The 72089-nt window shown below is 43.3% G+C and overlaps 4 protein-coding genes across 4 annotated transcripts; all 4 read right to left on the bottom strand.

Moving 5' to 3' along the window:
* Positions 1-22304: 22304 nt before the first annotated feature.
* Positions 22305-23024, bottom strand: LOC125549072 (major pollen allergen Art v 1-like). The gene is made up of 2 exons (XM_048712564.1): positions 22923-23024; positions 22305-22810 (listed from the first exon to the last, which is right to left on the bottom strand). The coding sequence occupies exons 1-2, from the start codon at positions 22984-22986 to the stop codon at positions 22428-22430; spliced, it is 447 nt and encodes a 148-aa protein (XP_048568521.1). The 5' UTR covers positions 22987-23024; the 3' UTR covers positions 22305-22427.
* A 22705-nt stretch (positions 23025-45729) lies between these two features.
* LOC125549071 (defensin SD2-like) lies at positions 45730-46332 on the bottom strand. The gene is made up of 2 exons (XM_048712563.1): positions 46235-46332; positions 45730-46131 (listed from the first exon to the last, which is right to left on the bottom strand). The coding sequence occupies exons 1-2, from the start codon at positions 46296-46298 to the stop codon at positions 45872-45874; spliced, it is 324 nt and encodes a 107-aa protein (XP_048568520.1). The 5' UTR covers positions 46299-46332; the 3' UTR covers positions 45730-45871.
* A 7287-nt stretch (positions 46333-53619) lies between these two features.
* Positions 53620-54214, bottom strand: LOC125549070 (defensin-like protein). The gene is made up of 2 exons (XM_048712562.1): positions 54112-54214; positions 53620-54015 (listed from the first exon to the last, which is right to left on the bottom strand). The coding sequence occupies exons 1-2, from the start codon at positions 54173-54175 to the stop codon at positions 53726-53728; spliced, it is 354 nt and encodes a 117-aa protein (XP_048568519.1). The 5' UTR covers positions 54176-54214; the 3' UTR covers positions 53620-53725.
* A 12132-nt stretch (positions 54215-66346) lies between these two features.
* Positions 66347-67068, bottom strand: LOC125549069. Its single transcript, XM_048712561.1, has one exon. The coding sequence runs from the start codon at positions 66879-66881 to the stop codon at positions 66672-66674; it is 210 nt and encodes a 69-aa protein (XP_048568518.1). The 5' UTR covers positions 66882-67068; the 3' UTR covers positions 66347-66671.
* Positions 67069-72089: the final 5021 nt, after the last annotated feature.

Below are 72089 nucleotides of genomic sequence, written 5' to 3'. Positions count from 1 at the left end.
CCGAGGAGTGTTTGTCCTACTTTATAAAACCTTTATGAGGGCAAAGATTTACAACAAACAAGGCAATTTGGCCATACGGTTTTATAAACAAAGGTACGCAGAGAGTTATATTACTGTTTAACAGAAGAAATGTCTTCCAAAGAAAATAGTCCCGCTATCGGTTCCTTTCTTTGGGTTGTCATGCTAAGCATGATCATTAAACCTCAGCTCTAATGTAAGAGAAAAATATCGAGGATTTAGTTTGGGAGGCCAGTTAATAGCCCCCGGTAGTGTTTGGCGACAGTCGGGGTCAAGCCGTAAACACTTCGGCCAATGTTATGAACGGCCCGTCATTTAACACAGTCATCGGATCGCTGACCAGTTTATGCTTATTGTGACAGTCAGTTTTCGGCTTTCTCCACTGAGGTGCTTAACCATGTGAGCTGGAAGCACAATCGCAGTGGTTCTCCCTTTGCACGCCTAGCCGAACAAAACGGAACGTAGGAAGCAAGTGCAGGAGCCGGGCAACCCAACTATTGACCGAAGACACAATTCGAAACCGATGCATATATAGCAATATCTGAGAATGTTTTTGCCGAATCCCTAAAGGTGTCCGGCGTTGCGCTGCGAGACTAATGCTGGAAAAGCACAAATAGTTTAAAAGTGCCAAAAAGCTTGGAAAACCAAGAAACATCAGTAAAAACATGACGTCCGAACAAGATCAAGTGTTCGGTGCCAATCCGAAAATTGGTCTTAGAAAAAAGAAGTGCTTCTGTCATGCTTTAACATGATACATCCTATCTCAAGACTTCGAGCGGGTCAGCCTACGGCTTCAACCTCCTATCCCGAGGGCGGAGTACTTCTCATTAGGCCAGTTTAGCAAACTAAACTCTAGCGGCTTTGAGAGAGAAATTAGGCTCCCCGGCTAGTGACCGCACACTCGCGTCGAAAAAAGGAGTGATAAATAATAATAATAAAAGTTTGCAACAACTAAGAAGAAGAACACTTATTATAAAACGGCTCAAATAAACTTAAGAGCCCCCAAGTGACTTGAGTAAAAGAATGATTCCATGTACCGAAGTACTTATATCATATCTATGTTCAACCGAACTTTAAACGCGTCTTAACCGACCGTCAGCTTCTCCCTCTTCGGTCAAGGACCGAAAAGTGTTATGTACTCCATCTGTCGAGAATATCGATGGTGTTTCCAATAACCAGGCAATCAGGCCATAAGGCTGTAACAGACAAAATGCGCTCAGGGAACTTATGCTATATTACTGCAAAGTGTAAGAAGCATCTTCGAAGAAAATAGTACCCCCACTGATACCTTTCTTCGGCGCTCATTGTTATTATGAGACTTGTGCAATAGATTTTTTGTACTCATGAGTTCCGTTGTGTGCCGACCATCATTGAAAACAATAAGAGCGCTAGCTTTCGGCTTCACCCAGTCTGAGGTCTGGCTCGGGTGACCCGATCGTGACAATCGCAGAGGTGCTCCCTTTACTCCCTAGCCGAACAATCGGGAACGTAGGGGTAAACACAGGAGCGAGGCAACCCAGCTTGCAAATCGCTTAAGTCAATATGGTGCATATTGTGGCGTAATACACGAACAAGGAACGAAGCCGTACAAGTATAATCATATGCAAGAGGAAAAGCTTCATAAAGGAAGCCCCCAAGTAAATGGGGTATTTGAATTTATGCGTCACAAACAAAGTTTGGACAAGGAAATTTTTTACAAGCAACTTTTTTCCAAAAAAGTATAATTCTTGGTCGAACCGAACACAAGTTAGAAATTAAAGCTTTGAGCATGAAAGCGACTTAGCTGGTTAATGTGTTCGGTATTGATGACGTGGTCCGAGCTTGATGCGGGGCAAGGTTCCATCCCCCAAGCCGGTCCCGAGGTGGCGGAGAGGAGAGCTCGACACGCCGAAGTGGTGACATAGCACGGTCAATGCAGACCGGCAGAGTGACGCCGAAGTCCTCGGATCATTTTCCTGTGCACAAAAAATAGTGCAAACCGGAGATAATAGTAATAATGATAATTAAAAAAAATGTTGCATAACAAATAATTTATGCAAAGTGAGGAATAGAAGAAATATGGCCTGGCGCCGAAGTCAATGTCGATGCAGGGCGTCGGCGTGATGTAGTAAAGGCGTGGTAAAGCCTGAATTCACAGGTCGGTCCGAGCTCCGGATGCGGCGTTCGCCGGACTATGTACGGAAACTGATCGAACCACCACGCGACCGTCGTTAATGCGGCCACCATTTGATAGACCTGTGTATATATCATGGACAAACCAGAGTAATAATTCCTTGGGAAAAATGAACCCAAACAAGCAAAAAATACTGGGATTAATAGCACCTGGTTTATTTGTTGTAGCAATCCGAAGAAAGATGATTCCCAAAACTGGGACTCGCTCCGCACACCCATTCCCTGATGGGCGATAAAACGACGGCATGGCAATGCTGGTAAAGGTTGACTCGCCGAGGCAAAGCCCTCGGCCCAGCTAACGTGACGGAGCTTGTCGGCTAGTGACGCCGAAGCGTCCGGAGTAGGTTGATGAAGAGATGGCGAAGCCCCCGGTCCAGCCGAGATGTCGAAGCCTCGACGTCAGCCGATGAGTCGAAGTAGGTCGGCGTGATGGACACCAGCTTGAAGAAGCAATAGTGCGGCCCTGTCGATGCAGGTCGTGACGTGGTCGATGCCGGCTTGATGAAGCGACCGTGCGGCGATGCCAGTATGCCCGCTCCGTGTAATCCGTGGGGCGGCGATGTTGATGATGATTTATCCTTTGCGATGCCGGACTCTTGTTCGGCTTGCCGAGATGATTATCCGAAGAAGTTGAGCTCCGCTAAAGTGACGATGTGTCTAGCGCGGGTCGGCAGCCGTGGAGTAATATTGCCGGACTGGTTTGACACCAGCATGATGTTGAAGATAATGTTCAAAAGATCTTAAAGTTAGTGGGGTGTGTTCGGGAACAAAACACAATACCCCATACAAAACTTCCTTCAAAAGGGATGTCCGAAATCCCGTTCATAAAAAAGATGAACTCGGGTCGGATTCGTTTTCGCGCAGAAAATAGATCCGAAAAGTGATGCACTAATCGGAAGGTTCCCAGAGTTTGGACGGTCGGATCAAGCTGAAATTGTGAGAGGTGGTAGATATAGGAAGTCCGCAGCCGATCAACGGTTGGATCTTCCAAAGGACGTCCGAGCTAGAAGCTGGACATCACGCCCTAAACTCATCCAAATTCCCATCCAGATTTGACAGGGCTCCGGAATATCGTGGATTGCCAGAGATTCCTCCATCGGAACTCGACGAAATTTTCCAGGGTTGTTATAGACCCAATTCCGCACAATTCCACCAAAGCAATCGTCAAAGCGATACTCGAGGAGGTGGTGGCGGCAGATACAAATTCGCTGTCCAAAAAACAGCACGGTCGCTTGAGGACAATGTTGACGTTGAGCCCCCGAGCTCCATAGATAATTCCTCCATTATCTTGATAGAGATCAGAGTTGATGTTTGATGAAGGCCCTCGTCCGAACATGGTGATCTGAACACGGGGCGCAATTCTTGGTCGAACCAAGGTGACCAGTCGAACTGGTGACGAAGACGCCGAAGTCGCAGTTGATCTGCAGGCGAGCCATCAATCCTTTTGTCGATCACACAGCGGAACTCTCAATGAAAGCACCAATGTCAGTGTCCAAACCGGCGGATCTCGGGTAGGGGGTCCCGAACTGTGCGTCTAAGGCGGATAGTAACAGGAGGCAGGGGACACAATGTTTTACCCAGGTTCGGGCCCTCTTGATGGAGGTAAAACCCTACGTCCTGCTTGATTGATATTGATGATATGGGTAGTACAAGAGTAGATCTACCACGAGATCAGAGAGGCTAAACCCTAGAAGCTAGCCTATGGTATGATTGTTGTTCTGTATGTTGTATATTCTATCGACTAGCCTGGCCCTGGTTTATATAATGCACCAGAGGCCTAGGTTAACAAGAGTCCTAGCCGAATACGCCGGTGGGAGAAGTCCTTGTCTTGATCGCCAAGTCTTTGTGGAATCTTTCTTGTATGCGGCAGCTGTCCGAACTGGCCCATGAGTATACGGCCATGGGGGGCCTCGGCCCAATCTAATAGATCGGGAGACGACGTGGTGAGTACCCCCTAGTGCAGGACACCGTCAGTATGTACCAGTAGCTATGTGTTTGATCTCTCTCTCTCTCTCTCTCTCTCTCTCTCTCTCGTGTTCTTGATTTGGAACGATCTTGATGTATCGCGAGCTTTGCTATTATAGTTGGATCCTATGTTTCTCCTCCCCCTCTTCTCCCTTGTAATGAATTGAGTTTCCCCTTTGAAGTTATCTTATCAGATTGAGTCTTTAAAGATTTGAGAACACCTGATGTATGTCTTGCCGTGGATATCTGTGGTGACAATGGGATACCACGTGCCACTTGATGTATATTTTGGTGACCAACTTGCGGGTTCCGCCCATGAACCTATGCATAGGGGTTGGCACACGTTTTCGTCGTGATTCTGCGGTAGAAACTTTGGGGCACTCTTTGAGGTTCTATGTGTTGGTTGAATAGATGAATTGAGATTGTGTGATGCATATCGTATAATCATGCCCACGGATACTTGAGGTGACAATGGAGTATCTAGGTGACATTAGGGTTTTGGTTGATTTGTGTCTTAAGGTGTTATTCTAGTACGAACTCTAGGGCTGTTTGTGACACTCATAGGAATAGCCCAATGGATTGATTGGAAAGAATAACTTTGAGGTGGTTTCGTACCCTACCATAATCTCTTTGTTCGTTCTCCGCTATTAGTGATTTTGGAGTGACTCTTTGTTGCATGTTGAGGGATAGTTATGTGATCCAATTATGTTAGTATTGTTGAGGGAACTTACACTAGCGAAAGTATGAACCCTAGGCCTTGTTTCCACACATTGCAATACCGTTTACGCTCACTTTTATCATTCGTTACCTTGCTGTTTTTATATTTTCAGATTACAAAAACTATATCTACTATCCATATACCACTTGTATCACCATCTCTTCGCCTAACTAGTGCACCTATACAATTTACCATTGTATTGGGTGTGTTGGGGACACAAGAGACTCTTTGTTATTTGGTTGCAGGGTTGCTTGAGAGAGGCCATCTTCATCCTACGCCTCTTACGGATTGATAAACCTTAGGTCATCCACTTGAGGGAAATTTGCTACTGTCCTACAAAGCTCTGCACTTGGAGGCCCAACAACGTCTACAAGAAGAAGGTTGTGTAGTAGACATTAGAGGGCTTCTTGGGAGTCTGCGCAAAGCACCGTGAATACGCGCTGCTATCCTTCCTTCGATTTCAATCATTCATTTGCACGATGGAGGCTAATTAATTTGAGGTGTACTTATTTTGCGCAGCAGCGGGCGCGCCGTCCTCATCATCATCTACCCCCGATTCTCCCACGCTCTTTACTTGGACTCGTCGAAGAACATTCACAAAAAGGATTACACCCACATCAAGGATGTTCTCGACAGTGCTATGTTTTACTACCAAGCAAGGGGTGGAGAGGTCAGGGACAAGAAGAGAAGGGGCGGCAGGGTCGCCTTCGGCCATAATACCGACTTCTGCTGCATCCAGCAACCGAACGATTCTCTTAATGATGGATTCTGTGTCCTACACCACATGCTGGAGTACAGACGGGATCACCAGAACCTTCGCATGTCACCTAGATCCGGCGATGCCCATATTTTGCAATGGGCAAAGGACATAGGAGATATCGAGGATCATCGACTTCGAGCTGAGTTCTATAACATCCAGCGCGAACTTGCCCAAATCATCATGAAGGAGGTCGTCGAAAAAACAGGGATGTTCTACGGAGAAGGACAAATGTCGCGGGAAGACGTCCGAATATGGATAGCCTCTCAGCGTCTCAAGATGAAGCCTTTCACTAAGCTCGAGGACTATCTCCCTGACTTGGATGGATGGAACGACATGTTGGAGTGATTGTCGATATATGACAATGTGTCCGTTTAGTCCATACTTTTTGTATGACAAAACTTTGAGTTATGCACGGTGAAACTTTATTTGTGATGTAATTAAACCGTCCTCCTCCTCCTCGACTAGCGAAAATCATTCTAGTTAGGGCATTTTGGGGTACGATGAACTTTGTTATTTATGCTTATGATATGTTGTTTCTATTTTTGCCAAGTCTGTCTCTTTCTATTGCTCAACTATATATGTTGCATATCATCGACTCATGTGACGATGCCGGTGCATAGATCATAGATGACGAAGAAGTGCTACGCCAGGAGTATATATACGACAAGTGGCCGGAGTGTCAGGCCCAGGTGTACCGATTTCCGGTTTCCGAGCGACAGGCAGTAGTTAGTTTAGGTTCACGCTAATGCGAGAGAGGGATACGAACTCATGTACTCAAAGTGATAGCTCTTCTCACGTACATCATTGTTTAGATGGATGACGATGTATTTGCAAGTAATCGAGACTTGTATCGCTATTTTCGAGATGATGACGAGAGACCACTTTGTGTTGGATGATGATTATGATGATGACATGATTTGATGAGACTAATTGTATGTATATGCTATGATTACATTTGTATGTGTATGATATGCTAAAGATTATTGTATAAAGCCTATTCAAATACAAAACAAATATGCAGGGAAAAAAACTAATAAAACTAGTAGTAGCGAGGGGGGGAAATTTAGCAGAAGCGCCGCCTTACTAGTAGCGCTTCCTAGTAAACAGCGCTGCAGATAATATCAGCAGCGCCCTTTTCTAAAGAGCGCTACAGCTATTCATGTATAGCAATAGCGTGGGACAACAGGCGCTACCCGTTAGCTGTAGCGCCTTATTAGTAGCACCGGTCCCGCGCTACTGAGAGGCCCAAAACCCGCGCTGCTGCTAGGCTTTTCCCTAGTAGTGCTAGTCTCGTTGGTCCACGAATGACACCACTTGAGCCGGCGAGACCTCCATGACAACATGGCATTGAATAATCCACCTTTAAGCAACTTGTCTCATCTCTGGCATCATGGTCAGAAGAAATGAAATTGGTCCCCTTTTGACCACAAGATACGTGTCCCTTCGGAGGAAACCAGGCCATGACCAACAAGGGCACCACACACGATGGGCATAAAACCTGATACCCAATGCCCAAACGAGAACCCATTTAGCCCTAACCCGAAAAACTGGAAAACTAAACCAGGTAACATTTTGAGAAACCCAATTTTTTGGGAAATTTGGGTCCCAACTCATGGTACCGCCCAATCAAAATTCCACCTTCTGGCATCAACCCAGCCCAATATGGGAATAAGAATAAGGCCTCGATTTCCCTAGGTCGACCGAGCATAGTCGCGACCCCCATCCACTTCCCATGTTGTGCCACTAGTCGAGCAGTCCATCTCTCTCTCTCTCTCTCTCTCTCACACACACACACACATAGGCGCCTCGTTCCTTCCTCTCCATCTCTCTCGAACCAGCGGCTACTATGCAATGCAGTCGGCCACATCCTGTGTCCCGACCTAGCAACCACGAGCGTGCAATGCGGCCGGGCGGTTGGCCACCTCATTAACTCCATCCACCTCGCCGACATCGTCACCATCGTCTACACCTCGCTGCCACTATCGGTGATGCGCACGAGGCTCACCACCTTCGCCTGCAATCATTGTTGAGGAAATCGTTAACTGGTAGCTGCTCGGTTGGCTGGCGAGTAGGGGATTAATAGGCTAATCGGCAAGTTAATCGGCCATTTAATCAATTAATCGGATGATTTATCGGTTTATCAGCTACTCGGTGACCCTACGAGTAGGGATTAATCGGCAAGTTAACTGGTTCATCGGACGAATTCTTGAACAGGGCCTGCAATAAGGTCGATGACCTCCTAGTCCCAGTATCCTGCCGCCATGAGAAGCAAACAAGGTGAGGCTACATCCCACAACCTTTGAGTGAGGGAAGCAAAGGGGAGCGCTGCATCAGCCTTCAGTATGCCGCGAGTTGCTGCTGTCATTTTGTTTGTTGTGCTAATTCGGGTAATTCAGGAATACTCGAACCTAAACTAGAATTTTTGGATTTCTCTTTTTCAGGAATATTTTGGGTGTTTATTTTAGAAACCCAAATTTCTAAAAATCTGAATTACCAGACCCGGAATTTTCGGTAAACCCGAACGCCCACCCTGAGGCACCAAAATTCCTCCAAATCCACCACCATGAGCTCTTGAACCACATCCAAATGACCGCGTCCATGCCTCCACCACCACGATGAATGTAGCAACAGGAGGCATGCTGGAGGCCCTCTAACAGATCTTTACAAAATACCTCACTGTATTAGAAGCCCAAGTCATGTAGTGCTCTTCCACCTGTGGCGTCGCCATGATGGCCAAAAATAAGGAGGAGAGGACATGAGACAAACTTGATCCTGTGCGAGTGCGTGCTTATTAAGGGAGCTAGCGAAAGAACCGTTGCCTCCCTTTCACGTCACCATGGAACCAGAGCGGAAGATGATATCGACGACCACCGTGCACTATGCAAGCAACGGTGGGCAGCCTCTCATTTTCCTCCCCTAATCATAGGCCGTTAGGACAAAAAAATCCCTAGACTTCACCTCGAGCCCATGGATTCGCCTCCCTTTTGCCTGCCGCTCCGGTGGACAGTGGCGGGGAGGAGAATCTGGGTGTCTCCACACCGGTTGGTAGTTTAGGTTACGGTTTTTAGTCCTTGCGGGTGCAACACTTGGGCAGATGCCGGTGCTACTTCTTTGAGTTGGTATTTCGTGCTTCGATCCTTCTCAAGTTCGTCCATCTAGACGTAGTTGATGGATCCCCGGCGTAGATTCCTGCCATCTCCTTGGGACAGTGAGGTTAGGGTTTCTCATCATGTGGCAAGATTTGGTGTCAGGTGCTTCAGATCTATGCAAGGATTGAACGGCGATGACTGCGGCTCTAGGGCGCTGGTCATTAGTGGCACGTGCACGAAAACTTCTTGGATGTCATTGCACGTTCAAGCCGGCTCCGGTAGAGGAGCGGCAATAGCGGGGTCGGTGGCTCCTTCTAGCGGTAGTAATGGTTGTTCGGTAGCCTTCAAATCTCGATGTAATTTCTCTTATGTTTTAGATTTTTTACTTCCGATAAACTTTGATAATAAGTTTTAAATCATTTTTGTAAAAAAAGGCAGCGGTGGGCAGCACTGTAACGACATCTTGCCAGGCGCCATCACGGTAACCCCAGGCAAGCACCCTGAACCAAAACTACTAAATACAGGAGAGGCCCCGGCTCCCCATCCACCGCTACTCCGGCCTCCAGAGAAGGAGACGAGGGGAGCCGGGAGAACAACGACCTCCCTCCTTGATCCTTTCACTTCTGAAGGCACCATGTTGTTCCTGTGGATCGATCGTTGCTTGGTGTCTTTCGGGTTGTACAAGATCCTCTTGTTGGGTCGTTGTGAACGGCAGTACTACTCCTTGAGCGTCGCTGCTGCGCTGAGGCCAAGTAGTAGTGCCACACTTCCGCGGCGAGGCCAAGTTACTCGGCGGCAGTGGAGGCCAACGAGTGCGTGCTCCATCTCGTCAGAATTGTAGCCATGCCGCCACTTGGCCTCACTGGCTGCCGTCGTCCATAGTTCTTGATCCATAGTGGTGGGCGATGTCGTTCACGTGCTCCCCCACTGGCTCTGCACCAGCACGCACCGGGAGCTGGAGAAGGCCATGGATGGGAGCAGCCCGCCGGGCATGTGCGTTGGTGCGGTGGCGTCAGAGAAGCGAGCGTGGAAGGCGGTGGTCGATGCAGAGCAGTGCGACGTGAGGTGTCGTGCGAGCGCGGATTGGCAAGCGTGGGTGAAGTTGGGGTCGCCTTGGATCAAGGTTTTGGATCCCCAAGTGCACATTTTTTCTCGAGGGGCACCGGAATTCGCGGTTACCAAGGTAACCGCGAAATACCGAAAAAAATTCGAATAAAATTAGAAATTAAATTTTGAATTCAAATATTTTGAAGTCGATATAGATAGGGGCTTAACTTCAAAAATTATCACGCTCGACCCCTTGCCACTTCAACAAATTTTAAGTTTTTTTAACTTTTACATATCAAAAAGAAATTAAAAAGCATGGGTCAAGATTCAAACCCGCGACAAGCTGTTGAAGAAAGGCAGCCGTTGCCACTAGGCCACAACCGCTTATGTTAGTATAAAATAGATGGCCTATATTTAACTACACTCTGAGCGTTTGAATCCAAAATATTCAAAAAAAATTGAGATTTTTTGTCCGGTATGAGTGTTTCTCGAGGGGAGGGGGGCGATAAACGTGGTAACCAGGTGAGATCGCGAAATTTCGTTCGGTTACCAAAACAGTGCCTTGGATACGTCAGAGAAGGCCCCCGGGGGCAGCGGACGGAAAATATCTTGTGGAGAATAGGCTTAGGTGCATCTCCTTATCTAGCCATTCATCGCGATTCATACAAGAATTTTTTTTTTGGTTTCTTCCAAATAATACAACATATGAACTTCAAACTTTGCAGCACAATAAAACATTCTAACTAAAATGTGGGGAAAAACTTTCAGATAGCATAGCGTTGAGCACAATGGAGACAATGACGCAGACCAACCGAGCGTCTCCCATCACTACTAGGAAAAACGTTATACACAGAATCTTAGCAGCAGCGCGGTTTAAAAACAGGCGCTACTGCTAACTAGCAGTAGCGAGCTTAAAGGAACCGCACTACTAATAACTAGATAGCAGTAGCGTTCTCGGTGAAACAAGCGCTACTACTATAATTGCCACGGATTTGCCCCCAGGCTAGATATAGTAGTAGCGCCCTTCCCTGGACGCGCTGCTGCTAAAGTACTTAGTAGCAGCGTGTTTCTGCAAAACTCGCTGCTGCTAAGTGTTGCACCTAATTAAGTTTAGTCCCATACTGCTAAGCGAACAAGGTGTTTACCACCTTAAATATGTTGACTATTTAGATTCTACACAAAAAGATCAATGATGACCAACGTATATTTTTGATGTGTGCTTAGACTTAGCAGTAGCGTTTTTCCTGAAAACGCGCTATAGCTACTTTAGCTATAGCGCGTTTCCTGAAGTGTGCTACTGCTAGTTCGACTTAACCACCTGCCCGCTCAAAATTTCTCTAAGTCCTCCTCCCCCCCATTGTTCCCCTACTCCTCTGTCGCCGCCGCCCGAGCCCGAGCCTGCCCTCACCGCCGTCGCCCGAGGCCGCCGTCAACCTCACCGCCGCCGCCCGTCGCCGCTCTCGACCTCGCCGTCGCCGCCGCCTCCCCCACCCCCTCCGTTCTCGACCTCACCGCCGCTCTCGACCTCACCGGCGCCGCCGCCTCCCGATCCCGAGCCCGCCCTCGCCGCCCCTACCTCTCCGTCGCCGAGCACCTCCCCGCCACCGTCTCTCCCCTCTCTGTAAGCCCCCCACCCCTCCCCCACCCTCTTTCTCTGTGCTTAGTTAGTACTAGATGTTTTTTAGTAGTAGTAGATGTTAATTTAGGGTTCATGGATAATGATTTTTAGCAGTAGTAGATGTTAATTAGTAGTAGTGATTGTACTAGTTAACTATTGTATAATGTAGTTTATTTTTACTGTTTTTAGTAAGTGTTTAAAATAATTAGTAAGTAAATTAATAAACTAGTTGAACTACTTTAGTTGTAGTTGAACTAGTTTAGTAAGTAAATTAATAAACTAGTTGAACTAGTTGAATTAATAGAACTAATGTATTTTTAGTAAGATAATTAATGTAACTAGTTAAACTACTTTATTTTTAGAAAGAACTAGTTTTTTCTATTCATAGTAAGTTTATATTTAGTAAGAACTAGTTGAATTAATAAAACTAGTTGAACATGTCATATTTGTTGTTATTTTTTAGTTTAAGCAATTATTCGGGATGTATTAGTGATAACTTATACGGTTTTTGCTTTTGCACAAATCAAGGAGCCCCTCCATCATCCCCGCCGTCGTCCCCGTCACCGACCCCCTCCGACATCGAGGTGAGACCAGCCAAATATCCATGTATATCTTGTGTTGCTCAAATAGGATATGTGGTTGCCCAAGTGGCCGTTCATGTTCAGTTTACACCTCCAAGTGGCCTATGTTTTGCCGGAGTGTTGATTAATTTTCGTTCCGGCAAATTTCAGGCGCTCGATATGTCCTTTTTTAGCAAAGGTCATGCTGGATTTTTCCGTGAATTCTGGCATGACTTATGCTAGAATTTGTAGGAAATATCGAGTGGCCTGGATTTTCTCAAAAAATAATGATCTAATTTAGGTTTTTTAATACATATATTTAATTGTACAAGTTTAATCTTTGAATTATGAACGTAGGAAATGTCGTACTCAGACGACGATAGTCTCCCGGGGGAGTGCAGCTGGTGCCACGACGATCGAGGTATGTGCGACAGGTTCGTTGAGCTGGACGAAGATCGGCGCTTCAGCATTAAGCTCGAGGAGACCTTCGATGTTGAAATGGTACGCAACAACGACAAGTGTTTTTTTCGTAATTAAGCATGACTTCAACTATTTCAATGTCTAATTTTCATCGTTTAAAATTCGACTAGCTTATCCCATGCCATGCAAGACGCTATGTCTTGGAGAGGATGGGTTTTGAAGACCATGAAAATTTTCAAACAAAGAAAATACACCTAAGGACCCATCATGATATCGATTTTGAAGTAAATCTGTACAATTCTCAGAGCGTAACCCATTTTGGTTGCCAAAATTGGGAAGCACTTTGCAAAATGTATGGTTTTTATGAGGGTATGATTGTCACCATGGATCTTGGTGATCATGACATCGAGCAAGACAATATGGACATTTGGGTCCTTATTGATACGCTTCCGATTCTACCGCAATGTGAGTTTCTCAAACATAGTTATTAACTAATTTATATTGTTTATTTCAAAATAGTTGACAGCTTATTTCCATTGACAGCTTATTTTGAATCTTCAAAGAATATGCAGAAGATGGTAGACAAAACCCACTACACTGATGGCTCCGAATTAACTTATAAGGAGAAAAGTCATCTGATTGCTTATTGTACTTATCTTGAGAATTACAATACCTATTATCGAACTCCTCCAAATTATGGTGAATACGTGCCACTAGTGCACGTGTTGAACCACGGTAACTTCTATGGAGATATCCTAGTAAGATTTTTTACTATTACGACATCCGTGCATCTTTTGCATACTTTTAAAACTAGTACATCATTGCTAACTACGAAGTTATTACTATGTTTTTCAACAGAAAATCCAAATGGATTGTGTGCCTCATCTGATGTATCAGAATAGTCGCCTTGCAGTTCTGAACATACAGCCAGGTCAATCTAAGGAGCTCACCTGTGCATATCGGATTTCTAAAACCGGTGAACACATACTAATCAAAGAATGGAAAAAATGTTTGGTCATTCGCAAGGAGGTTCTTGGAAGTAACATTAAGCGAAAGACAAAAATTGGAGACAGGATAATCTCCATTCTCCATAATGGAGAGTCAGGGGCTATCTTGTTTTTTTTGCTATTTTACCTTAGAGAATATAGTAGGTCCTAAGAGAATGTAGTAGGTTCTATGAGGTACAATATGTTTATTATGTGATACAATGTGTTAGAGTTGATGATGAGGAGTACTTGTGATTACGACTAGTGACCAATTTGCTATGTGATGTCTCATTGATGAAAACGATGATCTTGAGGAGGTGTTATATGACAATGATGTATTATGATGATAAGTTGTTAATGATATGATGATGATGATGATGATGATGATATTTATTATATCATTGGGTGAAAGAACCATGGATTAGTTTCAAGTGGATGTCCATTCACTTGAAACTAGTCCACGGTTCTTTCACCCCATGATGTAATAACTCATTATGATGTAAAAAAAAATCTAAATTCTTGTTATATGAAAACTTGTGTAAAGGTGTACGAATACAATATGAAATAAAAAAGAAATAAAATACGAAATAATAGTAGCAGCGCGGGCAGGGAGAAGCGCTACTACTAATTACAAGTAGCGCTCCTCCGGGAAGTCGCTACTACTAAGTCGATTTAGCAGTAGCGTGGGCGGAGGCACGCTACTGTTATACGTTAGCTGTAGCGCCTTATCAGTAGCGCATCGCCCCGCGCTACTGATAGGCCTAAAACCCGCGCTGCTGCTAGGCTTTTCCCTAGTAGTGCATACAATGCAGCCGCCTACGAGGAGTACGTCGTGGCAGTAGCCCTGGTTTCCCCTTTCTCGTCTGCTTTCCTCCCATTCGTCGTCGGGTTCCACTGCGCGCGGCAGCGGGAAACGATTCCAGAGAAGAGGATGGGGACGCATCCCGTCGGGCCAAAGAAGGCCAATATTCTGGCGGGAGCGAGGCGTTTAATACGGAGTGTCCATGACTAGGTACTCGAGCCGTTTGGCTTCGGTGGGGTGGGGCTAGATTGGACGCCGCTCACGGCATTGGATGGATCCGGGAACACCTCACAGCCCCACTGTAGCTCCACCCTCAAGTGTACTATGTCGCGGTTCAACGTGTTAATGCGATAGATAGGGAACCAAGCGCTGAGAGAGATATAATCCGGTTAAAATATTTAAATGGTCACATTGTTGAGTACTACTTCCGTCCTGGTTTATTGGTCCCTTTGTAGTTTGCGTCAAATTTTGATCAAACTTTTAACTCAAAAAGAATGCATGTCAACAAAAATTATATCGAAGGATTCGTATTTGAACATAGTTTTCAATGATATAATTTTTTATGACATGCAAGAACATTTTGGTAGTTAAATCTATGGTAATTGACACAAAATACAATGCAGACCAATAAACCAAGATAGATGTAGCAGATTAGGATTTATGCCACGTGTCAACCCATGAAAACCACACCACATCATTAAAAACCGGTTTAACATTCGAAGAGGGACCAAACTTATCGGGCATTGAAAATTAAAGGTGGAGGACATCTTTTTAAAGTTGAGAGACCAAATTCAGATTTTAAGATGGCTGCTCACTATATCTAATCATTTACTTGCTTGCATAAACGTCTTATATTGTTGGACGGAGAGAGTAGGTGAAAATTGAGTTTGCACACGCGGCCATTATTTTTTGTCTTCAACGAGGTTGGTGATTTTATATTCATCTAAAATTTCTTGGGGTACAGTATACAAATCTGGCAAGATGGTTAATACGAAACTACTTCACGAGCGATACCTACTGGACAATTCAGGCACGATAGTTAATCCACTGGCTGTGTCGCACCTACTCCTACATATGGATGGTGCGATTTGCAGTATCGTCCAGCAATCGTGCAACAGGTATCGTGTGCATAGCAGCTCTCTAGTTCATAAGCAGCTAGAAGTCCTAGCCACTCGTCAGAGAAAGGGCATATTTTGCTGTAGAATCTGCCTCTATTAGAATTTCCACTCTCATTCTCATAGTGGAATGAAATATCGTTGAGTTGCTTACAACGGCCATTAATCTCCACAAGTATCATGTCATAGACTGCCATGCTTCCATTGTTGATGTCATTGACAATCGTCTGACAGTCTGATGTTATCCTCACTGTTTTGATCTATAAATCAAGTGTCGGTCCAAGGCCTCTCGAAGGGCCTTCATTTAAACTATTAATGGGCCCTGAATGCCTTCGCTACCACAGTCCATAGTCCTGGACCGGAGTCATCTTCAACACGACAAGCAATAACGACGGCTACCTTCGCTGAAAATTTTGCGAGTGCTCTATTTGCATTGGTCTTGCAACTTCCTTGTGGCCGCAGGATCCATTTGGGATGAGTTGGGCCCGGTCCCAAGCCTCTCTTCACCTTATTTTTCTTTGGCGACATCAATAGGTTATTTTCCGAAGCCGACATGCATATTTGCTCCGTCAAGTCTTCATCTATCAAAGCCCTAACATATCAAACCATTGTACAATCAACGAGCAGTGAAACCATGTATGATCCGCTATACTGCAAATTCCACATGAGGTAGTAGATGACATGCTGCGATCGTGTAATAACTTTGGCAGTACGCTCTGCCAGCCTCGAGACGAAGTTACATATTTTTGGAGGAATATCTGTAGTCGACAGTCTGGTACATTGCTTCCAATGGCATAGCGTGGAAGATGGTCTAGATCTTCTCTTTGCTCTTCCGTTCCATCAACATATAGTATGCGACACATGCATCCAGTAACGATATAGTGGAGTAAGATTCGGGCTATGGGTTGTGTAGTGTTGGTGTCGAATGTGGCCTAACCCGTGTGAGTTGGTGTGTGTTACTCATGCTGAAGACAATGGTGAACGACGACAAAGATGGAATGCGCATTGTAGTTCTTATCTCAAATTCTCTATGAATCCTCAACATTGTCTTCCCTAACTTCACCATTTGCTTCCCTACCTATCCAGTTATGTGACTGCGATCCCTTCCTATTGGGTCGTCACAAACTAGTACCATAGTTACCATAATGCCTAGAAATTTTACCCTCACTCCACTCTAAACCCTATTACCAAAACCTTAACATCCACCACAATGGGTTTATACTTACTCCGGAGAGACCACTTGAAATCCCTGGCAGGGTTGGATCTATTGTGAGCGAGCGCAACAACGCATTCAAAACCTTCCATGCAACCCGTTGTCAGCAATGGAGGAGAGGTCCGGTCAACCCAAAATGCTCTTGGAGTCGATCATCACAAACATCAATTAGCAGACTACAAACTGTAGGGAAGAGGAAGGTGGCAGAGAACGAGGCGGTGAACATCGAAAGATGGAGCATCTGGCAAGCTCCGACCGGCGGTGAAGAACAGTAGGACTGGATCCCAGCGACTAATGGATCTCGACGGTGGCCCAATGGTCGCGAGGGTACGACGATGGTCCTCCATGGTCGCCAGTGGTCGGTATTGGGGAAGCACTCCTGGTAACATCGCAGGTGGTGTGTTCTATGATCGCCATGGTCTCTAGGAGAAAAGAAACAACGGGTATCAGGAGACATTTTATGAGTGAGGCGCGATATGTGCAATCCTATTGTGTGGGTCCTGTCATGCGGGGAACGAGAAGTTTTACTTGAGATTATTTTACGGGCCGAATGCAACATGGACGAGCAGATGCGTTCCTTGAACCTAGCGATCATTTGTGGGCAAGGCTACATGCCTCCTACGAGCAACTCTAGCAGAGTCGTCATATTGGGAGTCCCAGTATTTATATGATGTGCGCTCCATATAAATTATGGAGTCCACCGAGGTTGTGCGTATAAACACATAGTCGCCATAATGTGGCCTTCATAATCAATGGACCCATATGCCAATGGAATACAATTTTCCTCCAATTAAAATATCGATCCCATGTGAGGTGACGGATCATGTGAGGTTTTCTTCCCGCCACACAGAACAGCCATATGGAGCGTCTTCCAAAAGGTAGCCCAAGACTCCAAATATGGGGCTGGGAGGCCGAATATGGAGGATGCTCTACAAAATTATGTCAATTTTGCTAGATATTGCAACTCTGCTAGAGAGCCTTTTTTCCTATAATTTGCCCAATAGATGACTAGTAGATTTGCTATAAGGTACTAGGGGATGGGGTGCACGTAAGGATGGCAATTTTACCCATGGACATGGATACCCATGGATATCCGACCTGAATGGATAGGGTTTGGATATGCTTTTGTGCCCATGGGTGACGCCCAAACCCGATCCAATTGCTCGTGGGTAGGATATGGATATAATATTTTACCCGTGGATATATCCAAACCCGACCCGATAGTATGCATTAATGGGCAAAACTCTGCTATCCCTACCCCACAGTCACATGTCCCACTGTAGTTTTACACTTTGTTATGTAAAACATGTAAAAAAATTGCACAATCCCCAAGGTAACTTCTATTAGTTGACATTCAATCCCCAGTAACATACTCTAGCATTCCTTCCCTTATTTTTATCTACTCGTTAGATGACTCATCATTCTCATATTTTAGAAAGATAGAAAATGATATTAGGTTGTTACTGGACTCTGATTTATCATAAGTTGATGTTTACAATAAGTGAAGCCTAGCTTGCCACGAGGTGAAAAATGGAAGATCCTATATTAACATTGTCTTATGTCTTATTTATATGTCTTGAGATGAGCCAATGGATATCCAGTGGGTATGAATATCCATCAGGTTTAGACATGGACACCATTTTTCACCCGTGGATTTTTTTTATGGGCGGGCAAAGACTGTCTTCATGGGTATGGATATGGGTTTGATATTGTTCAACCCGATCCAAACCCGACCCATTGCCATCTACAGGTGCACGATTGCGCCTACTGAGGTGGTCCTTTGTGGTGCTATGTTGGCTCTATACAATTGGGTTTACTTGTTTGTTACTTGTTTTGATTCATGTACATGCACATCGACTTGTGTTAGCAGGAGACATTGATGTCAGCAATTAACGCTACGTCTGATAAGTAAATATCAAGATATATCAGTCGCTGAGATTGTGGAGCAAAGGAACATAGGACAGATCATCTAGGTACCCATACAAGAATAGAAACTCAGATGAACTATAGGTAGTAGTACACCTGATGAGGGTCATCGTACTAGATCATAACCGAGTGAGGAGGTCCAGTAGCTGAGGGTAAGAAGAGCTCCTTTAAGATGGCCCTAATATGTACGTACGTGTCGTATATTGTACAATAAATCATCCGTATATAGTGCATAAAAAATCTCTATATATTTAGAAGCCTGGAAATTAAATCTGTCAAAATGTTTCTTTTCAATCACTTATACTTCATGTAAACTGTTTTATGAGAGGCCTTCAGATATAGAGAATGAGTTTCATCCATTCACCTAACACATGCACAGTTCTTGTGGCAAACTTGACCCGAATTATAACCGTTTGCCCGGATAGTCCTCCACCATCGTGAGCAGCACAACTTTCATAGCGAAATACGTACCTGTTTTAGCGTCATATGTACACACCCCCTCATCTGCCCATAAAATTTCTAACTCCTCCTTCAGTAGTTACAGATACATGTTCAAATCACTACCCAATTGGCTTGGTTGTTGAATTGGCATGACCATGTGTACTTTCTCTTCGTGCACACCCATAGAGGAAGGTTGTAGATGCAGACAATCATGGGCCAGGTGTTGTGTGCGTTGTTTTGGTTACTAAAGGGATTCAGACCATCCACACTATAGCCCAGCTTCCTATCATCTCCACTGAAATGAGGGAACTCGTCATCGATTGCTTTCCACGGCCGACCATATGCAACGTGTTTAATCACTCTGTCATACTTATTCCTCTTAGAATGCCAAAGCATAAGCTTTGCCTGCTTCTTGTTTGCATACAAACGCTTCAGGCGTTGAATGATTGGAAAGTACCATACAAACTTATAAGGAGTACCGCTAGCGGGTGCTCTACCATCATCATTGTCTTCCCAATTGTTGTTTCTCCGCTTGAATCGTGGAAAATTGCATGTTGGACACCTTATTAGGTTGGAGTACTCGTTCCGGTAAATTACGCAGTCATTTTTGCATGCATGGTACTTTACCGGCTCCATGTCAATAGGACACAATACCTTCCTTGCCTCATCAATACTTTTTGGCAACACGTTGCCTTTAGGAAGAACATCATGCAAATACTTCAAATTCATATCGACGGAAGTGTCTATGCTATTGTTTTTTGCCTTAATGTCCATAAGATTCATCGTGACACTTTGTCGTGTCTGTTTTGCCTTGCAACCACCGTACAAAGCGGCTGTTAAGTCCTTCACAAGAGTCGCCAGTTTGGTAGCCTCTCTACGAGAAGCTGCCTCGGTGCTAGTCTCTTTCATGTTCAACTCTTGCATGTGTTCATCGTGCACCATTCCCGCTAATTTGCCCTAGATGATTGCCTCCTCCATTTCGGCCTCCTCACTTTCGTCGGACTCTTCACCAGACTCGCCGTATTCATCACCGTCAGATTGTTCATCATGTCCATCCATCAACCATTCTTGTTCCTCGTCATGTTCCGCTCCTTCACATGACATCCCATCCTCACCATGACTTGTCCATATCGTATAACCGGGCATGAAACCACCAGCCAACAAGTGCTTATGCAACTCTCCCGATTCAATTGTGTATATAACATCATTCTCGCAAACAACGCACAGACAACATATTTTCTTCAAACCCCTTTCCTAAAGTGAGCTTCTAGCTATGGCGGACAGTGTTTGCTACCCGCCACTGCTTGTTTTCAAAAATAGTTGTTGCGGGTTACCCACTATGCCCGCCACTCATTAGGATTCACCTATAATCGTTTTCCCAGTACTGACCCCAGCCGCTAGTATAAGTAAACACAAAGTACTATTAGAGCTAAGAAGCACAACACGAAGTATTCATGTCAAACTGTAAGCATGGCATATCTACATTAAAAGGAATCTGCTGATGGAAAGGGCCTAGTAAATTAGCAAAAATGTCTACCAATTCTTTGTGATCGAAACCAAATCCATAGATGAAGTTTTGAACTATACATTGCAACATCCAAGGAAACTGAAACTCCAGCATGTGGAGACATGGGTTATTGCTTCGTAACAAAGCATGCTGTGGAATGGAAGAATTGATCCCAGCTAGTCAAGCTCCACAAAATTGGAATATTTTTTAGTGACAATATCCCCACTTATTTTCCCAAGTGATGCTGAATCAATTGCAGATTACGGTGATTATCATTACAAAAGGGGGTTCCAATCTCAGTTGTCATGTGTACGTACCAAAGGAGTAAGCTAGAATGATGTCCATATATAGATGAGTCCAATACTTCAGTTGCGATAATTTTTCAGAGGTGTTAGAAGCATACGTTGGTGCTCTAGTTAAGATCCAAATTAGACATACCTGCATTTATTATCAGACCAGAAATGGTCCCAATTAAGTGCATTAGCCATTAGCCAACTATAGTAACAAAGCCTGCAGCTAAAGAAAACTAATTACAGTTTGCAGCATAGGAAATCACAAGGTAGTTTGGTGATCAAAACGATCTTATATTTCTTTACAGGGGGTGTGCAAGCCAAATAAAACATCCAAGTTCAGATTGAATAAACATATAGATTCAGCTAAAAGACAATGTTCCACAGAGGTACGTACAATACATCCCCCTCTTCTCCCCAGTACTTAATAATGTATACTGACATACATATACCCCCCCCCCCCACCCCCCCGCGCGCCCCAAAAAAGGTATACATAATCAGATCAATGTAAGTCAAAACTAGAAACTCCATAGCATGCAAAGCTAGCTTCACGACCAACTTCATCGAGCAGCAAGAGAAGGAAAGACGACGACAGCTAGGAGGCAACAGAGCATCATCCAGCGGAAGCAACACACATGCCAGGAGAAATATCATAGCTCACATGTTCAGGTTGTGGGGAACATCTGATCTTGCGTCTTTCCCACATTTCAGAGCTTATGCTGGGTGTAGGGACTGCAGGCCACCGCGCCGGTGCGGATGCACCCACGGCAAGCCCCGACCTCGGTCAGGGGCGTCCATGGGGTGGCATGGGCATGGCTTGTATTCCATCAAGCCGGATCGGGGCCAAATCGATCCCCAATGCGACGCCCTTCCCCGGTGCTCTCCCCCCACGCTTCAAATCGACACCCACCATAATCTCGTCCAGCAGCGGCGGGCAACAAGCTAATGGGGGCGTTCACCCCATACACACCTCCCAGTCAGTTCTCTCTCCCTGCATGCGCTTGTATCCATGTCAAAGGACGTTGCAGCCTGGGACACTTGGTGGATGCATCACTGCAAGACACCCTACTCTGCGTCCAATCGTGCACCGCGCTCCCACCCCGCCCCCATCCCGGCGGCCGCGCTCCCACAGCCACGACGACGACGAGGCGATCAAGTGGTTGTGGGGAACATCTTCACTGCAAGACACCCTACTCTGCCTCAAGTCGTGCACCGCGCTCCCACCCCGTCCCCCATCCCGGCGGCCGCGCTCCCACGACCACGAGGCAAACGAGGAGTGGAGCGGCGTCGGCAAATTTTCTCGGGTGAGGGGAGAGATACGTGATCGTGGACATTATTTTTCCTTTTCCTTTTCTTTTATCCGAGCGTGGATGGGATGGACCACTGAAGGATAACGCTACATGTATGAAAATCTTTTGACGTACTTTACGTGAGAGCTAACGTGGAAGGTTTTGATTGGAAAGGAAAAGGGCGCATGCCCCACCAATGAAATTCAGGGGGAGGAGATTAATTAGGGATGGAAGGTTTCTTAGGCTTTAGTTGCCCGTTCGTTGGTCTAGCAGTTTTTAGGGGAAAACAGGTGTTGGCTCCTTGGATGCGTGGGGTTGTACGAGAAAACAAATCAGTGTTGGCTCTATGGACGGGCAGGCTAGACCATTTAACAGTACCAAGATTATTATTATTTTCACGCAATCAATTATGCATGTGTCCAAGTCAAGCATTGATTAATTCCTGTCTTATTGAAATCATTTTCCACGGACGGGCAGGCTAGACCATTTGCTCACTGGTCAGCAGCTGCCACTAGCTTCTTCTTGTTTTCTCCCGAGGGCGGCTCCGGCACATCACGTACATATGGCGGCGGCGGCTTCTTCTTAGGATCTGGCACCTCAGGTTCACCCGGTGGCTCTGGCACGTCAGGTTCTGACGGTGGTGGTGGGGCTTTACTGCATTGAAGTGTACATACGCACGTCTTTTTCTTAGGTCGTTTGTGAAAGAAGTTGTCGTCGTTGTCTTCGTTGAGCTCATCGCCAACAATTGTCTTCTTACTGGCACAGTACCCACCCTTGAAGTGCTCTTTGTGACAGGCCGCGGTGCAGCCCATGTTCTTGCAAGGGCTCCTTTTGTACAACTTGCTAGGGGACGTGCATACCCGACCATCCACACCTGCATGTGAGTTAGAATTAATGTGTGCACCAAAAAATTATAGTAGCAATTGTTTCATCCATTGATCAAAAATTGCATGGAATTGCGATAAAAATCTGCTACATGAACTTACAGAAGGCCATGAGAAGAAAGCCCAAGGTGAAGGCAGCGAGCATCTGGGCGCCGCTGAACGCCATGGCCAAGTGATCAAAATAAGTTGTTGGAATGATGGTGTGAGGAGAAGAACGTGGTTTGAGTGCTATTTATTGCACTCCTCTTTGCTTTGCATTCGATGCCTTAGAGGATATGGAAATCCAAATATTGGACACAAGCATTTGTGTAATGTCTTAGAGGATATGGAAATCCAAATATTGGAATATTGTGTAATGTCTTAGAGGATATGAAAATCCAAATATTGGATACAAGCATTTGTGCAAAGTCTTAAAGGATATGGAAATCCAAATGTTGGATACAAGCATTTGTGTAATGTCTTCGAGGATATGGAAATCCAAATATTGGATACAAGCATTTGTGTATAGTAGTATCTATCTCCAATAATTAATCACGTGTATCAAAATAAAAGCTTGTGCTTCCACACCAATAAAGAAACCTTCTGTTGGCTCTTGGTTCAATTACATTGAGGGCAGTGTAAGAGCAAAACACAAATAATACTTGCCTACTCATAGTTGGGTACATGACAGAAAAATTGTGAGAGAACACGTCGTGGAAAACAAATTATGTTAAGGCTATCTCTCATGCAAAATGCCTATATAGGTGCTAAGGTAAATAACAAGGGTGTGGCTAGATCTCAGCCGACTAAGACTTGACGACGTCTCAGTCAAGTGACAAAACATATAATAAAGAAGAAAGAAAAAACTTAAAAGGAAAATTTACATGGATCTCCATGTAAGATCTAACGAATATAGCATCAACTAAGACTTTATTAAGTCCTCGGTCGACTGAGAGGTCACCTGTTTTTATTACTTTACATGGAATATACGGACAGAAAAAATGCAGCCACGTGCACAGATCCACATTATAGCATACGACTCTGATTTCGGGTGTATCTTAGCCCGAGCTCAGAAATGAATATTCGCCACTATGCCAATTATCCAACATAAAAGACTAATAGGTTGTCAAATTTTACATTTTGCAAAATTGAACTATGGAACGACCATGCATTTTTGTAGTATTTATTCATAAAATTTTCTATCATTCACGTATTACATGCTGCATGTTGATTATTTTGAGTCATGTAGATCTTCACCTATTTTCAATTACTAAAATGTTGCTATTATTTGTGTCCGACCAGAATCGAGTAAACATCTGATATGTATCTGTATCTGAGTAACATCAGATCCGCATTCAAACCCAATAACATTCGTATTCGCATTCGTATTTATTATTTTGAAACTAAGGAAATGAAAGTGATAAGACCGCATTTGATCCATTTCTACCCCTACTAGTTGGGGTCGCCACCTGGGGGGGGCAAACACGGCAAATCTTTGAACTTGCTTCGATACCAAATGTTGGGTTTCTCCCATAGGTCGGTCACAACAATGTATCACGAACATACATGATAAAAAACTTTGTAAAAGGGTAAGCCTTCTTCTGAATTTCCTGGTACAACTTACAATGTGTATGCACTTGTATATAGCACGAAGACCAACATATAGACCTAGTCATACTAGGACTCGAGTAACTAGTACAAGTAAGGGGGCAATGCCCCCCCCCCCCTCCCAATGGAGTATGATACTTTCCTAATCTAATCAACCGGCCAGCATGGTCAACTTTTACTAATCCTAATTGGACTCGAACACTAGCGCTTCGTAACACCCAACTAATGGCACACAACATGGCGTGCAGACAAATCCCTAATACTACTTTAAGACGTTTGGATTACTCCAACATCCTCGCGGATGCTGATCGAAGAAACATCACCAATGACAGTTCACGGTGGTGGGTGGAGGGACTGAAGCATGTCGTGTACCAAGTGTAGGGGAACGTAGTAATTTCAAAAAAAAATCCTACGCACACGCAAGATCATGGTGATGCATAGCAACGAGAGGGGAGAGTGTTGTCTACGTACCCTCGTAGACCGACAGCGGAAGCGTTATGACAACGCGGTTGATGTAGTCGTACGTCTTCACGGCCCGACCGATCAAGCACCGAAACTACGGCACCTCCGAGTTTTAGCACACGTTCAGCTCGATGACGATCCCCAGACTCCGATCCAGCAAAGTGTCGGGGAAGAGTTCTGTCAGCACGACGGCGTGGTGACGATCTTGATGTTCTACCGTCGCAGGGCTTCGCCTAAGCACCGCTACAATATTATCGAGGAATATGGTGGAGGGGGGCACCGCACACGGCTAAGAAAACGATCACGAAGATCAACTTGTGTGTATAGAGGTGCCCCCCTGCCCCCGTATATAAAGGAGCAAGGGGGGGTGCGGCCGGCCCTAGGAGGAGGCGCGCCGGAGGAGTCCTACTCCTACCGGGAGTAGGACTCCCCCCCCCCCCTTTCCCTAGTTGGATTAGGACTTGGGGGGAAGGAGGAGAGGGGGGAAAGGAAAGGGGGGGCGCCGCCCCCTTCCTTGTCCAATTCGGACTTGGGGGGAGGGGCGCGCGGCAGCCCCTAGGCCTCCTCTCCTCTTCCTCCACTAGGCCCATTAAGGCCCATTAGGTTACGGGGGGTTCCGGTAACCTCCCGGTACTTCGGTAAAATGCCGATTTCACCCGGAACACTTCCGATGTCCAAACATAGGCTTCCAATATATTAATCTTCATGTATCGACCATTTCAAGACTCCTCGTCATGTCCGTGATCACATCCGGGACTCCGAATAAACTTCGGTACATCAAAATATATAAACTCATAATGAAATTGTCATCGTAACGTTAAGCGTGCGGACCCTACGGGTTCGAGAACAATGTAGACATGACCGAGACACGTCTCCGGTCAATAACCAATAGCGGAACCTGAATGCTCATATTGGCTCCTACATATTCTACGAAGATCTTTATCGGTCAGACCGCATAACAACATACTTTGTTCCCCTTGTCATCGGGATGTTACTTGCCCGAGATTCGATCGTCAGTATCTCAATACCTAGTTCAATCTCGTTACCGGCAAGTCTCTTTACTCGTTTTGTAATACATCATCTCGCAACTAACTCATTAGTTGCAATGCTTGCAAGGCTTATGTGATGTGCATTACCGAGAGGGCCCAGAGATACCTCTCCGACAATCGGAGTGACAAATCCTAATCTCGAAATACGCCAACCCAACATGTACCTTTGGAGACACCTATAGAGCTCCTTTATAATCACCCAGTTCCGTTGTGACGTTTGGTAGCACACAAAGTGTTCCTCCGACAAACGGGAGTTGCATAATCTCATAGTCATAGGAACATGTATAAGTCATTAAGAAAGCAATAGCAACATACTAAACGATCGGGTGCTAAGCTAATGGAATGGGTCATGTCAATCACATCATTCTCCTAATGATGTGATCCCGTTAATCAAATGACAACACATGTCTATGGTTAGGAAACATAACCATCTTTGATTAATGAGCTAGTCAAGTAGAGGCACACTAGTGACGTTTAGTTTGTCTATGTATTCACACAAGTATTATGTTTCCGGTTAATACAATTCTAGCATGAATAATAAACATTTATCATGAAATAAGAAAATAAATAATAACTTTATTATTGCCTCTAGGGCATATTTCCTTCAGTCTCCCACTTGCACTAGAGTCAATAATCTAGTTCACATCGCCATGTGATTCAACACTAATAGTTCACATCACCATGTGATTAACACCCATAGTTCACATCGTCATGTGACCTACACCCAAAAGGTTTACTAGAGTCAGTAATCTAGTTCACATCGCTTATGTGATTAACACCCGAAGAGTACTAAGGTGTGATTATGTTTTGCTTGTGAGATAATTTTAGTCAACGGGTGTGTCACATATAGATCCGTAAGTATTTTGCGAATTCTATGTCTACAATGCTCTGCACAGAGCTACTCTAGCTAATTGCTCCCACTTTCAATATGTATCTAGATCGAGACTTAGAGTCATCCAGATATGTGTCAAAACTTGCATCGACGTAATTTTTTACGACGAACCTTTTGTCACCTCCATAATCGAGAAATATTTCCTTATTCCACTAAGGATAATTTTGACCGCTGTCTAGTGATCTACTCTTAAATCACTATTGTACTCCCTTGCTTAACACAGTGTAGGGTATACAATAGATCTGGTACACATCATGGCATACTTTATAGAACCTATGGCTGAGGCATAGGGAATGACTTTCATTCTCTTTCTATCTTCGGCCGTGGTCGGGCTTTGAGTGGTACTCAATTTCACACCTTGTAACACAGCCAAGAACTCTTTTCTTTGACTATTCCATTTTGAACTACTTCAAAATATTGTCAAGGTATGTACTCATTGAAAAAACTTATCAAGCGTCTTGATCTATCTCTATAGATCTTGATGCTTAATATGTAAGCAGCTTCGCCGAAGTCTTTCTTTGAAAAACTTCTTTCAAACACTCCTTTATGCTTTGCAGAATAATTCTACATTATTTCCGATCAATAATATGTCATTCACATATACTTGTCAGAAATGCTGTAGTGCTCCCACTCACTTTCTTGTAAATACAGGCTTCACCACAAGTCTGTATAAAACTATATACTTTGATCATCTCATCAAAGCGCATATTCCAACTCCGAGATGCTTGCACCAGTCCACAGATGGATCGCTGGAGCTTGCATATTTTTGTTAACACTTTTAGGATTGACAAAACCTTCTGGTTGCATCATATACAACTCTTCTTTAAGAAATCCATTAAGGAATGCAGCTTTGTTTATCCATTTGTCAGATTTCATAAAATGCGGTAATTGCTAACATGATTCGGACAGACTTAAGCATAGATACGAGTGAGAAACTCTCATCGTAGTCAACATCTTGAACTTGTCGAAAATCTTTTTGCGACAATTCTAGCTTTGTAGATAGTAACACTACTATCAGCGTCCGTCTTCCTCTTGAAGATCCATTTATTTTCAATTGCTTGCCGATCATCGGGCAAGTTAACCAAAGTCCATACTTTGTTTTCATACATGGATCCCATCTCAGATTTCATGGCTTCAAGCCATTTTACGGAATCTGGGCTCACCATCGCTTCTTCATAGTTCGTAGGTTCATCATGATCTAGTAGCATGATTTCCAGAACAGGATAACTGAAGGAAATATGCCCTAGAGGCAATAATAAAGTTATTATTTATTTCCTTATCTCATGATAAATGTTTATTATTCATGCTAGAATTGTATTAACCGGAAACATAATACATGTGTGAATACATAGACAAACAGTGTCACTAGTATGCCTCTACTTGACTAGCTCGTTAATCAAAGATGGTTATGTTTCCTAACCATAGACAAAGATTTGTTATTTGATTAACGGGATCACATCATTAGTTGAATGATCTGATTGACATGACCCATTCCATTAGCTTAGCACCCGATCGTTTAGTATGTTGCTATTGCTTTCTTCATGACTTATACATGTTCCTATGACTATGAGATTATGTAACTCCCGTGTGCCGGAGGAACACTTTGTGTGCTACCAAACGTCACAACGTAACTGGGTGATTATAAAGGTGCTCTACAGGTGTCTCCAAAGGTACATGTTGGGTTGACGTATTTCGAGATTAGGATTTGTCACTCCGATCATCGGAGAGGTATCTCTGGGCCCTCTCGGTAATGCACATCACTTAAGCCTTGCAAGCATTGCAACTAATGAGTTAGTTGCGGGATGATGTATTACGGAACGAGTAAAGAGACTTGCCGGTAACAAGATTGAACTAGGTATTGGATACCGACGATCGAATCTCGGGCAAGTAACATACAGATGACAAAGGGAACAACGTATGTTGTTATGCGGTCTGACCGATAAAGATCTTCATAGAATATGTAGGAGCCAATATGGGCATCCAGGTCCCACTATTGGTTATTGACCGAAGACATGTCTCGGTCATGTCTACATTGTTCTTGAACACGTAGGGTCCGCACGCTTAAGGTTTCGATGACAGTTATATTATGAGTTTATACGTTTTGATGTACCGAAGGTTGTTCGGAGTCCCGGATGCGATCACGGACATGACGAGGAGTCTCGAAATGGTCGAGACATAAAGATTGATATATTGGAAGCCTATGTTTGGATATCGGAAGTGTTCCGAGTGAAATCGGGATTTTACTGGAGTACCGGGAGGTTACCGGAACTCCCCGGGAGATATATGGGCCTTAGTGGGCCTTAGTGGAAAAGAGAAGAGGCAGCCAGAGATGGGCCGCGCGCCCCTCCCCTCCCTTGGTCCGAATAGGACAAGGAGACGGGGCCGGCCCCCCTTCCTCTTTTCCCCCCCTCCGCGAATCCTATTCCAACTAGGATTGGGGGGGGGGGAATCCTACTCCCGGAGGGAGTAGGACTCCTCCTGGCGCGCCTCTCCTAGGCCGGCCGCACCCCCCCCTTGAGCCTTTATATACGGAGGCAGGGGCACCCCAGAGGAACACAAGTTAATCCACGTGATCATATTCTTAGCCGTGTGCGGCGCCCCTGCCACCATAGTCCTCGATAATATTGTAACGGTGCTTAGGCGAAGCCCTGCGACAGTAGTACATCAAGATCATCACCACGCCGTCGTGCTGACGGAACTCTTCCCCGACACTTTGCTGGATCGGAGTCCGGGGATCGTCATCGAGATGAACGTGTGCTAGAACTCGGAGGTGCCGTAGTTTCGGTGCTTGATCGGTCGGGCCATGGAGACGTACGACTACATCAACCAAACGCTTCCGTTGTCGATCTAAAAGGGTACGTAGATCACACTCTCCCCTCTCGTTGCTATGCATCACCATGATCTTGCGTGTGCGTAGGAAATTTTTTGAAATTACTACGTTCCCCAACAGTGGCATCAGAGCCTAGGTTTTATGTGTTGATGTTATATGCACGAGTAGAACACAAGTGAGTTGTGGGCGATATAAGTCATACTGCTTACCAGCATGTCATACTTTGGTTCAGCGGTATTGTTGGATGAAGCGGCCCGGACCGACATTACGCGTACGCTTACGCGAGACCGGTTCTCCCGACGTGCTTTGCACATAGGTGGCTTGCGGGTGACAGTTTCTCCAACTTTAGTTGAACCGAGTGTGGCTACGCCCGGTCCTTGCGAAGGTTAAAACAGCACCAACTTGACAAACTAACGTTGTGGTTTTGATGCGTAGGTAAGATTGGTTCTTGCTTAAGCCCGTAGCAGCCACGTAAAACTTGCAACAACAAAGTAGAGGACGTTTAACTTGTTTTTGCAGGGCATGTTGTGATGTGATATGGTCAAGACATGATGCTAAATTTTATTGTATGAGATGATCATGTTTTGTAACCGAGTTATCGGCAACTGGCAGGAGCCATATGGTTTTCGCTTTATTGTATGCAATGCAATCGCGCTGTAATGCTTTACTTTATCACTAAGTGGTAGCGATAGTCGTGGAAGCATAAGATTGGCGAGACGACACGATGCTACGATGGAGATCAAGGTGTCACGCCGGTGACGATGGTGATCATGACGGTGCTTCGGAGATGGAGATCACAAGCACAAGATGATGATGGCCATATCATATCACTTATATTGATTGCATGTGATGTTTATCTTTTATGCATCTTATCTTGCTTTGATTGACGGTAGCATTATAAGATGATCTCTCACTAAATTATCAAGATAAAAGTGTTCTCCCTAAGTATGCACCGTTGCCAAAGTTCCTCGTGCCCAGACACCACGTGATGATCGGGTGTGATAAGCTCTACGTCCATCTACAACTGGTGCAAGACAGTTTTGCACACGCAGAATACTCAGGTTAAACTTGACGAGCCTAGCATATGCAGATATGGCCTCGGAACACTGAGATCGAAAGATCGAGCGTGAGTCATATAGTAGATATGATCAACATAGTGATGTTCACCATTGAAAACTACTCCATTTCACGTGATGATCGGTTATGGTTTAGCTGATTTGGATCACGTGATCACTTAGAAGATTAGAGGGATGTCTATCTAAGTGGGAGTTCTTAAGTAATATGATTAATTGAACTTAAATTTATCATGAACTTAGTACCTGATAGTATCTTGCTTATGTATATTTGATTGTAGATAGATGGCCCGTGCTGTTGTTCCGTTGAATTTTAATGCGTTCCTTGAGAAAGCAAAGTTGAAAGATGATGGTAGCAATTACACGGACTGGGTCCGTAACTTGAGGATTATCCTCATTGCTGCACAGAAGAATTACGTCCTGGAAGCACCGCTGGGTGCCAGGCCTGCTGCTGGAGCAACACCAGATGTTATGAACGTCTGGCAGAGCAAAGCTGATGACTACTCGATAGTTCAGTGTGACATGCTTTACGGCTTAGAATCAGGACTTCAACGACGTTTTGAACGTCATGGAGCATATGAGATGTTCCAGGAGTTGAAGTTAATATTTCAAGCAAATGCCCGGATTGAGAGATATGAAGTCTCCAATAAGTTCTATAGCTGCAAGATGGAGGAGAATAGTTCTGTCAGTGAGCATATACTCAAAATGTCTGGGTATACTAATCACTTGATTCAGATGGGAGTTAATCTTCCAGATGATTGCGTCATTGACAGAATTCTCCAATCACTGTCACCAAGCTACAAGAGCTTCGTGATGAACTATAATATGCAAGGGATGAATAAGACTATTCCCGAGCTCTTCGCAATGCTGAAAGCTGCGGAGGTAGAAATCAAAAAGGAGCATCAAGTGTTGATGGTCAACAAGACCACTAGTTTCAAGAAAAAGGGCAAAGGGAAGAAGAAGGGGAACTTCAAGAAGAACAGCAAGCAAGTTGCTGCTCAAGAGAAGAAACCCAAGTCTGGACCTAAGCCTGAAACTGAGTGCTTCTACTGCAAGCAGACTGGTCACTAGAAGCGGAACTGCCCCAAGTATTTGGCGGATAAGAAGGATGGCAAGGTGAAAAAAGGTATATGTGATATACATGTTATTGATGTGTACCTTACTAGAGCTTGCAGTAGCACCTGGGTATTTGATACTGGTTCTGTTGCTAATATTTGCAACTCGAAACAGGGACTACGGATTAAGCGAACACTGGCAAAGGACGAGGTGACGATGCGCGTGGGAAATGGTTCCAAAGTCGATGTGATCGCGGTCGGCACGCTACCTCTACATCTACCTTCGGGATTAGTATTAGACCTAAATAATTGTTATTTGGTGCCAGCGTTGAGCATGAACATTATTTGGATCTTGTTTAATGCGAGACGGTTATTCATTTAAATCAGAGAATAATGGTTGTTCTATTTATATGAGTAATATCTTTTATGGTCATGCACCTTTGAAGAGTGGTCTATTTTTTATGAATCTCGATAGTAGTAACACACATATTCATAATGTTGAAGCCAAAAGATGCAAAGTTGATAATGATAGTGCAACTTATTTGTGGCACTGCCATTTAGGTCATATCGGTATAAAGCGCATGAAGAAACTCCATACTGATGGGCTTTTAGAACCACTTGATTATGAATCACTTGGTACTTGCGAACCGTGCCTCATGGGCAAGATGACTAAAACACCGTTCTCCGGCACTATGGAGAGAGCAACAGATTTGTTGGAAATCATACATACAGATGTATGTGGTCCGATGAATATTGAGGCTCGTGGCGGATATCGTTATTTTCTCACCTTCACAGATGGCTTAAGCAGATATGGGTATATCTACTTAATGAAACATAAGTCTGAAAGATTTGAAAAGTTCAAAGAATTTCAGAGTGAAGTTGAAAATCATCGTAACAAGAAAATAAAGTTTCTACGATCTGATCGTGGAGGAGAATATTTGAGTTACGAGTTTGGTGTACATTTGAAGCAATGCGGAATAGTTTCGCAACTCACGCCACCCGGAACACCTCAGCGTAATGGTGTGTCCGAACATCGTAATCGTACTTTACTAGATATGGTGCGATCTATGATGTCTCTTACTGATTTACCGCTATCATTTTGGGGTTATGCTTTAGAGACGGCCGCATTCACGTTAAATAGGGCACCATCAAAATCCATTGAGACGACGCCTTATGAACTATGGTTTGGCAAGAAACCAAAGTTGTCGTTTCTTAAAGTTTGGGGCTGCGATGCTTATGTGAAAAATCTTCAACCTGATAAGCTCGAACCCAAATCGGAGAAATGTGTCTTCATAGGATACCCAAAGGAGACTGTTGGGTACACCTTCTATCACAGATCCGAAGGCAAGACATTCGTTGCTAAGAATGGATCCTTTCTAGAGAAGGAGTTTCTCTTGAAAGAAGTGAGTGGGAGGAAAGTAGAACTTGACGAGGTAACTGTACCTGCTCCCTTATTGGAAAATAGTACATCACAGAAAACTGTTTCTGCGACACCTACACCAATTAGTGAGGAAGCTAATGATAATGATCATGAAACTTCAGAACAAGATACTACTGAACCTCGTAGATCAACCAGAGTAAGATCCGCGCCAGAGTGGTACGGTAATCCTATTCTGGAAATCATGCTACTAGATCATGATGAACCTACGAACTATGAAGAAGCGATGGTGAGCCCAGATTCCGCAAAATGGCTTGAAGCCATGAAATCCGAGATGGGATCCATGTATGAGAACAAAGTATGGACCTTGGTTGACTTGCCCGATGATCGGCAAGCAATTGAGAATAAATGAATCTTCAAGAAGAAGACTGACGCTGACGGTAATATTACTGTCTACAAAGCTCGACTTGTCGCAAAAGGTTTTCAACAAGTTCAAGGGGTTGACTACGATGAGACCTTCTCACCCGTAGCGATGCTTAAGTCTGTCCGAATCATGTTAGCAATTGTCGCATTTTATGATTATGAAATTTGGCATATGGATGTCAAAACTGCATTCCTGAATGGATTTCTAGAAGAAGAGTTGTATATGATGCAACCGGAAGGTTTTGTCGATCCAAAGGGAGCTAACAAAGTGTGCAAACTCCAGCGATCCATTTATGGACTGGTGCAAGCCTCTCGGAGTTGGAATAAACGCTTTGATAGTGTGATCAAAGCATTTGGTTTTATACAGACTTTCGGAGAAGCCTATATTTACAAGAAAGTGAGTGGGAGCTCTGTAGCATTTCTAATATTATATGTGGATGACATATTACTGATTGGAAATGATATAGAATTTCTGGATAGCATAAAGGGATACCTGAATAAGAGTTTTTCAATGAAAGACCTCGGTGAAGCTGCTTACATATTAGGCATAAAGATCTATAGAGATAGATCAAGACGCTTAATTGGACTTTCACAAAGCACATACCTTGACAAGATTTTGAAGAAGTTCAAAATGGATCAAGCAAAGAAAGGGTTCTTGCCTGTGTTACAAGGTGTGAAGTTGAGTCAGACTCAATGCCCGACCACTGCAGAAGATAGAGAGAAAATGAAAGATGTTCCCTATGCTTCAGCCATAGGCTCTATCATGTATGCAATGCTGTGTACCGGACCTGATGTGTGCCTTGCTATAAGTCTAGCAGGGAGGTACCAAAGTAATCCAGGAGTGGATCACTGGACAGCGGTCAAGAACATCCTGAAATACCTGAAAAGGACTAAGGATATGTTTCTCGTATATGGAGGTGACAAAGAGCTCATCGTAAACGGTTACGTTGATGCAAGCTTTGACACTGATCCGGACGATTCTAAATCGCAAACCGGATACGTGTTTACATTAAACGGTGGAGCTGTCAGTTGGTGCAGTTCTAAACAAAGCGTCGTGGCGGGATCTACATGTGAAGCGGAGTACATAGCTGCTTCGGAAGCAGCAAATGAAGGAGTCTGGATGAAGGAGTTCATATCCGATCTAGGTGTCATACCTAGTGCATCGGGTCCAATTAAGATCTTTTGTGACAATACTGGTGCAATTGCCTTGGCAAAGGAATCCAGATTTCACAAGAGAACCAAACACATCAAGAGACGCTTCAATTCCATCCGGGATCTAGTCCAGGTGGGAGACATAGAAATTTGCAAGATACATACGGAGCTGAATGTAGCAGACCCGTTGACTAAGCCTCTTCCACGAGCAAAACATGATCAACACCAAAACTCCATGGGTGTTAGAATCATTACTGTGTAATCTAGATTATTGACTCTAGTGCAAGTGGGAGACTGAAGGAAATATGCCCTAGAGGCAATAATAAAGTTATTATTTATTTCCTTATCTCATGATAAATGTTTATTATTCATGCTAGAATTGTATTAACCGGAAACATAATACATGTGTGAATACATAGACAAACAGAGTGTCACTAGTATGCCTCTACTTGACTAGCTCGTTAATCAAAGATGGTTATGTTTCCTAACCATAGACAAAGAGTTGTTATTTGATTAACGGGATCACATCATTAGTTGAATGATGTGATTGACATGACCCATTCCATTAGCTTAGCACCTGATCGTTTAGTATGTTGCTATTGCTTTCTTCATGACTTATACATGTTCCTATGACTATGAGATTATGTAACTCCCGTGTGTCGGAGGAACACTTTGTGTGCTACCAAACGTCACAACGTAACTGGGTGATTATAAAGGTGCTCTACAGGTGTCTCCAAAGGTACATGTTGGGTTGACGTATTTCGAGATTAGGATTTGTCACTCCGATCGTCGAAGAGGTATCTCTGGGCCCTCTCGGTAATGCACATCACTTAAGCCTTGCAAGCATTGCAACTAATGAGTTAGTTGCGGGATGATGTATTACGGAACGAGTAAAGAGACTTGCCGGTAACGAGATTGAACTAGGTATTGGATACCGATGATCGAATCTCGGGCAAGTAACAGTATGTTGTTATGCGGTCTGACCGATAAAGATCTTCGTAGAATATGTAGGAGCCAATATGGGCATCCAGGTCCCGCTATTGGTTATTGACCGGAGACATGTCTCGGTCATGTCTACATTGTTCTCGAACCCGTAGGGTCCGCACGCTTAAGGTTTCGATGACGGTTATATTATGAGTTTATACGTTTTGATGTACTAAAGGTTGTTCGGAGTCCCGGATGTGATCACGGACATGACGAGGAGTCTCGAAATGGTCGAGACATAAAGATTGATATATTGGAAGCCTATGTTTGGATATCGGAAGTGTTCCGAGTGAAATCGGGATTTTACCGGAGTACCGGGAGGTTACCGGAACCCCCCGGGAGATATATGGGCCTTAGTGGGCCTTAGTGGAAAAGAGAAGAGGCAGCCAGAGATGGGCCGCGCGCCCCTCCCCTCCCTTGGTCCGAATAGGACAAGGAGAGGGGGCCGGCCCCCCTTCCTCTTTCCCCTCCCCCTCCGCGAATCCTATTCCAACTAGGATTGGGGGGGGGGGAATCCTACTCCCGGAGGGAGTAGGACTCCTCCTGGCGCGCCTCTCCTAGGCCGGCCGCACCCCCCCCTTGAGCCTTTATATACGGAGGCAGGGGCACCCCATAGGAACACAAGTTGATCCATGTGATCATATTCTTAGCCGTGTGCGGCGCCCCCTGCCACCATAGTCCTCGATAATATTGTAGCGGTGCTTAGGCGAAGCCCTGCGATAGTAGTACATCAAGATCGTCACCACGCCGTCGTGCTGACGGAACTCTTCCCCGACACTTTGCTGGATCGGAGTTCGGGGATCGTCATCGAGCTGAACGTGTGCTAGAACTCGGAGGTGCCGTAGTTTCGGTGCTTGATCGGTCGGGCCGTGGAGACGTACGACTACATCAACCAAATGCTTCCGTTGTCGATCTACAAGGGTACGTAGATCACACTCTCCCCTCTCATTGCTATGCATCACCATGATCTTGCATGTGCGTAGGAAATTTTTTGAAATTACTACGTTCCCCAACAATTACCGTACCACTCTGGTGCGGATCTTACTCTGGTTGATCTACGAGGTTCAGTAATAACTTGATCTGAAGTTTCATGATCATCATCATGAACTTCCTCACTAATTGGTGTAGGTGTCACGGAAACCGTTTTCTGTGATGAACTACTTTCCAATAAGGGAGCAGGTACAGTTACCTCATCAAGTTCTACTTTCCTCCCACTCACTTCTTTCGAGAGAAACTCCTTCTCTAGAAAGGATCCATTCTAAGCAACGAATATCTTGCCTCGGATCTGTGATAGAAGGTGTACCCAACTGTCTCCTTTGGGTATCCTATGAAGACACATTTCTCCGATTTGGGTTTGAGCTTATCAGGATGAAACTTTTTCACATAAGCATCACAACCCCAAACTTTAAGAAACGACAACTTTGGTTTCTTGTTAAACCACAGTTCATATAGTGTTGTCTCAACGGATTTAGATGGTGCCCTATTTAACGTGAATGCAGCTGTCTCTAATGCATAACCCCAAAACGATAGTGGTAAATCGGTAAGAAACATCATAGATTGCACTATATCCAATAAAGTACGGTTATGACGTTCGGACACACCATTATGTTGTGGTGTTCCAGGTGGCATGAGTTTGTGAAACTATTCCACATTGTTTTAATTAAAGACCAAACTCGTAACTCAAATATTCGTCTCTGCGATTAGATCGTAGAAACTTTATTTTCTTGTCACGATGATTTTCCACTTCACTCTGAAATTCTTTGAACTTTTCAAATGTTTCAGACTTATGTTTCATCAAGTAGATATACCCATATCTGCTCAAATCATCTGCGAAGGTCAGAAAATAATGATACCAGCCGCGAGCCTTAATACTCATCGGATCGCATACATCAGTATGTATTATTTCCAATAAGTCAGTTGCTCGCTCCATTGTTCCGGAGAACGGAGTCTTAGTCATCTTGCCCATGAGGCATGGTTCGCAAGCATCAAGTGATTCATAATCAAGTGATTCCAAAATCCCATCAGCATGGAGTTTCTTCATGCGCTTTACACCAATATGACCTAAATGGCAGTGCCACAAATAAGTTACACTATCATTATTAACTTTGCATATTTTGGCTTTCAATATTATGAATATGTGTATCACTACGATCGAGATCCAACAAACCATTTTCGTTGGTGTGTATGACCATAGAAGGTTTTATTCATGTAAACAGAACAACAATTGTTCTCTAACTTAAATGAATAACCGTATTGCAATAAACATGATCAAATCATATTCATGCTCAATGCAAACACCAAATAACACTTATTTAGGTTCAACACTAATCCCGAAAGTATAGGGAGTCTGCGATGATGATCATATTAATCTTGGAACCACTTCCAACACACATCATCACTTTACCTTAACTAGTTCCTGTTCATTCTGCAACTCCCGTTTCGAGTTACTACTCTTAGCAACTGAACCAGTATCAAATACCGAGGGGTTGCTACGAACACTAGTAAAATACACATCAATAATCTGTATATCAAATATACCTTTGTTTACTTTGCCATCCTTCTTATCCGCCAAATACTTGGGGCAGTTTTGCTTCCAGTGACCAGTCCCTTTGCAGTAGAAGCACTTAGTCTCAGGCTTAGGACCAGACTTGGGCTTCTTCACTTGAGCAGCAACTTGCTTGCCGTTCTTCTTGAAGTTCCCCTTCTTCCCTTTGCCCTTTTCTTGAAACTAGTGGTTTCGTCAACCATCAACACTTGATGTTTTTCTTGATTTCTACCTTCGTCGATTTCAGCATCACGAAAAGCTTGGGAATTGTTTCTGTTATCCCTTGCATATTATAGTTCATCACGAAGTTCTACTAACTTGGTGATGGTGACTAGAGAATTATGTCAATCACTATCTTATCTGGAAGATTAACTCCCATTTGATTCAAGCGATTGTAGTACCCAGACAATCTGAGCATATCTCACTGCTTGAGCGATTCTCCTCCATCTTTTAGCTATAGAACTTGTTAGAGACTTCATATCTCTCAACTCGGGTATTTGCTTGAAATATTAACTTCAACTCCTGGAACATCTCATATGGTCCATGACGTTCAAAACATCTTTGAAGTCCCGATTCTAAGCCATTAAGCATGATGCACTAAACTATCAAGTAGTCATCATATTGAGCTAGCCAAACGTTCATAACGTCTGCATTTGCTCCTGCAATAGGTCTGTCACCTAGCGGTGCATCAAGGACATAATTCTTCTGTGCAGCAATGAGGATAAACCTCAGATCACGAATCCAATCCGCATCATTGCTACTAACATCTTTCAACTTAGTTTTCTCTAGGAACATATATAAAATATAGGGAAGCAACAACGCGAGCTATTGATCTACAACATAGATATGCTAATACTACCAGGACTAAGTTCATGATAAATTAAAGTTCAATTAATCATATTACTTAAGAACTCCCACTTAGATAGACATCCCTCTATTCTTCTAAGTGATCACGTGATCCATATCAACTAAATCATGTCCGATCATCACGTGAGATGGAGTAGTTTCAATGGTGAACATCACTATGTTGATCATATCTACTATATGATTCACGCTCGACCTTTCGGTCTCCGTGTTCCGAGGCCATATCTGTATATTCTTGGCTCGTCAAGTATAACCTGAGTATTCCGCGTGTGCAACCATTTTGCACCCGTTGTATTTGAACGTAGAGCCTATCACACCCGATCATCACGTGGTGTCTCAGCACGAAGAACTTTCGCAACGGTGCATACTCAGGGAGAACACTTCTTGATAATTAGTGAGAGATCATCTTAAAATGCTACCGTCAATCAAAGCAAGATAAGATGCATAAAAGATAAACATCACATGCAATCAATATAAGTGATATGATATGGCCATCATCATCTTGTGCTTGCGATCTCCATCTTCGAAGCACCGTCATGATCACCATCGTCACCGGTGCGACACCTTGATCTCCATCGTAGCATCGTTGTCGTCTCGCCAATCTTATGCTTCTATGACTATCGCTACCGCTTAGTGATAAAGTAAAGCATTACATGGCGATTGCATTGCATACAATAAAGCGACAACCATATGGCTCCTGCCAATTGCCGATAACTCGGTTACAAAACATGATCATCTCATACAATAAAATTTAGCATCATGTCTTGACCATATCACATCACAACATGCCCTACAAAAACAAGTTAGACGTCCTCTACTTTGTTGTTGCAAGTTTTACGTGGCTGCTACGGGCTTAGCAAGAACCGTTTTTACCTACGCATCAAAACCACAACGATAGTTTGTCAAGTTGGTGTTGTTTTAACCTTCGCAAGGACCGGGCGTAGCCACACTTGGTTCAACTAAAGTTGGAGAAACTGACACCCGTCAGCCACCTGTGTGCAAAGCACGTCGGTAGAACCAGTCTCGCGTAAGCGTACGCGTAATGTCGGTCCGGGACGCTTCATCCAACAATATCGCCGAACCAAAGTATGACATGCCGGTAAGCAGTATGACTTATATCGCCCACAACTCACTTGTGTTCTACTCGTGCACAACATCAACGCATAAAACCTAGGCTCGGATGCCACTGTAGGGAAACGTAGTAATTTCAAAAAAATTCCTACGCACACGCAAGATCATGGTGATGCATAGTAACGAGAGGGGAGAGTGTTGTCTACGTACCCTCGTAGACCGACAGCGGAAGACCGACAGCGGAAGCGTTATGATAACGCGGTTGATGTAGTCGTACGTCTTCACGGCCCGACCGATCAAGCACCGAAACTATGGCACCTCTGAGTTTTAGCACACGTTCAGCTCGATGACGATCCCCGGACTCCGATCCAGCAAAGTGTCGGGGAAGAGTTCCGTCAGCATGACGGCGTGGTGACGATCTTGATGTTCTACCGTCGCAGGGCTTCGCCTAAGCACCGCTACAATATTATCGAGGAGTATGGTGGAGGGGGGCACCGCACACGGCTAAGAAAACGATCACGAAGGTCAACGTGTGTGTCTAGAGGTGCCCCCCTGCCCCCGTATATAAAGGAGCAAGGGGGGTGCGGCCGGCCCTAGGAGGAGGTGCGCCGGAGGAGTCCTACTCCTACCGGGAGTAGGACTCCCCCCTTTCCCTAGTTGGATTAGGAGTTGGGGGGAAGGAGGAGAGGGGGGAAAGGAAAGGGGGGGCGCCGCCCCCTTCCTTGTCCAATTCGGACTTGGGGGGGAGGGGCGCGCGGCAGCCCCTAGGCCTCCTCTCCTCTTCCTCCACTAGGCCCATTAAGGCCCATTAGGTTACCAGGGGGTTTCGGTAACCTCCCGGTACTCCGGTAAAATGCCGATTTCACCCGGAACACTTCCGATGTCCAAACATATGCTTCCAATATATCAATCTTCATGTCTCGACCATTTCGAGACTCCTCGTCATGTCTGTGATCACATCCGGGACTCCGAACAAACTTCGTTACATCAAAATATATAAACTCATAATGAAACTGTCATCATAACGTTAAGCGTGCCGACCCTACGGGTTTGAGAACAATGTAGACATGACCGAGACACGTCTCCGATCAATAACCAATAGCGGAACCTGGATGCTCATATTGGCTCCTACATATTCTACGAAGATCTTTATCGATGAGACCGCATAACAACATACTTTGTTCCCTTTGTCATCGGTATGTTACTTGCCCGAGATTCGATCGTCGGTATCTCAATACCTAGTTCAATCTCGTTACTGGCAAGTCTATTTACTCGTTTCGTAATACATCATCTCGCAACTAACTCATTAGTTGCAATGCTTGCAAGGCTTATGTGATGTGCATTACCGAGAGGGCCCAGAGATACCTCTTCAACTATCAGAGTGATAAATCATAATCTCGAAATACGCCAACCCAATATGTACCTTTGGAGACACCTGTAGAGCTCCTTTATAATCACCCAGTTACGTTGTGACGTTTGGTAGCACACAAAGTGTTCCTCCGGCAAACGGGAGTTGCACAATCTCATAGTCATAGGAACATGTATAAGTCATTAAGAAAGCAATAGCAACATACTAAATGATTGGGTGCTAAGCTAATGCAATGGGTCATGTCAATCACATCATTCTCCTAATGATGTGATCCCGTTAATCAAATGACAACACATGTCTATGGTTAGGAAACATAACCATCTTCGATTAACGAGCTAGTCAAGTAGAGGCACACTAGTGACGTTTAGTTTGTCTATGTATTCACACAAGTATTATGTTTCCGGTTAATACAATTCTAGCATGAATAATAAACATTTATCATGAAATAAGGAAATAAATAATAACTTTATTATTGCCTCTAGGGCATATTTCCTTCACCAAGCAATTGATATCCTTGACCTTTGCCTTGAGGATATGGGGTGTCTTAACCCCCGCACTTCCTCATGCAATCCAATTTTGCGGGGGTGTCTTAACCCCTTGCTCTTCTGCATGTGGAATACCATCCACGCATATGACATCAGTATCCGCATCAAGGTGCTCAACCAGAAGTTGGATGACAACTGCAAGAGGGGCGGCCGTTTCAATTTCATCAAGCTAGAAGCTTACCCGGGCCGGAATACGGCTCGACCTCATGGTATGGACCTCAAGGCACATCCTTTGCTCGAGTGATCATAGGTGGTTGTGGAGAAGATTGAATATGACACAAGAGTGCTTGTCGAGATGCTCATAAAGGATGGAAGCTAACATGAGTGATAACAACATGGTGTTCACCGTCGTTGTTGGAGGTACTAGCAAGACCACCGTTAGTAAGAAGGTTTTCATTGATGAAGCAGTCCAAGGCAAGTTGACCAAGAACATATGGTTAGGTATCACACAGGAGTACAACGAGGTTTAGTTATTGAAGATGGCAATCACTCCAACTGAGCGAAACATGCCAAGACTTGATAGCGGGTATAAAGATGAAGCCTCACTTGTGCCTACTCTTGCTAGTTTCACCAAATACAGGAAGTTATTTCTTGTGTTAGATGGCATGTGGGGTAACGTCAAATGGAACAACCTGCTGAAAGCTCCCTTTAGCCACGGCACCACAAGTAGCCGAGTTCTTATCACTACAAGACATGATGTCGTTGCTTGAACCATGAAAGGCATGGAGTATTATAACAAGGGGCGGAGATATGTATAAGTAAGGGGGTGGTTGCCTGCGGCTTGAACCCTGAAAGCCATGGAGTCATACAACAAGTGGCGGAGATATGTACAAGTAATGGGGCGATCGCCCCCCCTCCCCCCTCCCCCTTATGTTACGTCTATGATAGAAAAATTAGAGCCCTTTGCCCCCTCAAACAATAACATTTTACATATGTCCCCCTGGAGATCATTTGGCTAGCTAGCACGGTGTGTGCCACCATGTTGACAAATTATATTTGTGAATAAAAAAGATGGAACTAGCCCATGCTAATGTGTTATTTTTCTTCATTAACTATATATTTCAACTCCTTGCAGGTACTCACAACAGGAAAACATGATCTTGGGATTGAGATTCCAAAGGATATTGGCTTGACAATTCTAGAAATATGTGATCGTTTGCCACTAGCTGTAAAAGTGATGGGACGACTCCAATGCTAGAGGGAGAAAGAACAACGTGATTGGCAAAAGGTTCATAATGATTGTATATGGTTAGCATCCCAAATGTCATACTCCATCCGTATCGGTGCATTAGGCACATTATAAAAATCAAATAATCCCAAAATGCTTAGGCGCGGTACATTAACTCGCATCCCGTTTCTTGTTTCTTGACATGAATAAAGGAATCAACTAATAAGAGATGTGGGACGTGTATGCTTTCAATGACTTGAGACTACCTTGCATGGCTTGCAGCGGTCGGTTCATTGCATGCAATTCTAATCATTACCAAATAAACATTAAGTCTCTTATTTTTCCTCCACCTTGGTCGCAGTGCACAACCTAAGATGACTATAATGCACCGCTAAGGAGGGAGTAAGAGCTAAATTATGCAGTATGTCTTAGGCCTTTCCCAGTGCTCCACCGTGGACAGGTGCTAAGCATGCCACATAAGCGGAAAAATGACATGGCACATCATTTAAAGAAGGGAGAGAGCACTTTGGTGACCCCAGAAAGAACCAATGCCAAGCGCGAGAACCTAGGCAAACCACTTAAATGCAACAATTTGACCAATGCATAAAAGACTTTAGGTGTTAACTTATTAAATAAAGTGTGCTTAGCAACAATAAGTTAAGCACCTATGCATTGGGGAGTTGAGTTGCTAAGGTATTTAATGCACTTAGCACCTCATCTAAGCACCATTGCATTGGGAGAGGTCTTAGCGAAGAGGGGTTGCCCTCTTGTTTGAGGCCATATTTTTTTGCACTTCTTTGTATTCCTAAAAGGCAAGTGTTAGTATATGTATATGGGGCCAAACCGACCTGAAGCTAGCTAACCTATCTATCCAAAACTGATTCAAACTAGGACTCCTAGTACTTGACGCTCACGTTGGCATGCAAGCCACGTCTCCAACTCTAATATATAGTTTGGATTAATCTCTAACAGTCTCATCGTGATCTGGGTCACGCGCCTTCAATTGCACCGTATTTAGTTGCAGCTCTACTTTTCTGCAACGTATCTGTACCGATGTACTCCTATTGTCAAAAAATATCTTATATTTTAATACGGATGGAGTATCTATAATGCAATCAATGGTAAATTTGGGTGTGTGGCGAGCAGATTTGGATGTCTTCCTTGGCCACGTTCGACGGTGGCCTAGAGCGTGTCCTTGACCTTGTAGGTTCGCTGAAGACTTTGATCTTGTCTTCAGAGGTACGCGGCTACTACAGAGTAAAACCATCAGGTGATGGTGTTTTTGTTCATGGGATGATGGTCAGCCGCCTCATTTTTCTCCAGTGTTTACTTCAGCGATGGTGGAGCATGACATCAGATGGCCACAATGGCAAACACAAAAGTCACCGTGGATGTTTAGTTGGAAAGGCCGTCCGGTTTTTACTCATCTTTATATGTTTTCCTACATCTTAATATAGGACGCTCGCCACACGGTGTATTTTTCTAAAGTATCAAGTTAAATTCCGAAATAAGGTAAACAAATGATTCTAGTTCCATTCCTGGTATTGCAACTAACATGCCAACTATGTTCATTTGAACTATGTGGAGAGTCAAAATTTAGCAAACTAGTCTTAGCTAATTTCGGCTCTTTTATGACCGAGCTATAAAAGGTTTTACAATTACCTTATTTCTTTTCAAGTGAGTGTCGAGTCGAGCTCAACTGGATCATCCGCCTCGAAGACAAATATCAAATCTCTACTATTAAAGGTGTATGTGTATGTAGTCGTTTGCACACATTCATTAATATGAAAATAATTTGTAAACCAAGCACCGAATCAATTTGGAAACCAAGCCATTACTACAATTATTTTATCTAGACAATTAATTACTTGTGCAATTAATTAGGTCTATTTAATAAGGATTTTTTAGTCAAATCAATTTAAAAATTGAGCCATTAATGAAATTAATTGATTAGGAAGGCAATTAATAAGGCAGGCAATTAATAAAGCATGCATATAATTTGAGCCATTAATGAAATTAATTGATTAGGAAGGCAGTTAATCGCGCCGAATAAATTCAAAATCACTCGCGGCCGAGGACGGTCAGCAAGCTCTCGGTGAAGTTGGTGACTGCCAGCAAGCTCTCGGTGAAGTTGGTGACTGCCAGCAAGCTCTCAGCAACATGGCGGACCAGCGTTTGCCAACATGGACAGCGGTCACCAAGCGCTTGCGGCATGGGCGACCAAGCATCCACAAATATGGATGACGACCATGCTATGCAGGACGTCTACATGCTGACGGTTGCCGAAACATTCGTAGGGGAGGGAGGTCGATGGTCACGTGCTCGAGGACGACCAAGCGCTGATAATTGAGGGCTTGATACGATATATGATAGCACATGAGTGTGGGTAATATGAAAAATGAAGTCATGGCAACCGAGACGGTTTGGTAAACCGACCACAAGTTCCTTAGGCAAGTCTCAAATGAAAGAGGTTTTCTTATTATTGTCTCGATACTGCAAATTATTTTCATTCGATCAATGATTCCTGTCTAGTTCCTTACAAAATGGACATTTCCATGGAGACGCAAATATTATCCTTTCAGTGGCTCCATAAACTTTTCTCGCCTACATGACTCTTGGTGGTGGTGGTGGCCGTTCAGAAGACGGCGGCTCCGGCACTTCTGACGGCGGTGGAGGACTATGATGGTCGCATTTTATGGTACATTCACAATGAAGTTTTTTAACAATCCCTTTACGTGAGCAGTAGCCGCCGGTGAAGTGCTCGTGGTGGCACACCTCCACGCATTTCCTGTTGTTGCATGAGCCACGATAAAGATGGCTTGGGGAGTGGCATATCCGGGGACGTGGATGAACCGCCTCCGCACCTGCACCACAGAATTACATTCTTGTTTTCAGCACAAGAATGGATGGATCTTTTTAACTAGCAACACGATGGGCGTGTGATGTGGCGTTGGTATTTAAACTTACTGTGGGACATGATGAGCAAGCCCAGGGTCAGCGCAGCAAACAACTGTGCTCTGTTGAACCCCATGGCCAACACGAACACGATTAGGCTTCGCTTTGCTTTGCTTGTGATGGGATAGGATCGATGTGAACTCATCCGCCTGCTATTTATAGAGGTTCCTTCGAGCTTGCACTGAATGCGTGAGATGGATATCGATGTGGGAATCCAAATGGTGGGTATACAGGCATTAGTACTATACTATATAGTGTATAAATGCAAGTGCATCAGTACACACATACTGTAAACGTGTGATATCCAAATGTTGGATACGGGTATTTCTATCTCGTTCCCTTTCTCATTTCCCCCCTGGTGAAGAGCGTCTAATAAATGAGCGCTCCTTTTTCGCAGAAAAGAACAATGAGCGCTCCTTCGGAGCCTCCGAAGGGTCACTTGAAGCCCTCGCATCTGCCGCCACGTGTCGTGCTCAGGGCGTTTTCTTCGGATTTTTTTATTTTTCTGCACGCGTTTTTGACTTTTAGATGATTTTTTTTCGGTTTTACGGCTTTTTGGTTTTCCCGCCTTTTTTAGGTTTTGGACTATAAAAAAATTGACACGAAAAACACGTATTCTTTTTTTTCCCGGGAGAGGCAAGAATTTACTTCTCGTGGAGGCTTGGATTCGTTTCCGTGAGAGGCACGGCCGTGCCTCTCACAATTTTTTTCTAATACAAAAGACACGGATTTGATTTCACGAGAGGCACGGCCGTGCCTCTTGAAAAGGAACAAAACGCATTTTTTTCGCGAGAGGCACAACAGTACCCCTTGCAAAAGGGGAAAACACATTTTTCTTTCTTTTTTTTGTACCATGACAGGTATGGATTTACTTTTTGTAGAGACACGAATTTGCTTGAGCAAGAGGCACGGCCGTGCCTCTAGGAAAGGGGGAAAGACATGTTTTCTTTTTTTTTCCTTTCGCGAGAGGCACATACTTACTTCTCGTTGAGGCACGGATTTTTTTTCCTATCACAAAATACACGGATTTACTTCTTGTGGAGTCATTGATTTGCTTCCGTGAGGGGCATGGTCGTGCCTCTCGGAAAAGGAAAAATGTATTCCCAATTCGGGATTTTTCTACCCGTTTTTCATGAACAAACGTTCGTCCAAACCAATCAACATGAGATCTAATTTTGAAGATCCCGACGCGAGAAATTCAACAGTAAAATGGTTCAAGATTTGGACGCACGGTTTAAGAGATAAACATTTTGAATAAGCAAATCTAAAAGAAAGCCTCCAAGGTTGCGGCAAGTGGCGCAGTGCGACATTTGTGACAACCTAGGGAGGTGAGGGTGACCTTTGCAAAGAGTGCTTTTTAACTAGTGATTTCGGCTTAATGCCATGGTATCTAATGCATACTCAATATTTCTTGCAGAAAACTTTTATTATATATGCTCCGATATGCGTTTATATGGTGTATGGCACTTTGACAGTCTATTTGCGTACAACCCAGCGGAAAACAAAGAAGAAACCGATTTGGTTGCTACCTGGGCTAACAATGCTAATTGGGCTGCTACCATGCTACAGTGTGCTACACTTCTACGGGGTTGTGTCTTAACCAGTGAAATCAATAATTGAGAAGTACTCTTTGTAAAGATTATTTTCACCTCCTCGGATTGCGACAAGTGATAATGTATGTGTGTCACTTGTCGCAATCTGGGAGTCTTCTTTTTTTTCGTAGGTCTGCTTATTTCAAACGTTTTATCTCTTAAACCGTGTATCCAAATCTCGAACCGTTTTCATCGTTGGATTCCTCGCGTCGAGATTTCAAAATTAGATCCTATGTTGATAGGTTTTGACGAAAAAAAATCACAAGAAAAAAACCAGACGAAAAAACAGACCGGGAGCACGGTTTTTTACCTTTTCGAAAGAGGCACGAATGTGCCTCTTGCGAAAGCACAACCATACCTCTGGCGCGAGAAAAACCGTGTCTCTCATGGAAGGAAAAAAAACAGAAACCGTCCTTTTTCCGTTTTCGAGAGACACGACCGTGTCTCTTGCGTGAGCAAAATCATGCCTTTCGCGGAAAGAAAAAAACATAAAATGCGTTTTTTTCGTTTCTGAGAGGCGCGGCCATGCCTCTCACGAAAGCACAACCATGGCTCTCGTGGAAGCAAAACCGTGTCTCTCGTAGAAGAAAAAAAACAGAAAACATGTTATTTTTTCCGTTTCCGAGAGGCACAGCCGTGCCTCTCACAAAAGCAAAATCGTGCCTTTCACGAAAGAAAAAAAAAACAAATTTTCTTTTCGTTTCCGAGAGGCAAAGAAAAACCGTGCCTCTCGCGGAAGCAAAAAAACGCATTTTTTCATGCAAATTTTTTTGTCCAAAAGCAAAGAAAGACCGGTGAAAACCCGTAAAGTTGAAAAATAAGAGGAAAAAACTGGATAAAAAGCCGAAAACACGTGCAGAAAATAAAAAAATTTCAAAGAGAACGCCCATAGCGCGACACGTGGCGGCGACCAAGAGCCCGACAAGTGATGCATTCTCAGCCCACCCGCAAGTGATCGTTGCGATGCTCCTGAAGGAGCGCTCGTCAACTAGTAGTTCCCCTTAACCGGTTTTGTAGTTTGCGTCAAATTAAACTGGCCCTAGAGTTTGGGGTTGAAATATGATTTTCTTTCATTGTAGTTTCTTTTCTCTTTTTGCAACTAACATGCTAACTATGTTCAATTGAACTATATTGAGGTGAATAATTTTAACATGGTCCCTCTTATCTTTTTTTTTTAGAATTCTTACCTCCTCTTTTGACTGAGCTATAAAACGTATTCATAATTACATTATTTCTTTTCAAGTCGGTGTCAAGTCGAGCTCAATGCTCAATCGCCTTGAAGACAAATATTGGGTCACTTTAATTTGCCGTGGTTATGTATATTTGATATTTCTCCCTAATAATAAAGCACGGATTAACTTTGTCAGGTTCATCGTCACAATACGCTTTTTCCCATGATTTTACGCTTTTAATTCGAATTTAAAATATATATACGAGGTGGTACTAATTCGGGGAATCAATTCGTGTGCATAATCATCGCGCCGCCGCCTGCTGTCGTTTCGCTCGGGAACGAGCCACTGGCTCGCCAGCCGCCCCGTGCTTTGTGCGCATGGGCCTGCCCCAGGCGCCCTGGCCCAGCTGTATCCGCATGAACACCCAGATCCACAGCCGTTTGGCCCATTGGACCAATGTGAGCACTGCCCGTTAATCCTCGCCTAGTGCACATTTTGCTATCCCTCGCATGCTCCCTGTGTAGGCCAGTTCTGCAGAATTCGGCCCGACTATGTTTCTTCTTTGTCCGCTGCAATTTCTGCCGGTGTTTGTGAAAAGGGAGAAGGTTCTGGTTAATAGATAGTCCCACATCGTCTTCCTGTACTCAATCTCACCAGTTTAAATATGTTTACGAGTTGACGGCAACAAGCAGCATTGAAAGAGTTGGTCAAAGAAGGAATCAATGGGCCTCACCCTTTCAGGAGGGAGCAACTAGTATAGAATCTGAGCTTCATGTGAAAGAACAGAAAAATAAAATCTGGGCCATTGGATGGGAGATGAATGGCACAGATTATGGTGGAGGGGACTGCTCCCACTTAAGTGTACATTTCACAAATCACCCCCTAGAAATGAATAGATATAAAACATCACTTTTATAGTAACAACCTCATGCCTCTCATTTATTTCCAAATCGGCAGAATGTTGATGATAACTCTTTCAAGCATGTCAATATTTGATTATATGTGAAAATTAAGTCATCCCCTTGACGCACAACTAAATGTATATGTCAAACTGGATTATCCAAAACAAAACTAATATTTTATATGAATTATGCAACATAAAATTGAAGTTAACATTAAGCTTATCTCGCAATACACACCCACATCTGAATAGGCTGGTGAAAATGTTTGTGAGCAAGGTATTCCATTTCTGGGTCGACTTTGATCCACATACATGCATGTGAAGTGATCCATAACATGACATGATTATTTTTATTACATGACCAGCAAAACTGAATATTAAGTACTAAAATGATCAACCGCTCAGCGAGCATTTGCTATCTTGATTGTACATGACATAATATTGTTCAGTTGACGTTTGCCTTCGGTTCGAATGCTTGTCGCTCGTCAAGCTTCATTTTCAGGGAGAGATAACACCAAAGGAATATGATTCAGTTCAGCACAAGTCTGTGTTGGTGTACATTCAACAAAGGAACTAAAATTATCTCACACGCAAATGAGTTTCGCCCTTGCAGTTGTACACTTCTTCTGTCCATATGTACTCGAGATGCTTCTGGTGTCAGAGCATCATCCATCTACAAATACATGGACAATTTTATAGTTTACATCACAAGGCGAGAAACTGGAAATAATTGTGTTCTTTCATGGACTAAAAGTCTGTAAGGTACACTCAGAGCTTACATATAAAAAAGACTGGTGGGCACACTCAGAGTGTACACAAGCATAAAAAATACAAATTTATAACACAACTTAGCCTGCAAATAGTCGTAGAAAAGAACTGAGATGAAAAATTATTTCCGGTGACAGAGAAACCTACCTTTGAGGCTTTGACCATGATTCAGCTTCAAAGTGTAGCATTGATGCTGCTCTTTGCTCCCTTAATTCACCATGCTTTTCATTCGACTTGGATTCCAGTATGCAAGGCGAAAGACTTCAACAAGCACCACTACTAGAGAGAAGAATGTAAAAGAACAATGCTGCACTCATTTAGTATTCATGTGTCCTGTGTATAGAATGGCATTTACAGCAGAATACTAGCAATGAGCAATTAAAACAGAATACTACAAAAATACAAACATTTCAGGACTGGATTGGGGCCAAAATTTGGCATGAGACCAAAACTTGGGACTTGATTGGTTGAACACCAAGCGTGAGCCCCTCTCTACAATTTTCCAAATATTGGCAACTTTTGATAGTGCCGAAATTGGCATAGATCTTAGTCTCAAACATTCATGCCATTTTAAGACTAGGGCCACAACTTGATTCAGCATGTAAAGAAAGCAGCTATGCAAAGCAGAAATGAAGCAAATATTTTCTAAATCAACTTTGGAAATATGTTGCGATGCATATTATTTGCTATTTTCAGGAATGCGCAAGAATCCCAGGACCAAGTGAAATAACTTCTCAGGCCATACCTGTCGTGCTCCCCCCTTATATGTATTCAACCAAATTTCTGAATATTTGGTTCAAAATTAGCTGAATCTCCTGTTTGTGGACAAGAAGCTTTATAGCCATCAACTGAAACAAAAAAAAATTAGGAGATCTCCCCTTATCACATTACACTAACTAATCATGCGTCTTGTATGCACTAAATAAGTGAAGGGTTCACTCTCCCCACTAAACCAGTGAAACACCTTGCGATGCACTACTTTATAACAGAAATAACACACCCTTAGCATGTCTGAGAATCGATGTAACCAAAGCATCAACAGATTAACGATCTACAAGCTAAAACATGGCATCAATTTGACTTCAAGTTCAGATTTAATTGGTTCTCGTATTAATCTAGGAACTCTGTACATAGCACGAGTCATCCAAAGCACTCACATGCCCATATATAACCATAATATTGCATGTAATGGCCGTCACTGCGTGATCCCATTGTTATTTCAGTGATTTCGGATGGTACACATTGGTGCCCTGTGTACAATTGCTCTGATTTAATGTCTTCATCAGTCGCCTCATTAAGGCCCAACCTTCCTGTAGATCCCTCATCTACCCTAGCAGATCTTTGACGAATGTACACACAAAAATCTAGGTGAGAGAGGAGGAAGTGGGAGCATCGGAGTATACCTTGATCATGGGCGTGAGAAGCGAAGGAGGAGCCCACCACCGGCTTGCCGCTGGCGGTCTAGGATCTTGAGAGGGGGCAGAGGCACGGATCACGCCGACAAGCCGCTCCAAGGGCCTCAGAGGGGAAGGGGGTGAGTAGCCCACCATCTGCTTGCCTTAGGCGAGCTACTGTAGTTGCCGGAGATGGGGAGGATGCGGATCTCGGCCGCCGCTACTGTCCACAAGCGGGAGGGAGATGGGCGAGGGGGACGGTGACTCGTGGTCGCGTTTGGAGGAGGATGTCGGGAGAAAATTAACAAGAATATAGGGTCCTTTTTGCTAACTGTGCGCAAAGATCCCACCACCAAAATCTGTATCATCCATCTCAATGCTGACGGCTCAGATCATTTTTTCTATTTTTTCACCTGAAGCTCATCTTCTATTCTAGTCATTCCCCGTCCCCACTGGGTCCCACATCACCGCCTAGGCCTACCCTCATCCCTTAGTTTTTTACCCACACGCAATCCTCCGATTCATGCGCCGCGTGGTTCCAAGCTTGCTGCACGTCTGGTTGGTGTGAATTAGCAGGCCCATACTACACTAGCCTTCTTTTCCTTCAAAATACAAAAGCTCAGGTTTTATGCACTGGTACTAAATGTTTTAACCACCGAATAAAATACCGAAGCACCGAATTAAAATGGGATTGGTTGCAAATCATCCACGAGATTAGACCTAGTCCATCGAACGCAATGCATTGGATATTATGGCCCTTGTGAAACTGTAGTACATACATGCTGAATGTCAAAACGTTTAGTACAAACTATACTTTGCTTGCTCTTGAGAAGATAAAACCGCATAAAACTGATTATTATTCTGCCATAATTAAAATCTAGACTCCCAAGTCCCTAGAAATTACCATGCCCGTGGCGGATAACGGCGAGCCGACTACGACAAGGGTTGCAGCAGTGGTCGTTGGTGTCGACGAGCTGGCTGCAGCGACAAGGCGCATGAGGATAAATGCGAAACGACAAGTGTGTGAAGTGGATAGTGATTAACAGCTACAGGGAGAGTGATCAGAATGCGGACATATTTTTTTGTTTTTCTCTTCCTACATCCGGATGGCGCCTAGCACTGGCCAAAGAGATATCATTGTGGTGTCAACTATAATTAAAATGGGTTTACAGCCTGTGCATAACAGTATATTTGTAGCGCCCTTGGGATTATTATGCACTAGCATATTAAATTACTCCCAACCTAATAATAAATAACGGATAGAGGAAGTAGTAATAACAGTAAGTGTGATGACGTGTGCGGTACCTACAACCAAAGTGTTGATGAAAATACAACTCCCACAAAATTATATACATGTCAGTATTTTCTACCATTGCAACCATGGACCTAGCTATTTGCTGCTATTACATTTTGATCAATTCTCTCAAATACTAGATTCGTCGAAGATTAAAAGGCCCTTGATCCAATTCTCTGGAACCAAGGCACTGTGCAGCTTCTGACAGAATTTTTATCACGTTGCATCGCACGGGTCATTTTCTGTCAGGCAGAGTCTCAAATTAAAGAGGTTTTTCTTATTATCGTTTCGACACTTCAAATTATTTTCATGCGATCAATCATGCATGTTTATTCCTTACAAATTGAACATTTCCATGGAGACAGGAAAATGATCCTTTAAGTCAGTAGTTCATGCCTCCAGAGATTTTTCTGGCCGGCATGACATTTGGTGGTGGTGGCACTTTGGACGGCGGCGGTGGCGGCACTTCCGACGGCTGTGGAGGACTATGCTTGCTGCATCTCATGGTACATTGACAGTGAAGTTCTTTAACAACCCCTCTACGTGTGCAGTAGCCGCCGGTGAAGTGCTCGTGGTGGCACGTCTCCGTGCATTTCCTGTTGTTGCATGAGCCACTATAAAGATGGCTAGGGGAATGGCATATCCGGGCACGGGGATTAACCGCCTCCACACCTGCACCACAGAATTAGATTTTTGTTTCTAGCACAAGACTGGATGGATCTTTTTAACAGGATGGGCATGTTGTGTGGTGCTGGTCTCTGAACTTACTGTGGATCATGATGAGCAAGCCCAGGGCGAAGGCACCAAACAACTGTGCTCTGTTGAACCCCATGGCCAACACGAACACGATTAGGCTTCGCTTTGCTTTGTTTTCGATATGATGGGATGGGATCGATGTGAACTCGTCAGCCTGCTATTTATGGATGTTCCTTCGAGCTTGCATTGAGTGTGTGAGATGGATATCGATGTGGGAATCCAAATGTTGGATATATGGGCATTAGTACTGCGAATATATCTTTATAAATGCAAGTGCAACCAGTAGTGCATTAGTACACACATCTATACCAATATAAAAAGACCCAAAGGGGCAGATCTAAACCATCTCAACCGTCAAATCATGTTATCTAACGGTTCAAATCCCTCCAATGGTGAGCACCAAACACGTTTAACGCTCTAATTACCCACCACTGCCATTGGTTATAAACACGTTTTGACTCAACGCTATCCCATGAAATATGCCATGTAATTAATATCCTACCATTCCCGTGAAAAAGTAATTGATATACTACTAAATACCAACGTGCAACAGATATATCTTACCTAATATAACGTGCAACTAATATCCTACCTAATATAAACGTGCATTGCACGTACATTATTATTAGTACTGTAAATGTGTGATATCTAGATGTTGGATACTGTAAATGTGCAGCTCATGTTCTTGCCAAATCAGCAGAGTACAACTACTTCCCTGGTGTATTGAAGTTTCCGTCATTTTTTTTCTATTTTTACTGCAACTAGCAGGTGTTATGCATTTTCATTGACTACTATACATGATCACACAAGGGGTAAGGTGGGCAGCCGATTCCGGACGTTGATCACAGGGGCAGCAAGACGATATGGGGCGAATTCCGAGAAAGCAGCCTATCAACTACTACCTTCATTCCAAAATATAAGACATTCTGGTAGACTAAACCTGAGATAGTAGTAATAGTCAGAGTCTGCTGTTATGTGCGACTATTGTACTGGACTAGTGGTTGGGGCGTGCCATTGGCACGCCTCCTGAGCGTTTATGTGCGCATTTATCTAGCTTACGCACGTTCGCGGGTCTAGGTTGATCATTGATGACAAAGAGAGTTCCAAAGCAGCGACAGATTGAGGTGAAATAGATAGATAAACGAATTAGATTATGGAATCAGTTCTGAATACTGTAACTTTGTAACCATGTTTGCAATTAAATTTTCAGACAAATGTGATGATGACCATATAATCAGACACCATACTTGTTTCTCTGCGTCACACTCATAAATCTCACTATGCAGTACTCTATCTGTCAATCCAAAATAGGTTTAGGGGTCGTCAGGTTTATATTCAGAGAAGAACACCCAATAAGAGATGTTATTTGCAAAATAAAGATTATTTACCACTAGATGCATGATGGGGTTTGCACCATCCATTCATATTATGTAATCAAGCCTTGATTTGATTTGTAACCAAGCTAGGACCCTAAATGACAGCACCTAAAATCGGCCTAGTGATCTGTTGAGACAGTTATTTTGGGACGGAGGCTACAACTCATGGGCTAGTGATCTGTTGTAGTCACTATAAATACAAGTCATCCTAGTTTGTAAGCTTCATAGAAAGTCCAACGAAATGCAGGTGATCCTATGAGATCCAGAACAACATCGTTTGGTGAGACTGATGCATCAATTGCACAGTACTACCACAGATAAATGGGTGTCTAACAACATGATATTTTCTTTTTTATCAGCAGTTTGCAGTCTTGTTCACCAAGACCTGCCATAGCGTGAGTAATTTCAGTTGATTCAGCTTGTTGTTCTAAGCAGTGAATATAAAAGTATGCTGACTGACGGTTGATTTACCTGCAGGAGCTTGTAGGCATGAAAGAGGGGCTCGCTTCTAAAATACAGCACCTAAAAATCGGTGTGTACTCTTTCTGTCAAACCCCATATCTACATTCTGGCTCTGTGTGTCCTAAAAAATTTCAAGCTGACATTGTGGTATTTGCTTCAAGGACACAAAGGAAATCAGGTCTGCTCTTTAGGAAGAGAGGGCAAGTTCAGTAACAGAGCAAGCTGGGCAGGCACAAGAGCATGTACTCAAGACTGACGATGCACAGATGGAGAAATAAACTATACTGCAAGCATGAAATATGTGATACCTGATTAGAACCAAATCTGTGCTCATGGATGTTCGACTTAGTACAATGGAACACACAGAAAAGTTTGTGAATACATACTATATATGACTTGCAAATCACACTTGCTGGACACATAGCGGTATATCAGTATCAGCAAACTGAAGTGAATTCACCAAGTTTATACATTGCCTTCACATCATTACTCAAATAACTCCTACAGTACATAGTCTCGCAATATACATCATTCTATTTTGCCGAATATTTCATTTCAATTGGAAGGAAAAATTGATTGAGAATTTGATCTGAAATAAATAGCAATCAACTATGGTGCTCAAGCAGTAGTCATCTTAAAATCCCAAAAATAAAAGAACTCATTAAGCAATCTGACCACGCCCTCAATGAGCGGGGGACTTGCACCTGCAGTCTGCAGAGGAGAAGAGATCAAACAATCCATATGGGCATACCATCGAGTAGATGGTGCGCGGAAAATGTTGTTGGATTCGAGGTTCTTTTAAGCTTAGAATTATTCGAATCACAATTGACTGTAGTATTTGGACTCTATCAGTATCAATTGCTTGTGATAGGTGTCTGATATACATGACCAGTTGCTAGCTGCCCTTTCAACTCTCAGTTTCAACACACAATAATTCTTCCTAAGTCCCTTGCAGTTTGGTGTCCCATATTCTAGACCGTGCTACCTCTGTTTTGGTAAGAACTTGTGCATCCGCATATTGTTCCATTGCAATCAGTCGCACATCTTAGGAACAACATGTCATGGATCTTATTTCCATTATCATCTCAATTCTTCATCACTCCAGAATGAGCGTGAGTAGATTCAGTGAGTATGGATCTTATAAGTGGTAAAGAAGACTCCATCTGTAAAATAATACAAGACTTTTTAGATCACTACTTTAATGATCTAAAAGATCTTCTATATTACCTCACACAGGGAGTATGAGTTTGCCAAGCACCTAGAAGAGATCATAGATAACCATAGGAAACTATTATGGGTTTCCAGTTTCTTCGAAAGTGGGAAACTTCAGGACACAGTTCCTGAGGAATTCCATAACTATTTAACCATACTTTATCTACAGGCGAAACAGGAATCTATGTGTTTTCTAAATCAATCAGTCAATGACAAGCTGCTTAGGGCACCTAGATGCCTAACATTGAAGACTATGACAACTCAGAATAGCTATGACCAGAACGAAGATGATCTGGAAGCATTATGTAATCCAATAAGAAACTTCCTTCAAGCGGAAAGTATTGTTATTGGAAATAAGGAATGTTCAGCCATCATCTCTGACCGTAAGTACAGGTCTGCAGTTTGTATTTGAATTGTCATGATATTTGAAGCAGCAGAGCACTTTTCAATCAATTACGAGAGGCATTCGCTTCTCTGATCTTCATCCCACCAATGCATTGTACGACTCTCCACCCCCTTTTCCTCCCTCATGAAATCCTAATTTCCCGCAATGAAATTCGATTTCGAGTTCTATTCGATACTGGTAGGAGAAGAACCCGACTAGGCATTCTTAAAAAAAGAGGGGAAGTTTCAGCTCCACTGTCTATTATGTGGTTAAGGAGGCTGATGGATGCACCCCAAGTGAAACTACTTTACATGACCACCCAGTTCCACTAAGATTGATTAAACAGTGGGGAAATGCTATGGGTATGCCTAGTTCCTTCTTGACACCTGTCCTCATGATGAGTAGGAATGTACTTCTGCACACATGTTATTCCTACCTTTTTGTTATCTATCTAATGCTTGACTGGTGAGTTGGTGAATCCTTGACTGTTTGTAAGATATTGTATACCCTGAATCAAACCGGTGCTGCTGTTTTACTAAAAGTTATTATCCCTATGCGAAGGGCACATGCTCTACTGGCTAAATCTAAAGGAAGGCTTTTCTGTACATTCTCTTGCCTGTTTTTAGCTCCAGTCGTCAATCTTTTTTGCAACACTCACCCTCTGCTGTTACCTCATTATTTTCATGATTCCTTATTCTGTGATACTGTTCTTCAAACTGAACTTATAGAAGCTCAAACCAGTTCCGAAAGAGAACCTTGAAATTTCTTCACTGAATGAGTTGGGTCCGTTCCGTCGAAGAACTTGAATCACACGCCTGCACAACTCTTCTATTTCATGGGTAAAGTATTGCATGAACGCGCAACCTGCATGAACGCGCAATTGACAATCAGTGTCATACTTCTGATTGTATTGAAAATGAACATTGTAATAGTAAAGTATTGCTCGCCTCCTGCCATGAGGAAACATGGTTCTACAAACGACTTTTAATTCTTGCTCTTGTGGCATCATCAAACTCTTTCTTAACAATGCAGCCCAAATGTAGAAAACTCATTGAATAAATCCACAAAGAAAGATATACCAGACATTCCCTTTCTGAAAAAGACAACAAAGATTCATCTATGGAACTAAGGTTAGAACATCAGTTTCCACAGCTGAAATACCAAGTTAGTTTCAGAGAAACAACACAGTTTAATATTAATAATATATCATGTAATTACTCATCCGTGTTTTCCGTAACAAATACAATATCCTGCTAGAACAACTACCCTGGAAATTGCGGTTGAATCGGAAAGCCTTGTACGTGCTCAATATCACCATGCATTCAGAACATGACACCAACCAAATTGTCTGACCATGGAGAGTTCAAGCAGTAATGAATTATCATTGGGTGAAAAAAGTTCTAAAAAATGTGCGTAAACTGAAGAAGCATATATCATCTTGGGGAGCCTTTCCTATGCTTGGCATTCTATTAGTGCAGTAGATGCTCCCACCCGGCACAAAGGCGCGTGACCTTCCACACACACACACACACACACACACACACACACACGCACACGCACACGCACACGCACACACACACACCAGAGAAGGAATCAAGAAATACCCAAGGCAACAAATGGATATCAAAGAGAAAAACCAGAAGAAGGCAAGAAGAAACCTTGTGCGTCGCTTCATCTTGTAGCCGTTCCTGGGGGCGGTGACCATGAAAATGTAGCAGGGGGGCGGGGCTTCCAGGGAGAGTGGGATGGCTACATTTAAAAATAGAGAAGATGTACCAGTACTTTGTTCTAAGTAAAAGGTATTCAGGCTTGAAAATTAGCCCTGATTTGAAGTGCCTTTTCATGTCAGATGTTACTCTGATTAAATAATCACCATGCATAGTAAGCATTTCGCAATTTCTTCACTAATAATGGGTGCAATATAAGAAGCAATATACTCCAAGGCACATACAGTTTGATGCAAGATGCATGGCTGAGAGCCTGAGACAGATGGATTAGAAAAAGATTGGAATTAATGGATGCAGGTACTACACAGTTTTACATGCTGACAATTATGCACAATGTAATGAATTGTCAACAAACATCGAGAGGTCTTCTGGTGTTACTAATTTTCAATGAGGTCATCCACGTTTTCAACGGCATAAACATTCATTGGGATCTACTAAAGAAATCCATGACACATACTGAACCCCAGTATTCACCCCAAAAGCATGACTTGGACAATTGGACATGGATAGTAACAACATGACCCAGATTCATACATACCCACACTCAACTCTGACATTCCAAATAACTACATGGAAAAGGAAACGACCCCCCAAATTAAGAGACAGCTTCACTGAAGCAACGCTAGCTGTGACGTAATCTATAAGGTGTCGAGGGGGCTAGTGATTGATGCACACCTATTTAACTCACCTAGCATTTTGATAAGTTCACCCAAGAAATCATTGAGCAGGACGCGCTTATGCTTCTGCCTCTTGGATTTGTGGATTCTCCTCGGTGCTTTCTTCTTGCACTTGTCATCGGTGACATGCCTGCGAATTGAAAGCTACTACATCAGCTACAATGGAACACAGGCACGGCTCTCTTGCACAGTAGGTACGGTACACATTATGTTCATGCTAACAACATCTGCTATTGAGATGCTTAAATCACAGTTCATGTTTCTATTTTCTAAATTAAAATAGACATCGGTACAACAGAAAATAAACACACAAATAGGTAGCCAAATTACCTCACAAAGCTATTAGCAAGGTAGTAGCAAAATCCTGAGCTCCATCCAGTTCTTGCTTCGTTTCCACTACGGCAAGCACTCCCTGCCGCTGAAATTGCTGATGAATATGACAGTGAAAAAACAGGGGAATTGACCCAAGAAAGTATCCAGACTGTGTGATATTCATTGGGAGGCGGCTGACTAACTAACTGTTGATGGAGTGGAAGAAGACCGGTGGCTTTCAAGCAGTGGTGCAGCCTGCTGTTGAGAAAGCCTGTTGATGGAGTGGAAGAGGACGGCGGTCCGGCCCTGCTACACCACCTCTTCTCTCTCTCCCTCTCATCTTCTCACCCCTCGCTCCTCCCCAGACGCCCCCACACTCTCCTCCTCCTCCCCCGTCTCATCCACCCCTCCTCGTCCCGGATCCTGCCGGATCCGAGGCTTGTGGGCGCGGAGGCGAGCTTCTCCGGCGCCGTCCACATGATTACCATTGTTCCTCACGATTAACACACCGTCACAATAACTGCAATAGAAGAGCAGGCGTTATTGCTCACAAAGTATCAAAACAGATCGCGCTTCCTCGGTGCATGTTCTTAACTACTACAGAAGAGCAGTTGGCAAGAATGGGATGATCGTGAGATCGGAAACTGCGGGGAGTAGTAGTTCCACATACAAAATCACGCAGACTCATCCAGTTAAACTGATGAGATTGTGTCATTACAATGTGATAAAGATAGCTCCAATTGTGCTACAGAATTCATGGTATAAAACGTCTAGCAAATTACTTTCAAAATAAGAAGAGCAAAGAGAAAGCACAATTTCAGAATATTAGGAGGCTTCAGTGTTTAAATTCTTAGGACAATTTGAGTAATAGCTTTACTATTTGATTCAATTTCCACTCATGTATCGAGATAAAAATAATAAGCATAACAAGAAAACTACAAGCTCGGACAAATCATCAGTTCATGACATTAGAAGTAAACTGAGACGAACTAAAAGCTCAGATAATATTCAGTGTTACATTCTACCCTAAACAGCGAGAAAGAGTTCGTCGGGACATTAGGATGTACACCCACAATTGCATAGAACTCAAATTCTGTAGCCTCCTAAATTACTTCATACAAACTTATTAGCTACCAGAACCAATGCGTAGTCCCAGTATCCTTAATCCAGTAGTTGCATCATTGACATTGGGCAAAAAACACAACCCATCGCGACCTTCCGCGTGATTTAGGACAGAAGAAATATTGGTTGGAATGCAACGACATTGATGGGATAAGGCACCTCATATGCTTCACTCCATTGTCCTGAGAATTTAAACACTAAAACCTCCTAAATACTGTTTTACATAACTTTCGATTGTCTGAAAGTGACATAAATATGTAGTGTGAAATAAATATGTAAGAGCCACCAACCAGCCTGAGTATTTGATATGAAAATTGTCCCTCTCCTCTGCACCTGTAGTTTGACAATTAAACCATCAGCAGCAAAAATCAAACAATCCCTGCTCGATTTTGAAATTATTCAAGCCAAAACATGAACTGCAAAGAAAAATCAAAGAATACTGGACTGTGCTAAACAAGCAGGCTAGCCATGCTCCACCTTCACTTGATCCTGAAATTAGCATGGGAGTGTGGATCCTAATAAAATACTTTGACAACAGATATTCCCTGAATTTGTGTGAATATCCAACAACGGTAAATGTTTACTAACCAACAGAAATAGAAATTGAGACTCACCTCACACCCCAGGGAAGAACAGCAGAGGTATGCACTTGACAAGGAGGGCGATGGTCCTTCTGCAGATGACGACGCCTCCTTCCTCTCGCCCACGGCCTCCCGCGGCGGAGGAGGTGTCAATGACTGCAGCGGGCAGTGGCTTCTTCAGGAGGAGAGCTCGCGGCGTCGCCCACCTTCTAGCCTGGGGCGCGGCAGAGGAGAAGCGGTGGATAAGAAGAGCGGACGGATGGTCTGATCAAATATATGCAGAAAAGATGAAAGATGTGGTCTGATCAATCACCTGTTCCGGTGTCTTTTTTTTCCTCAACTTGAAAAAAAGACCATGTGATTTTGATTGACCTGACCATCATAAAACTAAATACCTCCACTAATCCAATCTTTAGAGCAGAAGGGCACCCTGCTCAATCCAATCTGCTACAGCAGTAAGGAACATAATGAGTTTTAACTCTTACTGGATTCAAGATATCTAACATATATCAACTGTCTTAGATACTTGCCAAGATGATGAATTCCACTTACACAAATTCAGTGATGCAGTATTTGGTCATTAAGAAACAAGTCACTTATTTTATTTAAAAATATATAAAAACATATATGAACACACAAAAAACACCTGTTATTATGTTATGACAACTAACATTAAATATCAAGGAGTCTAAGAGGATTCTGTTAGCGTTCTGCATATCGATGGGGGATTCAGGGTCAGCCAATTAAGAGCAAAACTGAAAAATAGAAACTAATACAACAATTCGTTCTCTTTGATATTCTCACATGTTGATCAACGTCTGAGACAGTTAGACCGTTCGCCATACTCAATCCTTCCTATCAGTTTGCCTTGGCCTAACTCACATCCTATGTCTCCCCTGGTTGAAGCCATTCCTTCTCTGTAATCACAGAACATTGCAGCTGATCAATATAATCAAGAAAGAAGTGTTGCCCTCAAATCCTCAATATGGTGAAATGTACATGTTTTGTGAGTATTGTTTTTTTTGAATAATTTTGAACAAACATTGTTAACAGTATTGCAAATGGAAGCAGGTTCATTTCATAAGAAAAAAGATGTAAACTCCTTTGAGGCACAAATATACTAAAACACAGAAATCTCATACATATATCCATGTAGGGAAAAAACGTAGCAACAACAGATTTAGAAGGGTGCAGGGGAATAGATAGGGTTGATCTGCATGGTCAGAATTAGAGGATGAATTATAGAAATATGAGATCTGACCAGCCAAATATTCTGGACCTGATGAGTCCTTCAAACGGATATTGTCCTCCCTGATAAGTCACAACCATATGCACACTTTAAAATGAAATAGATTAGAAATCTAGATGGGGAACAAAAAAAAGCTTCAGATATGTGCATTCATGGAGAAAGAAGTTGCACTTTGAAGGAGGAGCTCACCTGAACCTGGTGCTCTACTGTCGTTGAGGGCACGGCAGCCCCCGGTGCACTCACTAGATGGCGTGCTGAATTTGGAGAGGAGAGGAGTGTGAGCCCGGTTAGAAAAAACAAAAACTAGCAGTAGGATTGGGGATTTCTACCAAAGAGTTTTTTTTTTCGAGAATCTTCTACCAAAGAGCTTGGCATCATGAGCTCTGCTTCGGTACAACCCCCCCCCCCCTCCCCCCCCAAAAAAAAATCATATAAACACCGTATAGGAGTTGGTTATTATAGGCTTTGTCTTGGGCTCGGCCCATTAACTTTTTTTTCCTTTTTTAGGTTCAAGGGATATTGCGCAACCCGAGATTTGAACCAAATACCTCCAGCTTATTTCCTAACACAGTTACCAGCATATTTCCTAACAAAGGATTTTGTACTGGATACATAACCTGTTATGCAGACTACCACTTCTTTTACTTCTTGCTGTCCACATTTCCGGTTCAGATCTGCATGGTGTTTATGCATTTTTTTTATGCATGGTTTCCGCTCGGTTTTTTCTCCTTGTTTTTCCATTACAGTTTTATTTTTTATTTCCCCTTTTTTATTTTAACATTTCTTTGTGAACTTCTTAAAAATTCGTGAAACATTTTCCAAAATACGCAAACATTTACAGATATGTGAAAATTTTCTAAATGAGAACTTTATTAAAATTTATGAATCTTTTAAAATTTTAACTTGTGAACAATTTTTAAATTCCTGAACTTTTTCCAAATTCATAGTATTTTAAAATTTTAAACTCATATCAATTTTTAGATTCACATTTTTTCAAACTTATGAACTTTCTTTAAATTTATTAACTGTTTAAAATTTGACTCATGAATAATTTTAAAATTCATGAACTATATTTCCAACATCTTAACTTTTCAAATTCATTAACTTTCTTCTAAGCTAATGGGCAAAGCGAGCGAGCGTGCGAAGCTGCTGAGCGGGCGAGCGAGCTTGCGCAATATTTGGCTACAGCCGTTGGCATGCGCACGACCGTCAGTTTCCTAACCGGCGCTCAAAGCGGTGACTTGGAGCTCCTCCAATAGACGATGCCACACACAAGGATTTGTTCAAAATTTCAAAAAATTGTTCGCTTTTTTAACAAAAATAAGAAACTTAACAATATTAGCATTTAAAAAAAATGTTTGTGCCTTCCAAATTTCCTCAAAACGTCAAAACTCGAACATAATTTTGAACACGAATTTTTAAAAAAAAATTCAAATAATTTTTAAAAACATTAAAAATTTGGAATTTCAAAAAATACAAAAAAAATCGAAACTATTTTTTATTTCCCTAAACATATTCTATTTGTGTAGTATTTTTTAGAAAATAGGAACAGTTTTTGAAAGCGTGAACATTATTTAAACTGACCAAAAAAATTGAGTTTCTGAACAAGTTTGAAAAAAGGTGAATGGACAGTCTGGCCAAGACACACGCCAATTTTCTCGACAATCGATGACCTATTGGCCAAGACACGCCGTTCTTGATAAGTAGACATGTCTGTCACCAACTAACAAGATTAGGGCGCCAACTGAGCTGGTTAGAGCATCTTCAGCCGTTCGATTCCCCAAGAACGTTTTAGACGGAAAATAGCGCCTCTTAGGGGCTTACCTGTGCCAATTTTGGCGTGGGGGGCTTTAGTTCCCAGCCCCCCCCCAAGTTCCCCCCCCCCCCCCACACCCCCCTCCCCTCCACCCGCCTCGAGCCGCCGAGTTCCAACTCAAATTCAGCACAAATTTAACAAAAAACTAATTTTTATCACATACTCCCTCCGTTTGAAATTACTCGTCATGGTTTTAGTTCAAAGTAGTTTATAACAAAAATCAATAAAAATCAAATAGTTTAATGAAGCAAGCTCATAATTCAAACACAAATTAAAACACATCGAACTAGGTGTTGCCCTTAAGCCTCCATAGGTGCTCCACCAGATCGTGCTGCAATTCTTGATGCACCTGTGGGTCTCAGATCTCCTGACGCATATTAAGGAAGACAGCCCATGCTGTCGGTACCTAGTGATCAACAGTTGCAAGAGGACCCTGCCTGAAATATGGTTCAGTGTCAAACACTGGCTAGTCCTGCTCGCTCTCAATGATCATGTTACGAAAGATGACACGGTAATTCATCACCTCCCACATCTGAGATTTCAACCAGGTCAGAGCGGGGTACCGGACAACAGCAAACCAAGATTGGAGCACACCAAATGCCCGCTTGACATCCTTCTTGCAAGCCTCCTGACATTTAGCAAAGTAGGAGTTCTTGCCTCCTGGCACAGGGTTTGAGATAGTCTTCACAAATGTTGACCATCTTGGATAGATGTCATCTGCTAAATAGTATCCTTGTTGTAGTTGCGTCTATTGACCTCGAAGTTCATCAAAGAAGCATGACCTTCAACAAGCTTGGGCAAGACATTCAAGCACTGCAAGACGTTGATGTCATTGTGAGTTCCTAGCAATCCAAAGAAGGAGTGCCAAATCCAGAGGTCGTCGGTGGAGGGGAGCCGCCGAAGGAACTCCCTGGTGGCGCATAGGCGAAATGGCCTCTTTCTTTGATAGGAAGAGAAAAAAACGATACGCGAACAAGGGACCTATCTGTTAGAAGAAATTAGTATATAGATATGCAGGTACGTGGTACGTGTATTGCCTTCCCGTACTCGTACCGGCCTTATGAATGGTACAATTATTTCATTTATTTATATGAACTCATGGGAATTTATTTTTTCCAAACACTTGCCCTAATTTAATCTCTTCCCAAGGGGATTGGAGAGGCTTGAAAAGGATTGGGGAGGAATTTAACTTACAGGGGAATAGGGGATATAATCCTCACAATCCCCTTTAATACCCCTCAAACCCACTGCAATCGAACGAGGCATAATATGGTTTTTACCCCCGGGTTTGCGGGTTGCATGTACAGTGTTTGTACGCAGACTAGCAGTTGATCGACTCTTTCGGAATTTTTGTTCCAAATCAACAGTCTACAGATCGAAATACATCTGAAAGCGACAAGCTGGAATATACAGAAATTTACATATCTCATCACCAGTTGAGCCATGACTGACTACTCCGCAAGGTCAAAGAACAGGCAAGAAATTACAAGGTACCCCAACATCTCTAGGACAGCCAAACATCAGAAGCAGAGTACTTTCTTTTAGCTAACCATGTTATCGGGCCAGTAACCGGACCGGAGTATGTACAAGAAGCAGCCTCACTTCACTTGAGTTCAGAGCTCAGAGCATGAGCTGAGCTGGATCCGCCCATGATCAGCGCGCGAGCAGAACGGGGACGGCGTGCGGGGGCGGCGGCGGCACGGGCGGCGAGGGGGAGGCGAAGGGGAGGGTGCGGAGGACGACGAACCGCACGCGGCGCGGCAGGATGCGCAGCGGCGCCGCGGACAGCAGCCGCTCCAGGGCGCGCGCCACCGCCGCCGTGTACTCCTCCAGCAGCTCCGCCATGACCGCCACGAGGATCATGTCGATCCGATGTCGACCCTTCGCCCTCTGCTCTGCTTTGCTGCGTTTGGTGTGACGGCGGTGATGGCGTGTTTGGGTTCTGGTGAGCGTTGCGGCTGCTTGGAGAGGGAGGGAGGTTGGTTGTTGGGTCGCAGTTTCCAGAACCGGGGGCTTCGCGGTGGATAATTTTGTTCGAACTTTTCTTTTTCGATAAGATTAGTGTCGGTCTTATCCATTGCAACCGCCGCTGTGGGGCTGATCTTTTGGCAGCTGGGGCGCCGAGTCACTAGCAATGCCAAAAGACTCTTTTGGCCAGCGCGTACCGCGTTCGGTACGCACCAAAATCTCTTCCCCTGATTGGGATCTGCTAATAATAAATCTCCTTTCACTTGGTTTTAACGAGTAATGCTAGACCTACGTGCTGGTTGTGGGGATGATCTTTTGGTGAGGCGAGCCTACACTACACGGCAAAAACGACAAATTTGACCTGTGGACAAAAAGAATTTACAAAATGAACTGTCTTTAAAAAAATTCACTCCGCTGACTCTTTCATGTAGCACCCGACAGCTAAGCGTCACACTACACCGTATAGCATCGTACTCCGGAATATCTAAAAATTGCTAAGTCAATGTGCAACGCCTTAGGCCTTGTTTGGATACGCTGTTTTATCAGAGTTGTTTTCCCGTTATCCGATCTAACCGTGTAACAAACTAAAACCACGTTTGGGTGGCCCAATAGAAACGTGGATAAGCAGAATTCGGTTTCCACAAAGCCAGGAAAGTGCGTCTAGTGAAAAACGACTAATACTCGTTTTTATAGAAACCTGGTTACATAAAACAGACTTTTTTTCCCCTCCACGTCTTCCTCAACAAACTTGTTGGCGCCAACTGTGCCTTCCCGCGCAACTAGCACGCGCCCTTTTTTCCAAGCTTCTATATATATACAGGGATGCCGGCATAACAAACATCAACAAACAGGATCTGGGTACGTGCTTCTTCCATGGCTGGCCGCCGATAACGGCTGTGATCATCGATCTTCTGGCCATCGACGCTAGGCTGAGATCTCCAATCAGACGCCGCTGACCCTGCTGGGACAACAAGAGCTACCTCCTCGACTTGTTTGCAGCAAGAAATCAATCTTCATGAGCCTACAGGTAAGATTCATAATCAGAAACTAATGAACATACTCAAACTTATAGCAAAATTGTTCATGTTCTGAGGAAACAAGTGCAAGTATGGAACTTAAATTGCAAAGTTCTGCCAACATGTCTTTACTCGAGTGATGAATAGACAAACCTTTTCTATGCACTAGTCGTAGTTCAGCCTGAGTCGTAGTCATGTAATTTCAGTACAAAGTTGACAATTCTTTTATAGATGCGATACCCTTGATATTGATTTAGAAATTGCTTCATGCACGATCCTGCTGCCCGATGCATGCACGGCATCGAAATCCAGCGGCCGGTGCCCGATGTATGCGCGCATGTGTGGCCGGATTTTAAACATAGTCCATATTTTGTCGTGTGTATAGCACAGCTCTACTGATTTTAGTAGATCATAATTACTTCCATCATAATGGAAGACCATTGGCAGTAAATAGTACTAGTACAGATAAGTAGGGCCAAAAGGTAATAAAAAATCCTTTTTTTCTGCTTAAGTGATTTAACTAGTAGTAGTTTATATTGTTTTGTTTACATGTAGGAAAATATGGACGACCAAATCAAAAATATTAAGAAGGAAAAGACCGAAAAGCAGCCCATAAAGCGCCACACATGGAAATCTTCAGAGGACAAAATATTGCTCAACATATTAAAAGATCAAACTCAAAATGGAGGTAAGGAAGGAACAGGATACACAAAGAAAGCATGGCGTGAAATCCTAGAACAGTTCAATGAGTCAAAGGTAGACAAACTTGAGTTGCAACAAATAAAAAATCGTCATAAGTACTACAGGAGTTGTTATGCTAGCATGGACAGACTTCTAAAGCACACAGGGTTTGGTTGGGATGACGATGATAAAATGATCAAAGCTTCAGAAGAAAGTTGGGCGGATCTCATATCGGTAAGTTGAAACACATTAATTTTTAAATATTGCTATATCATACAGTTGAAAAATGGACTTACAATAAACTAACAAACTGCAGAAGGACAAGAATATTCAAGAATACCGAGACAAAGTGTGGCCTAGTTGGATAGACCTTCAGGACATTTGTGCTAGCTCTACCGCATCAGGAGTTGGTGCTATATCTAGCAAAGGGAAAGGTGGAACCAGCAAAGAACAAATTGAAATTGATCTAAATGAGATAGTAGAAGTTGAATCTGATGGAACAAATGATTCCCCTGTTGCTTGTCCTAAGAAGCCTAACACCACTAAGGTCGAGAAAAAGAAGAAGGGCAATGCAAGTGGGTCGCAAAACACTTCAAAAGGGCAAAAGCGAACAGCTGATGATGCTATTAATGCAATTGATCGCCTGGCAGATGCATCACTGATCATTGCTGAATCAAAGAAAAATGCAGCACAGCAAACAGAAGCTTACTCAGTGAAAGCATGTATGCAGATATTAAATAGCATGCCTGATGTTGAACCAAACAAAAAATTGAAAGCTGCACAAGCATTTGAACATGTTGATAAAAGGGCTATTTTCATTGAGATGGATGAAGAGACTCGGTCTCTCTGGGTTGAAAATGCATAGTTTTTTACCTGTTGTAGCGTACTGTTTAGTTTTCTGAATAGGTTGTATTTGCAATTTCCATAAATTCCTTCTGTAAGTTTGTGTTCAAACAATCAATATGCAAATTTATATATTTATTTGGTTCGTGCTACTAGTTATATATGGTCTCATATATAAATCCCTCTTCAGAACTTGGATTTATATTTGTGTGTGTGTGTGTGTTCTACAAATACATAAGCTTAAGATATAAGTGAGAAGTTGATGGCATACCTTTCCTTTTGGTTCATTGGTTTAAACAGCAATGATGCAATGTTGCTCTTTGCGTCAGTACATATCTCCATGTTTTATCATCAACCTAGCGAGTAAAATTTGTCACCGAAATCATTCAATGTTCTCCTATCACTCATTCAATGATTCTTGTCCTACCATTTAACAGAAAATTTATCAGCTCTAGAACAATAACATTGTAGAAATTCCGACAGTTAACCGAAGTTGCTACATGAAATTTTGCAGGGAAACCATGGAAGATATGGCAGATGGAGACTATTCTGATTCTGAGCAAATGATTATTAATGACCTTTCTGCAATGTCACTTTTGCAACATGTGCTGTTCGGAAGGCTATTCAAAACACCACGTAATACCTCTAAATTAACTGGTGCGCAAAAGACTAGAGAGTGGTTGGAAGGACACCCAGTTAGATTTTATGAACAACTTCGTGTTGATAAGCACACCTTCTACTTATTGCGAGATGCATTGTGCGAGAGGAATTTACTTACGGATACAAAACGGATGGACGTCAATGAACAACTAGTCATATTTCTACATACAATTGGTCACAATGTTAGGAACCGTGTTATCCAGGATAGATTTCAACATTCAGGAGAAATAATAAGTCGGCATTTCAAGAGAGTATTAAAAGCCATTAATGGCTTACGTGATGTTTACATAACAGATCCGTCCAATGAAGTTCCCAACGAAATATTGGGCGACTCAAGGTTTTACCCATACTTCAAGGTATATATTCTATCTCAAGAACATGTTCCTTTTGGATATTACTTGCAGCAAAGTTCAAATCTCCAATTCTAATTCTGAATTTTTCTCAACAGAACTGTATGGGAGCAATTGATGGGACACATATTAATGCAAAAATCAAGCTTGATAAACAAACTCCTTACAGAAATAGGCATGGTTATCCCTCTCAAAATGTAATGGCAGTAGTGTCATTTGACATGACATTTTCATATGTGGCTGCTGGATGGGAAGGTTCTGCATCGGATCAAGCCGTATTAAGGTGGGCTGTTACTGATGGTGGGTTTGTTGTCCCAAAAGGTAAAAATAAAAAATACATGAATTTACATGCAAGTAAAGTTTGTCTCATTGTATCAAACATGTAATGATATAATAGGAAATTTGAGAGTGAAATCAAACTTTACATGCAGGTAAGTTTTATCTCGTGGACTCGGGCTATGCAAATACTCCAAGATTTATTGCCCCCTATCGTGGAGATCGCTATCACATTGGCTCTTTTCGTGGAACTAAACGTCGATATAGTAGTGAGAAAGATTTGTTCAATCATCGTCACGCACAACTACGGAATGTTGTAGAACGTACTTTTGGCGTTCTAAAAGCTCGATTTCCAATATTAACAAGGAATGGAGGAATCCCTTATCCTTACAAAAAACAGGTCCAAATTGTTATGGCTTGTTGCATCATCCATAACTTCATAAGGAAGGTTGATAGGAATGATGAGTTGTTTGAGCTTTATGAACAAGAGGGAACACAAGGAGATGTTGACACCGGTGACCAAGAAGTTCGAGGGCAAGCAAACTTACAAGAAGATGATCGAGTTGCCGGTGAAAGAGTACGTGCAAGCATCGCTCGACAGTTGTGGAGTAATCTCCAACAGCATGCCACTCAGGAAGAAGAAGATGAAGATGATTAATTAAGCACTAAAATAGTTGTTATCATTTTTATTTATAGGTACATTGGATAACTATCGACAGATTTTTCATTCATTTGTAGGTTCACAAGCTTTACATTCAATGTTTCAATGCTAAAATCATTTTCTTGTCCATTCACACATCATACAGCAAGTTCGGTATGGACCTTGAGAATATAAAATTACTGAGCTAGAGAGAAGCTCACCTCACATTATCTGAATGAAGAGTCTGTCACCATAGTCCCAGATCCAGCATGCCACGAAGAGGGCAGCTCATACTCATCCACTGGAAGTAGTTCGGACTGCGTCGAGCACGCTCTGGACTCCCTGGATGCCTCGGTAGTGAAGGGTCTAGAAGATGGGGCGGATTTTGTCCTCCGCCACCAACCACAGTCGCGAGTCGTCCACCGCGACAGTGTGCCCTTCTTCCCCGCCGGTAGGCCTCCACCGCGAAGAACAGATGGGACGCCCCACGTCTGCACTGCACGCCGCGGAACCATACGGCATCGCCGTGGTGGCGTCGGTCGCCGGAGCCGGGGCCGTTGACGGTGTGAGGAGAGTGGAACGGGAAGCGGCAGCCGCGCAACCGTACGGCTTTGTCGCCGTGGCGGCGGTCACCGGA

This window comes from Triticum urartu, chromosome 3 (assembly GCF_003073215.2).
Source record: "Triticum urartu cultivar G1812 chromosome 3, Tu2.1, whole genome shotgun sequence".
Lineage (NCBI taxonomy): Eukaryota > Viridiplantae > Streptophyta > Magnoliopsida > Poales > Poaceae > Triticum > Triticum urartu.
Note: the sequence above shows the minus strand (reverse complement) of the source record. Positions and strands in the feature narration are given on the sequence as shown.

Excerpts from the sequence above, each read along its gene's own strand:
- LOC125549069 (XM_048712561.1), bottom strand. The coding sequence starts at position 66,881 with ATGATCCTCGTGGCGGTCATGGCGGAGCTGCTGGAGGAGTACACGGCG.
- LOC125549070 (XM_048712562.1), bottom strand. The coding sequence starts at position 54,175 with ATGGGGTTCAACAGAGCACAGTTGTTTGGTGCCTTCGCCCTGGGCTTG. Across the intron at positions 54,016-54,111 it reads CTTGCTCATCATGATCCACA|GTGTGGAGGCGGTTAATCCC; the intron begins GTAAGTTCAGAG and ends TCTGTGGTGCAG.
- LOC125549071 (XM_048712563.1), bottom strand. The coding sequence starts at position 46,298 with ATGGGGTTCAACAGAGCACAGTTGTTTGCTGCGCTGACCCTGGGCTTG. Across the intron at positions 46,132-46,234 it reads CTTGCTCATCATGTCCCACA|GTGCGGAGGCGGTTCATCCA; the intron begins GTAAGTTTAAAT and ends TCTGTGGTGCAG.
- LOC125549072 (XM_048712564.1), bottom strand. The coding sequence starts at position 22,986 with ATGGCGTTCAGCGGCGCCCAGATGCTCGCTGCCTTCACCTTGGGCTTT. Across the intron at positions 22,811-22,922 it reads CTTTCTTCTCATGGCCTTCT|GTGTGGATGGTCGGGTATGC; the intron begins GTAAGTTCATGT and ends ACTCACATGCAG.